This window comes from Podarcis vaucheri, assembly GCF_965113315.1.
Source record: "Podarcis vaucheri genome assembly, chromosome: Z".
In the NCBI taxonomy this organism is placed as follows: domain Eukaryota; kingdom Metazoa; phylum Chordata; class Lepidosauria; order Squamata; family Lacertidae; genus Podarcis; species Podarcis vaucheri.
In genome coordinates, this window is record NC_138758.1 from 40,550,947 (window position 1) to 40,611,894 (window position 60,948).

A 60,948-nucleotide genomic window follows, 5' to 3' on the forward strand; every position below is an offset into this window, starting at 1 on the left:
TTCCTTCCTTCCTCCTTCTCCTCTTCCTTGCCCTGTTAAATGATTGCAGTTATCAAGTGCTGACAAGTAGCATTAAAATTTATTAGCCGGTATAAAGTTTTATTTTAGGGTGGCTAGAGATTTACTAGGCTTTGAGAGTTCTTTCCTAAGGTTGGCTGTGTCACTTTTAATAACTACTTGACACAACAACTCTCTCCCAACAGGGATAACATGCAGGGCTGTTTAGGGAGGATGAGTATGGGGAGGGTGCAGGGTGCGAAGGGTCTTTACTTCACAGTCTGTCATGTCTCGCTCCCCACCACCACCACCACATGACAGGTGTGCATTGGTTTCTCATTTGCTGCAAGCGATCCCAAAGGGAAGGGCCAAAGCTCAGTGACAGAGCATCTGCTTTGCATGCAGAAGGTCCCAGGCATCCCCAGGTAAAGCTGGAAATATTTCCTGCCTGAAGAGTCCATGTAGATAGTACTGAGCTAGATGGACCAATTAGTCTGACACGGTATAAGGTAACTTCCTATGTTGCTTTGGGGAAAGGCTGTAGCATGCTTTGCATGCAGAAGGTGCCCGGTTTAATCCTCGGAATCTCCACTGTTGAAGGTAGTATGCTTCTGAATACCAGGTGCTAGGAATCACAAGTGGAAGGAGTGATATTGTGTACAGGTCTTGCTTGCAGGCTTCCCACTGGGGCTTCTGGGTGGTCACTGTGAGAACAGGGTGCTGGACTAGATGGGACACTGTCCTGGTCTAGTAGGGCTCTTCTGATGTCCTTAGAATTTAAAACTGGAGGAACAGACTGCATCAAAAGAAGCTGCACATCATGTATCAACAAAAGTTGGGTGTCATGCTCTGTACACACCCACACCAGAACTAACATCTCTTCTTGGTTCTGCAGTGACGGCTTTCCCCCAGCTTCTCAGATTCTCCTATTAATATTTATGATGTGAAGAGGAAGTTGCATAAATCTTAATTGCTACATAATTAACCCTCCTTTTAAAAGAAAGAATGAAAGAGAAAGAAAAACACCTCAGCTTCCTTTACTTTTGTGTGTGGGAGAGGTATGCAAATGATTAAAGGTTGTGTGGCAAAGAATGAACTAGAACATGCTGTCAAATTCAAATAAGGATATTAGAAACCAGAGCTTTTTTGGAAGACTTACCTTTCCTGGGTCCTGGCTCTTGAAGATTCCACGTGTGACTTCTTTGAAGCAGTCTTTATGTCTGGCTACGTTGACAATTCTATTTTGTCTCTTGACATGTCAAAAGCAGCTCCCAGGAGTCTGTCACACACACTAGTCTGGCCTAGAACAGAGCTGGGGGTGTGGCTATGCAGATGAGAGGGTGTGGCTATAGAGACTGGTTTAGTGGTTCTTTTGAGTTCTATGGGGCAAAGTACAGTGGTACCTCAGGTTAAGTACTTAATTCATTCCGGAGGTCTGTTCTTAACCTGAAGCTAATGGGGCCTCCTGCTGCCGCCGTGCCACCAGAGCCCGATTTCTGTACTTATCCTGAAGCAAAGTTCTTAACCTGAAGCACTATTTCTGGGTTAGTGGAGTGTGTAACTCTGAAGCATATGTAACCTGAAGCGTATGTAATCCGAGGTACCACTGTATTGCCTTATCTGAGGCATTGACGTTACAGATGGATGGGTCTGAGGTGGGATAACTGAGAACAGGCCATACTTCAGTGGTACAGAAAATGCTTTGCATGAAGAATGTTCTGCTAAAAGGATCTAGTAGCAGGTGACATGTGTAGAAGACCTCTCTCTAATGGAAACCCCAAACAGTCAGAACAGACAAGAGTTTACATGCACCGTTGGTCTGACTCAGTATAAGGCACCTTTATATGTTTATATCACGGGCAGCTCCCCCTGCTTGCTCCACCCGCCAACCCCTGCCTACCCACCAGCTCCTTTGCCAACCCTCCTTCCTTCATATCTTCTTGCTCGCTCACCTGCCCGCATGCCTATCATTCTATTGGTAGCATTGAGAACTGCAGCACGATGACAGCCTTACATTTTAATGTATATAGGCATATCTAGTGATGTCCCCCAGGGACAGAGGAAGAGATTCATTCCCTTAGGAAGAACACCCACATTCAGAGCAGGACTTCCTGCAGGATCAGTGATTCTCATCAGTAGCTGAGCACTCTCCACTTCTGCTGAAAAGCTTGGTGAGTAGGTGGGGAAACTCATTGGAACAACTTCACCACTCCTGTGCAGTCTTGGAACTTGTGTTCCTGATCTTGGATGCCTGAACCTGGGCCTGATCCTGGACCAGATTATTTGTTCTTCTCCAATTGCACCTGGATTATATTCTGTTCTTTCTTGAGTCTGTACTGCTTAGTTTCCATAATAAACGTCCAGTTCTTTACTTACAAGAAAATGTGCCCATTGTCATTTTGGGGCTAGAACCAGGAGAACAGAAGGGGAAGGACCACACCTCAGTGGTAGAGTGCATGGTGTGCATGCAGGAGGCCCCTGCTCCAGCCCCCAGCATGAGACCCTGGAGAGAAGCTGTTGTTCAGAATAGACAATGCAGAATAGACAGTCGGTCAAACTGACAAATACTTTGACCCTGTCTAAGGTAGCTTCCTTTATTCCTAGAAGTCATGTGCTGTACGGCAATTGGAGTCGTGAACTTGTAGCCCTGGTGCCTTCTTCTCTATTATGCTATCAAGAACACATTTGGAGTTGTTGGACACCACTGCTGGTGGCAAGAGAGTGTTGATACCACCTTAGCAGGTGACTCAAAGGGCCACTAGGATCCCTGCTGACCCTAGGTCTAGGGAACTTTTCTGCAGCCTAAGGTCCACATTCCCTTCTGGGCAATCTTACAGGAACTACATGCCAGCAGTGGGAAGGGCTAGAAGCAAAAGGATGTGAATTTCAGCTTTGCACAGTGGGCTAGTTTCTACAGACGCTCACTTGTATACCTCTTTCTATCATACGCAAACAAGAACAATGACAAGGGTGTGATGACATATTTCAGTCAGGCAAAAACACTTAAGGAGTTGCAAAACAGGGTAGGTGAGGGGGGTGGCCTGGAGTTAGAGGGAGTGGCTGGGGAGTTGGTGTGGTATGGGAAGAGTCCTGAGAGCCAAAGATAAATGCCTCAAAGATAGAGGGTCAAATTTGACTCAGGAGCCTAGGGTTCCCATTCCTGCTATAAAGCTGTGGACCCTACCATGGTTTTTCAGCCTCAACAAGTTACGTGGACTAAGCATCTTTTAGATTTTCTCACCCTGGGTTTTGGCTTGGCTACTAAGGCTGCCTCCAGACTGTTCTTCCTGGCATGCAGAATATGTCAGCCTCTCCCCTCACACCACATTTTTGTTTTAATCTGCACCTCATGTCCAATCTTTAGCAAGATCCATAAGGAAAACAGTTAACACACAGCTGACATATCTTTGAAACAACAATCATATACGGGAAGCTGCTTGACCCCTGAAGGTTCTCTTGTACCACAAGATTGACACTTCACATTGACATTGCTTCAGGCTTATCAACAAATCTAAGCCAATTTTATTAAAGAGCATGCCAGCAAGAGACAACTTTATAGAGAGAGCACTGAGGAGAAAGCCAAGGTTCGTTTGGCTATTTCCCTCCTTCCCTCCCCACCTTTTGATCTGGAATTTTAAGGAAATGGGCTATTTAAAAGAAGCAAGACCTTGTTAGTTGGGTTGTTCACTTTTCACTCTGCCATATCAGCTGGACTTCAGGAGGGGCACAGAAACCTGGAGGACAAGGCTATCAGTGGCCACTAGTCCTGATGGCTATGCTCCACTGTGACAGGCAGAATTTCTCCGAGTCGCTGGGAATCACAGGTGGGGAAAGAGTTGGCTGCATTCAAGTCCTGCTTGTAGACTTCCAATGGACCAATGAAGCCCATACCAAAAAATTCTTCAACCTCTGGCACCCCCACAACTGACATCCATCAGTAGGTAACAGAAGCCCTGCTGGATCAGTCCAAAGGTCCATCTCGTCCAATGTCCTGTTTCCCATAGTGGCCAACCAGATGCCTCCAATAAGCTCACAAGAAGGGCACCAGTCCAACAGCTCTTTACCGCTGCTGCTCCTTAGCATCTGATAGCCACTGGCACGCTGCTGCCACCGGCATTCACTGAATGCCAAAGGTACATCTTTTGACTCAGGCCTTTGATAGCTGTGGTGTGTATTTTCAGGGCCCATTCTATTCCCAATTGTAATCTGTTTTAACTGTTTTTAATTTGGAATTGTTGTAACCTGCTCTGGGACATGCTGGTGAAGGGTGGGTAATCAATCAATCAATCAATCAATCAATCAATCTATTGTTTATTCACACATATTGAGAGAGAAGATGTTTTTGCTGGGTTCAGTCATCAACTCTCTTACCAAATATATAAGCAAATTTGTCTCTGCACTTCCTAACAGAGCACAGGTGCTTCAGAGGAGGGGTGAGAGTTGGAGAAGGGGAAGCAAAGCATCATGGAAATATCACGAAAATATGACAACCCCAACCCCACTTATTTCAGACTCTACAGTTGTTCCTAAGGCTGCGAAGGGCTGTTGCATAGAAGATCTGTGCCTGAAACAGTTGTGTGGCCAGAAAATGTTCAACAGCTGAAAAATTCTGCATGATAGCCTTTCACGTTTTGAAGAGAGTTATGACGTCTCTGCTTAACCTTTTCTTTTCCAGGCTAAGCACACACAGGTCTTTTAACTTTTCCAAACACTCCTGCTTGGCCTCCTTTGGACATGCTCTAGTTTGTCAGAATCCTTTTAAAGTATGGCAGCCATAACGGATGCAGTTCTCCAGCTGTGGCCTGACCAGCGCTCAGCAGTGACTGGCACCCCTTGTAATTTTTAGGGTGGAATGCAGGGAGCCCAACAGTAGGTGGTGCTGAAGCCAATGACAGGCAGCACCCACTCATTCTAGCCTTGTCCCCATCCTCCTCCATCCCTGCTGAGTTCTACAAGGGCAGCGCTGAGGCTGCAAGAGACAGTGCCACCTCCCTGAACTGGTTGTCAGTAAGAAGGTAGATAAGTAAGCAAGTAGGCAAGCAAAATGAAGACAGACCAAGGTTGGGAGGGAAAAGCCTCATTAGCCCAAATGGATCAGCCTCCATTGCTAGTGCAGGATAACGCAGAGAAAACCAGCATGCATCCCACATCTGTAAAGTCACACAGAAGGTCTCAGCTTCTATTATCAGTCAGGTTTTTACCACCCACCTCTTTACTTTACCAAAACTTGACATCGCAATGAGAAAAGATTAGGAGTGTTGACAGGACCGCAAAGGTGACAGCTACAAAGAATTATGGTGCAATCAGATTGTCAGAATGCCCATTAGGGGGCTAAAAAACCTTCCTGTTCTCCGACACGATCCAAACTGATTTATTGCTCCACGCAGTTCATGAACTCATCAGTGGTTTTGCATGGGGAAGAGAGATGGATTTTCTTCCTGATGTTTGGCATGCCTTCAGAACGTCCTTCTGAAATCTTATCGCTTTGAGTCTGTTGGGGAAATGGCTACTTTTCAGGATGGATCAGGGCTTGTGAGAATAGACTCATTAGGACACATAAACTTTTAGATAGGGATGAATGGATCAGTCTCTTTCTCCTGTGTGTCATTTCACATGTGCTGATTCATAAAACCATGCTGTCACATTTCTGTATTTTTCTGCACAAGATTCCAATGTGGGGGTGGTATTTCACCCTTAAGTATGCATACATGTTCTACCCTAAAACGTTTGTTGTTATCTGGATTTTGCCTAGAAATTCCTGTATTTCTTTGCATTTGGGTATTTTGTTTGTGCCAAGAACTATATTGCAGGATGCATCCTGAAATGGTAGAGCCTCGTTAAAGCTTTACCACTTGATCCTAGATATTGTATGAACTGGTTCCTTAAGCAGCATACTTTTAGGTTTCAGTTGGAGGGCTTAAGATTTGGACCAAGCATCAGGTGCATGTTGGATATATTCACATAAATTCATATAAATTGCCATGGTAAGCTGCTTGTTTCATGAGAGAATCCTCTGGATATTTTGGGTACCTCCTAATAACCAGAAATGTTCTGAAAAATAATAATACATGGTCTTTATATGCAGAAATCTCTGTCTGTCTGAGACTCCAAGGGGCTGCTTATAGTCAGAACAGACAATTCTGGTTGCTGTTGGTCTGACTCAGTATAATGGAGCTTCATATAAAGGAGGGGTTATTCCTCTACTCGCTCCACTCTCCAACCTCACCTACCCTTTTCCAGCTGCCCTTCCCCATACCTGACCAACACCACTCCTTTCCCTCAGTATACATTCCTTACTTGAGTCACACCCTGAGTATTCTTCCCTGGTTGGGATGCATTCTTGAATTAATGACTCTTGCTTGCCTGGATGGAGAATGGAGAGGGGTGTGTGAGAGTTTGTGTGTGAAGCTAGTCTACTGTACAAAGGTAAGATTTATATTCATTGCTCATCCACTTTTGTCTCTGGTCCCACCCACTGCTTGCATGTGGCCCCTGGAAGGCGTCTCACAAAGAAAAGTGGCCCTTGGGCTGTAAAACATTCCCCACCCTTGCATACTGCTTGTTCATTTTGATTATGTAAGTGGAATAATAATATTCAGTCCAATATGGTGTGTGTGTGTGTGTGTGTGTGTGTGTGTGTGTGTGTGTGTCTGTCTGTCTGACTGTCTGTCTGTCTTTCTGAAACAAAAGCCTGGGGATCTTGATTTACACACCCCGTGGCTTCTTCTCTGCTTTTAATGGTTTGTGGCTGCCAATGAATTGTGTAAACAAAAGGTCTCCTCCAGTCTCTAACCCATCACCCCTCTTCTGCTTTTGCAGATGAAATCATTATGCCCTCTGGGATGGCACAACAGGGTCACATCCAGCCTTGAAGCTCCCACGGGAAGGTTGAGCCAAGGGAGACGTCATTATGTTGAGTCACATAAATAATATTGCATTGCTGCTGACTCTGGATTGTCAGAAGGCACCACCTATGACATCTAGTGAGAGAGCATGATAGTTATGAGAATTTACAGGCCATGGCTAGACAATGGCCCCAGCTGGCTGGCATGAGAGCGATGCCGCCATCGCTGTTACTGACTGGATAACAGGATTATGGAGCAAGACTCTGGGGAAGTCCCAGAGGGATTTGCGTCAGAGGCCTAAATTTTCCAAGTTGTTGGAGACCTGCTAGTTATTTCCCTCTGTTCTGTGCCCAGTAGAAATGTAGAGTTGGAAGGGAGACTTGTAGGCCAGTGTTCTTCAACCTGGGGCCCCCAGATATTGTTGGACTAAAAATCCCATCATGGAGTCCATCGGCATATGGGGACCCATGGTTGAAAAACATTGTTGTAGTCCATCTAGCTCAGCAAGCTCCCAGGAGCCACGTATGTTCCAGTGTCTAAGAGCCCTCTGCAAACACAGAAAGAAATAGAGGGGGCGGTGCAACATCAGTAGGCAGTATAAAAGTTTGGGCTGGTCAGGCCCACTGTAAATGCTAAATGCTCAGCCTTCTGGCTTTGCCTGATTAACAAAGTTAGGCAGGGACAAGTGTTGTTAGACTACAACTCTCATCATTTACCACCATTGACTATACAGGGCTGGGGCGGGAGAGTGCTAGAGCCCTGTCTGGTCAAGTTGCATGGAATCAATTTCAATCCGTTACCCCCGAGGATGTGGACAGGCTGCTTGGACGAGTGAAACCAACTACCTGTCTCCTTGATCCTTGCCCATCCTGGCTTATAAAAGCTAGCCGGGAAGGGCTGGGCGATGGGCTCTGCGGGGTGGTGAATGCTTCCCTCTGTGAGGGAACATTCCCAGATCCGCTGAAAGAGGCGGTCATTAAACCGCTTCTTAAAAAACCATCTTTAGACCCGGCCAGTATGGCCAACTATCGCCCAGTCTCAAATCTTCCATTCTTGGGCAAGGTGATTGAGCGTGTGGTTGCTGAACAACTCCAGGCACGCCTGGAGGATGCGGACCATTTGGATCCCTTCCAATCAGGGTTCAGGCCTCATCATGGGACTGAAACTGCCTTGGTCGCACTGGTTGATGATCTCCGGCGAGCTAGGGACAAAGGTGAGAGTTGTTTCCTAGTTCTGCTGGATCTCTCAGCGGCCTTTGATACAATCGACCATAACATCCTTCTGGACCGTCTAGAGGGGTTGGGAGCTGGGGGCACTGTTATACAGTGGTTTCGCTCCTTTCTCCTGGGCCGTGTTCAGAAAGTGGTGGTGGGGGATGAGTGTTCAGACCCTTGGGCCCTCACTTGTGGGGTGCCTCAGGGTTCCGTCCTCTCCCCCATGCTTTTTAACATCTATATGAAGCCGCTGGGAGAGATCATCAGGGGGTTTGGACTGGGTGTCCATCAATATGCAGATGATACCCAGCTCTACCTTTCTTTCAAATCAGAACCAGTGAAGGCAGTGAAGGTCCTGTGTGAGTGCCTGGAGGCGGTTGGAGGATGGATGGCGGCTAATGGATTGAAGTTGAATCCTGACAAGACAGAAGTACTGTTTTTGGGGGACAGGGGGCGGGCTGGTGTGGAGGACTCCCTGGTCCTGAATAGGGTAACTGTGCCCCTGAAGGACCAGGTGCGTAGCCTGGGAGTCATTTTGGACTCACAGCTGTCCATGGAGGCGCAGGTCAATTCTGTATCCAGGGCAGCTGTCTACCAACTCCACCTGGTACGCAGGCTGAGACCCTACCTGCCCGCTGACTGTCTGGCCAGAGTGGTGCATGCTCTAGTTATCTCCCGCTTGGACTACTGCAATGCGCTCTACGTGGGGCTACCTTTGAAGGTGACTCGGAAACTACAGCTAATCCAGAATGCGGCAGCTAGACTGCTGACTGGGGGCGGCCGCCGAGACCACATAACACCGGTCTTGAAAGACCTACATTGGCTCCCAGTACGTTTCCGAGCACAATTCAAAGTGCTGGTGTTGACTTTTAAAGCCCTAAACGGCTTCGGCCCAGTATACCTGAAGGAGCGTCTCCACCCCCATCGTTCTGCCCGGACACTGAGGTCCAGCGCCGAGGGCCTTCTGGCGGTTCCCTCATTGCGAGAAGCGAAGCTACAGGGAACCAGGCAGAGGGCCTTTTCGGTGGTGGCGCCCGCCCTGTGGAATGCCCTCCCATCGGATGTCAAGGTGATGGACAACTACCTGACATTCAGAAGACATCTTAAGGTGGCCCTATTCAGGGAAGCTTTTAATGTATGATATTTTAGTGTTTTTTGGTTTCTGTGGAAGCCGCCCAGAGTGGCTGGGGAAACCCAGCCAGATGGGCGGGGTACAAATAATAAATTATTATTATTATTATTATTATTATTATTATTATTATTATTAGGGTTGATTGCAGCTGTACTCCAGGAACATCTGGAGGGCAACACATTGGCTGTCTCAGATCTAGGCCAACCCTTGCATCTATGCAATGCAGGAAACCCAATGCTGGAGCATCTCTGGCATATGGTTGACTGGTGTCTGCTTTAAGACCTCCAATGGAGAAGAGTCATTTGCCCTCTAGATAATTTGTTCCATTCCTAAGCCTCTCTTACCATCAAAATGTTTCTCATTGGACTGCACCTCACATCGTCTTCGATCACAGGCTACGCTGGCTGGGGCTGATGGAAGCTGTTGCCTAACATCTGAAGGCCATCACATTGGCTACACTATCTTAGTAGGGCTAGGGATTTGTTGCCAATATTTCATCTAAGTGCCCAAACTTTTTTGCCTCTTGCCAAAAGGAAAGAACTGCAGGAAGGTCAATCAACAGGCCATACCCTCCAATATTTCAGGACAACAAAGCAGGACACCTCCCCTGCCAACCTGTCTGAACTCTGCACTCTTCCCCCCCCCGCCACCTGTTCTCTCCTGCCCATGTGCCATGCAAAACCAGGGCACCCTGGGACGAAGGCAGAGCCCACAGTGCCTTCAAAGAAAGTGGGGCTGCACCACTTAAAACGAGGTGCTTGGCATGTACAACAGGCTACAACAAGACAGGCAATAATCCTTGAACACCTCAGAAGGTGGTGGGTTCTTCTTCACCGGAGGTTTTTTAAACAGAGGTTGAATGGCTATCTTTAGCTGTGATTCCTTCATTGCCAGGGGCTGGTCTAGCTGTCCCTTTGGGTTCCTTCCAACTTTGCAATTCTATGCTTCTATGATATGGGGAAGTTGTGGCACTCTGGGGTTACCATCTTTGTCATCTGCAGCCTTTGGTCATGCTAGCTGTGGCTGATGGGAGATGGAGTCCAGCAACATCTGGAAGGCCATCCTGGCTCTAAACCCTTACAGGTCAAAATTTACTTCCTTGTTGAGAAGAACTGTCCTTGTTAATTCTGGGTTGCTCCTGCTCTCAGCTACACCAGAGCAGGGTCTGCTATATCCGGCCGTCATTGCACACCATCCAATGGCTGCCATCGGAAATAATGGATGGCCTACCCGATTGAAGGCCTTAGACAAATCAATTAATATAGCTGCTAGTCTATTGATTCATACCCATAGCTGTAAAAATATCATTGATTACCTTGAGAAGTGCAGAGGTACGTACGTGCCACAGATGGCCAACCTGTCTGCGGACTGATCAATACGGTACATTTTCGGAAACTTTACCCCAGAGTCTCGTTGAATGGGGACGGGTTTGGACAGAGCTTAAAGTACGAAAGCAAATAATTTTGCTAACAACAGCCCATTAGGCAGCTAGTCGGTTTGTCCCTCATTTATCCCTGACTGTAGTTTATAGCCACATTGGTAGCAGTCACATTTTTTATTTTTATTCTCAACTGGAAGGGAAGTGGCTCAGTGGGACCTGTCATTGAATGCTGATGGTGGCAGCTTTTGCTGCGGCTCAGAAAGGATAAATGGAATTCAAACCGGGGGAGGGGAGGGGGCAGGGTGACGGAGCAGACTGGCAAAGTGTGTTGGGGGGGGGGCGCTTGGCTGAGGCAGCACAGCAGAAATAAAAATGTTCTTGGGATGCCCCCTACCTGGTCCCCAGTGACTGTTTTCATCCAGAGTACAAGATCCACTTCAAGTTTACAGCCTTTTAAAAAATATTATTTGCTGGCCTGCTTGGTTAGGAGCAGCTCGGCAAGGATGAGCTGATAGATGTGGGCAAATGCTCACTGCTGTGATGAACCAAAAGGACATGAGAAGAACCTGCTAGATCAGGCTAGTCGGAGACCCCTCCAGTACAGCATTCTGTTCTCGCAGTGGCAACCCAGAAGCCTTTGAACCTGCAAGCAGGACCTGCAAACACAAGAGTACTCTCTCCTCCTGTGACTTCCAGGTCCTGGTGTTCAGAAGCGTTAATGCCTCTTAACGGTGGAGGTAGAACACACCCCAGCTTGGCTAGTAGCCATTGATAGCTTTGTTGTCCATGAATTTGTCCTGCCCTCTTAATCCAAGTGGGAGGCCCATCACTGCCTCTTGCAGGAGTGAGTTCGGAGAATATTAAGAAACTATGCATGCAGAATCAGAATAGCATTAGTTGCATTAGTCCATTGGCTATAGCAGAAACCATGCATATGTTTGTGTGTGTGTGTGTGTGTGTGTGTGTGTGTGTGTGTGTACGTGTACACGTATATGAGCTGCTTAGCAGAGCACAAAAGGAAAACAAAAACAAACTTCCATGGAGTCCTTCCCCCCGCTGCCCCAACTCAGAGTAGAGTAAATTCAAGGCGACTTTGACAAGGTGAAGGGAAAGTGATTATACTGGTCTAGGCTGTCACAGGAATTGATCTGTCCTCTCAGCTATCGATCCATGGTCTCAAGCATTTCAGGATGTCAAGCTGCTTGATCTGAATTTCTATCTGCTGCACTCTAGATGAAATGATGGAGAACTTCAGCTGAGGCCAAGACTACTCTACCTCAGCTTCGGAATTCCTTGATCAAATGCTGACATTAAGAAAGAGAACCCCATCACTCATCCTGTGCTGTGAGCAGCCAGAGAAATCCAGAACCATTTTTGTTTTTGTTTGAACTAGCCCAAATGCCCACACTTAGTTCTGTCATTTCATAATACAAATAATTTTTATAGCTCAGAGCAGAGGTCCATCTAAGTTTGCAGAGCCAATATTTGCAGAAGTACCAAAAAAAATCCTCCTCCACCACCACCCTTTTATTTTATATTCCACTTACTTGACCAAATAGCTACTAGGTGACATACAAATGTAAAACCAATTATGAACAATAGATCAACACACAATTAAAGTAAACAATAAATCAGTTTCATCCAAACATTTTAAACACCCATAATTAAAATGTACAGTAAACCAAGCTCATTAGCAGTATTTAACAGTACAGCAGTTTTTAAAAAGCTGTTAATCTTAACAACTCAGGACCTAACGAGATCATCTTGCCCCACATGAGCACACTCAACTGCTTCGATCAGTGGAATTGGACTGCAGGTGCCACACAATAACCATTCCACATTTGTAAGAACTGCATTGTTTAGCGTGGCAGTATCTTCACTATGGAACTCCCTGCTGATTGTGATCAAGCAGTTGCCTTCACTTCATTTTCTTCGGTGCCTACTAAAAGCATTCCTGTTTAGACAAGCCAACTCAGATACTTAGAAAGTTGAGGTAATTTTAATCTGTTTTAGTAGTTTAACATTGCATGTTTTTGTCGTCTTCTTCTTCTTCTTCTTCTTCTTCTTCTTCTTCTTCTTCTTCTTCTGATATCTAGCCACACATAACCAACATGCTTAAGTCTAATTAATGCATGCAGGGGTTAATACCATAGAATAAGCTATTCTGCCAGGCCTAGCTATAACCACAAGCCACTCTTGAGTTCCTACACCAATAATTTGGGAACTTTCACCATCTTCTAAGTAAGCTAAGTTTTACTGCCTGTGGAACTTTTTCAGAATGCTGTATGGAAAAACACATGAATCTTACCTTTGGAGAGTTTGTAATTAAACCCATGCTAGGGAAGAGGGAAACTTTAGAAGGAATTTGGAAGGGCATATTTCAAAGGTCTAACAACTTATATTTACACACTTTACTTTGCTTCGTGTTTTGTGATTTTAAAAAGAGTACTCTTTAAAAGTAGGGTTGCATTTTTTCCTTGATTTTATTGTCTTAATAGTTTTGCAAACTGCTTTGATGTTTTTTATAATCAATAAGTGATTTTTTTTATGAAATAAACAAATAAAAAAAAATTAGCTCAATAGGCTCAGAAGGGAGAATATTGGGAGAATCAAGGAAGTCTTCAAGAGCCAGCAGAATGCTATTACTGATGGGGCCCCTCAAATTTCATGGGGGGGGGCACAGGGAACCCAACATAGTTCACTTAGTGGACAAGGAAAACTGAGTGTTGGGAAAAGAAAACAGAAAACTAGGGTGGGAAGAATGGAATGGAGTATCTCAAGAAAGGGCATGGCTGGCTGGAATCCTTGGCCCTTCACACTGTGACTCTTTCCCCTCCATTATATGTACTATTTCTTTTCTACAATGCATAGGTCAGTTCTGTAGTCATGTGAAGAGGTGGAGATGATTCTGTGGTGGAGCAGCCATCATGTCTTTTGCCCTGTGCTATGTGGCTTGCTGCAGCTAGGTGAGAAATTGCTTAAAATTTTACTTCCCTCCCATTGACTCTAATGCATTCCTCTTCTCCCAGGCTTCTGGCTACTTAAGCAATCTATGGCCTTTTAAACTGGGGGGGGGTACTGTTTTTGTTTGCCATTCTGTTATATCTTTTTGAGTTTTTATATTGTAAATTGCCCTATGATCCTCAGATGAAGGGTGGTCTAGAAATTTAATAAATAGCGATAGTGTTGATGATAATTACAATGTACATTTATTTATATTTGCAAAAATTTCTATACCACCAACCTCAAGCACAGAATATCAGGGCAGCGAACAGTATCAAACTCCCTCTCCCTCCCCCTCTCTCTTACATTCTTAAAACAATTGCAGAATATAGAATACCTGGGTGGTATAGATTTGGAGCAATTTTGTGGGTATGCCAAAGGGATGAGGGAGCTCCGGATCTTGCTGAACCACAAGAGCACAAGAAGATCATGTTTGATCAGGCCAGTGGCCCATCTAGTTCAGCACCCAGTTTTCAACATTGGCTTCAACATTATCAATAAGAGTTAGTAGCCACTGATAGACCTATCCTCTATGAATTTGTCCAAACCTGTTTTAAAGCCATCCGAGTTGCTAGCCATCCCTGACTGTTGTCATACCACTTCAACAGCTGCAGAAAATACAGGGAACTGTAGTTCGTTAAGGTGCTGGGAACTGTAGCTCTGTGAGGTCAGCATCCTTAACAGTTCTCAGGATTCTCCAGGAGAATTAAAGTACAACAGTGCTTTCAGTGGATGGTGCAGATGTGACCACGTTTTTGTATGGAGAAGCCATCCCTCATTTCAGCCACAACCTCACTGAGAGCAAGGCCTCTGCATTGCTTTCCGGCTTTCTTTCTTCTCCCACCTCCCCATTCCCAATCCATTAGCAATATCTTCACCCTTTTGGTGACAGGGGCATTCTGACATCACCCAGCACATTGAAACAGGCATTCTACATTATTTATCTCCATAAACGTCCTCCTCTCCTTGTCTTTCATATTGTTTTGAGGTCAGGCAGGGTTTGCGGCTTTAGAAAGTTCTGGCTTCAAGTTCTTGAAAAAATAAAGAAATGATAATGTAAAAATGGGAGCCAAGGAGAGTTGGGAGAAAGGCTTAGAAAGAAACTTCCAAATGGGTAAGTTGAAAGTTGGAGAAGGGCTGTAGTTCAGTGGTAGAGCATCTTCTTTTGCATGCAAAAGGAGGGTCCCAGATTCAAACTGCTGCAGCATCTCCAAGTACGCTAGGAGAGACCCCTGCCTGAGACCCCCAGAGAGCTGCTGCCAGAAGCAGACTTTGGTAATGTTTTATAATATATAAATAGGTACCGCTCCGGTGTGAAGGTAAATGGCATTTCCATGCGCTACTCTGGTTCACCAGAAGCAGCTTAGTCATGCTGGCCACATGACCCGGAAGCTGCACGCTGGCTCCCTTGGCCAGTAAAGCAAGATGAGTGCCGCAACCCCAGAGTCATCCGCAATGGGACCTAACAGTCAGGGGTCCCTTTACCTTTACCTGTGTGAGGGCAAAATTTGGTGTTCCCAAATGGATCTCAATTATGTATCTTCTCAATTTTGTGCCCCCTCAGCCGGCACCACTCAAACCACAGCCTCCCCCCCAATAAAAAACCCCAAACTCAGGACATTTCCTTTAAAATGTAAAAATCCACACAGATGGGCATGTTGCCCCCCCCCAAATAGGACATGTCCAGGCTTTCCCGGACGTATCACAACCCTAGTTCTACCTGTTTCTTCTTTCTCCTTTCCAGCAGCCCTTGCAGGAAACAACTTCTCCCCTTCTGTCTCCAGCTTCCACTCCACTTCTCCAGTCACGCTGGCAACCTCTGTTTCTCAAGCCCATTGCAAAAGGCACTTTTCCCTGTTGATTCCATTTGGCCAATGGTAATTATTATTTTAAAAGCCAGACCATTATTAGTTTTTTGCAATGCTATTTTTCTAGGAAAAGTGGTGCCAGAACTCACCATGAGTGTCTCCCTTGTTTTCTTATAATGACAATGGTACCCACCTGAGACGTGCAGAATAATTCTCATTGTGTAAGACACTGCTGTTTGCTGATTTAGCTGCAGGTTTTAAAAGATCTAAACTTGCAGTCCTGAATGGAACAGATTGCATGGAAATTGCTTAGGGTAACGTCAGTCTTTAGGTAGAGGATTGGTACGCTATAGAAGATACAGATGGAAGAGATTGCCCTGGCCTTCTGTGTGAGCCTCCCTGAGATTCTGCTGAAGTCTTTGTCCAGTCCTCTGAAAATCTGGGCCTTCTCAACCAAATTCCTAAAGCAAATGTGAAAAGATACCCCACAAATCACAACAACCTCGCACTAGGATTCCCTCCTCCCAGTTCTCAGCTCTGGATTCAATAATAGTTATCAGGATTATGCTTGAAAGATTGAGTCTCCGACAAGCCAAATAGCTGCCCCCCCCACATTATTCTTTTGATTCTAAGTAGTTGTTGTTACATCTTATTCATCTGGAAAATAATTTTAAACAGCCCTGAAAATAGCGGATTCCTCTTGGTTAAAATGATCGTGGGCGCCAGGGCGGCTGACATATAGTAACATGATTCACTTGGACAGTTAGTGACTGAACATCCAATTCATTTCTTTTCTGGAGCACCAAGTTATTATCTGAAATGCACAAGGTGTCTGGGGCTAACGTATGATCAGCCAGGGACGCTTCTGACGGCTTGAAGAGCAATCAATAAAAATTGTCTCCAGCAGTTTTGTAGACTATGGAAGTTGGTGGGGAAATGAAGTGATGGAGATTAACTAGTGGAAGTCGATGCCCCGGTGCTGTGAACCCTGCTTTTTAATTAAAGATCCAACACTGCTTTGTACTGGAATGGTGATTCCTCCCCCCGCCCCCTGCTTGCTTCAGTTCCAAGAAATTCTCTGGTAATGGATAATTTCCTTTCACAAAAACACACACACACAACTGTGAATGTTGATAAAACACTTGCCACAATGCGTGCAAGCTGAGGGTCAGTTCACACATGATGCTTTGTAACTGCACACACTAGATGTTTTAAGTGCAAACCCAAGTATCCAATAGGACTTGGGCTGCAACTTCAGGGCTCCAACTTCAGAGGGGTAATATAGGGCATTATGTGGGGAAACAGAGCAGGAACATTGATGCCCTCTGCCAGGGTAACTGACAGATCCTTCGTGCTTTGGCAAGAGAAAGAGGAAATAATGAGACTTTCCATTTTTAACTATTGTTTGTGAGATTCTCATAGATGAGCAGAGAATTGGGAATAAAATCAAGCAGAGGCTGGATACATCTGTCATTTTATTTTATGGTGTTCCTATTTCACACTAGCAGTTTTAAAATGGTAACTTCTTGGCAAGAGGGTTTGCCTTTCTGATTAAAAGCTAAAGGTTACATTCCAGCTGAATAAAGATCTTTTGTTAACCCTTGGGGTGTTTTATAAGTTGAACATATGTAATCTGAAGTAAGCACTGCTGTGTTTAATGCAGCTTACATCCACGAAACTATGCATAGGATTTGCAGTCATGCTGATTGAAATAAATGGCATATTATGCCAAGCAACTCGCAACTCCTCCTTCCCTCCTCCTTACACTGTTGCAATCAAGCTGCGAAAAGAAGGGGATCACCAGGCAAAAGAAGGAGGATAAAAAAGAGCTGTAGAGCAAACCAAACCCCAGGGGCGGGGAAAGAGAACCGCAGAAGTGGTTGCCCCAATGTGTTTCAAGAATCAATTTCAGTGCTTCTTGGCGGGGAAGAAGCAGCCGTGCAAGGGAATGCCTTCTCTTCTCCATCACATAGCAGAAGGTGCCGCAAACTTAAGAAACCCCTAAGGAAATCCCTCAATAGACATTTGTTCTTGAAATGCAGCTGTCGGGAGCGGAGTCTGCCCCCTGAATACCAGTTAGTGAGTACTGAATACAGTGGTACCTCTGGCTGTGAATGGGATCCGTTCCGGAGGTCCATTCACAACATGAGCAGAACGCAACCCGCGTCTGTGCATGCATGGGTCGTGATTCGCCGCTTCTGTGCATGCGCGTGATGCCATTTTGCCTGTCTGTGCATGCGCAAGCGGCAAAACCCGGAAGCAACCCTTTCTGGTCCTTCCGGGACACCGCGGGACGCAACCTGAAAACGCTCAACCTGAAGCAAACGTAACATGAGGTATGACTGTACTGCGAGTGAGGAGAGTAGCTGTTGCAGTCTGGTCCTGCATACAGGCTTCCTATTGGAGCATCTGGTTGGCTATTGTGAGAACAGGATACTGGACTAGGTAGTTGACTGGCCTGATCCAGCAGGGCTCTGCCATAGTTTGTCCTGAGGTATATACGACTTGGTGGGTCATGAGAAGGCACAGACAAATCTATCAACTTCTCTCTGTTTCTCATTTCCCCAATCAAAAGTTCAGCTAATCCTAACATTCCCCCATCAGCTAGAAACCATTATTACAGTATTATTTTTTTTAAAGTGTTCCTAAAAATCATTTTAATTTAATTCCTGATATACACATTTTTTTCTGCACATTTTTGCCTCACATTTACATTTATGAAGGTGTATGATGCAAGTTTTGGATGAGTTCACTTCCCTCTGATGTTATATACAGTGGTACCTCAGGTTAAGAACTTAATTCATTCTGGAGGTCCGTTCTTAACCTGAAACTGTTCTTAACCTGAGGTACCACTTTAGCTAATGGGGCCTCCCACTGCCACCGCACCACCACCACCCGATTTCTGTTCTCATCCTAAAGCAAAGTTCTTAACCCGAGGTACTATTTCTGGGTTAGCAGAGACTGTAACCTGAAGCGTCTGTAACCTGAAGTGTCTGTAACCTGAGGTACCACTGTACACATGTTATATACACCTTTATTTGGATGGAGAACTGAACCACAAAATCCAAGAAAGCATGAACCGAACCAAATTTATTCCGCATTCCTGGCCAGCCCATGTGACCAAGATTTTAAAAGTATGTTGAAGTAGTGAACTTGGTCACAGATCGGTTACATGGCGCCTGAAACATCAAATTTCTAACTGCACAGGTGGCCTGGGGAAATGACTGAATAGGGTTGGAAGGGGAGAGAAGGAGGGCCATAGTTCAGTGGGAGGTCATCCCCAGTATCTACAGGTATGGTTGAGGCTGATATCCCTCAATACAAATCTGAGGTTCCAAAATCCTGTCCCCCTAACATAAATCCTGAATACGTCCTTGCCCCCCCCATCCTACCAGTAGAAAGGTAGCTAATTGAATGTTTTGTTTGTAAATAGAACATTTTTTTATAATTTTTATAATTTATACAAAATACAATTACATAAAATGATAGGAACATAATGAAATATTGTTGAATCAGAAAGAAAACATGGAATTATAGAGCTGGAAGGGACCCCATAGGTCATCTTGCAACCCCCTGCAATATTTCCCTCTGTGGCTCCCTAGCCTCATGCTGTGGCCCCCCATTTACACATTTTTGTGGCCCCCTTGGAATATCCTGCTCCCCCCCCCCAGAAGGCCATATGGCCCCCAGTGGGAAACACTGGCCTAGTGCATAAAGATATGTAATGAAGGCACCAAATGAGCCTCCCTGGGAAGAGCATCCCAGTAGTAGGGGACCACGTTCTCATGTTGACACCCTCTGCCACATGAAGAAGGGCCTCAGAGGATTACCACAGGCTCTGGGTCTATTCATATGGGAAGAGGCGGTCCTTGAGGTATTGCAGTCCTGAGCCGTTTAAGGCTTTATAGGTCAAAACCAGCACTTTGAATTGGGCCCGGAATCTAATTGGCTACCAGTGTGGTCAGGCAAGGATTGGTGCAATATGCTCAAATCACTTGCCCCAGTGAGCAGCACTGAATTCTGCACCAGCTAATTCCCTGAACCGTCTTCAGAGACAGCCCCACATACAACACATTGCAGTAATCTGAATCAGCAGGTAGAGCTGCGATGGACCTCTGTCAACTTGTAAGCCCACGGCTGTGGCAGGATCTAAACCCCAGTGCTTGCACATTGCACATTAAAAGCACATCTCCCTTTCTCTGTGCCAGCCCCTGTTTGCTCACTGGGCATCTTTGGCCTGTCCCACATCTCCCTCTCACATCTTACACACATTCCACTCAAGCGCCATGTGCTGTCATTGCGGGAGACAAGATCCTGAAGTAGACAGAGCATGGGACTGAGCCCATCTGACAATCCCCATGTTCTAATGGAAAAAATCGAGTCGAGTCAGTGAACTGGGGAAGATAGAATGCCGGTGTAGAGCAGGCACCTCACAAATCTCCCCCACTATGTCCCTCACTTGCGAGCAGTCATCTTCTGAGTGAATCACCAAGTCTCCTCGAAGGAAGGCAAGGAAAGCTGTTCAATGGAACATTAACCTCACATTTCACATGCTTGCAATAATCCAGCGGGAAGACGCCTCCTCCTCCTCCTCTTCACCCCTCCTTCTTTTCATATCGTGATCTACCCCACTTGCCTTAATAAGAAATGTCTCCAAATAATAAAAATGGATATTATTATATTTCACACCCCACCCCAAAAGCATCTGTCTCACAATTCCCTGTTAGTCTTGGTATCGTTCTTGTGGGATCATAAGCGCAACACATTAACGGTAATTTAAAGTTGCACTGCGCATTGATTATTTATACCCTTACATAAAAAAGAGGGGGAAAGGCAGGTTTTCAGCAGAGCGCACGGGTCTTGATAAACTGTGCATGTTAAATCAAAATCTTCCAGATATGTGGGCTGAATCTCTAGGTGGATATTGCCAGGGTGTGTGTGTGTGTGTGTGTGTATGCGCGCGCGCACACACAGACACACACACAGAGATTACTGCACCTTGCTAGTGACTGTCTTGATTCAAATACCTCTCTAAATCATGCCGCACATATAAATAATAGATAAGGAAAAGAATTGCATCCTTAATATTATTCTTGTGTCTTATTAAACTAATATTTCAAGAAACTTACAGCGTTGGGTGCATTCTCTGCATGTGCATTTGTGTAGCATAAAACAAAAGGCAAGAATCAAAGCGGTAAGAGCAATAAGAATAATAATAAGAAAATAGAGCTCTGTCTGATAAAACCGAAACTGTCCTCATAAAAACAGAAGTATGAATGATTATTCTAATTGCTGAGGAATACCTTTAGAGAGATCGGATAATTAAATGGTACAATGGTTAAGACCTCTGGATAGAGTTTCTCTCCGTGCCTTAACCCCACCCTACATTAGCAGGAGAAGCAAGAAAGGCATTATTTTCTGCAAAGATTATTTCATTCTATTCCACCACCACCACCCAGATTTCATAACAAGAAGGTTCTCATTCCAGCCCTTGATGTGAAACTCCTCCCTCCTTTCTCACATGTTTCCCATTGGCTCCGGAGCATGGATGGTTTCACTTGGGAATGTGAAACAGACACATTGCTTTTGGGTTGAGGTTATTGGCTTTGAGATAATGCAGTGGCCTTAAGAAAAGAAGCTGTTTTAAGTCAGAACCGCATTTAGACATTAAACGGGCTGGAGATCTTTTTCAGTCTGAAGGCTGCATTCCATCTGGGCAGCTTTCTGAGGACCACATGCTAGAGCAGGGCAGCACTAGAGGCAAAAGTAGGCAGAACAATGAATGTAAATTATACCCTGGTTCAGTGGGGTAGTTTCTACGCACACTCTCTGACACTCCTCTCTCTGTCCTCCAACCAGGCAAGCGAAATGCATGATCATAGTTCAAGGACGCATCCCAGCCATGCAAAAGCTCTTGGGGTGCAAAGTGCCGTGCTTCCTCCTACAGAGCATAGTTAGACCATGGAACACTTGCTCCCATAGGAGACAGTGATGGCTACCAAGCTAGGTGGCTCTAAAGGAGGGCTGGGCAATTTCATGGAGGAGAACACTATCAATGGTGGCTCTGCTCTGCCTCCACTGTCAGAGGCAGTACTGTATCTGAATACCAGTTGCTGGAAACCACAGGAAGGGAGAATGCTCTTGTGCTTGAGTCCTGCTTGCAAGCTGCTCATTGGGGCATCTGGTTGGCCACTGTGATAACAGGATGAGCGTGATGGCCTGGGAATCCGATTCAGAGGCTGAACCGGAGGAGTCCCAGCCTGCACAGGAGTCCCCGCCTCCAGGGCCAGCTGAGCTGGGGCAGGGCCTTGATTCTGAAGCGCCTGCACCTGTGCCGGATCCTCAGGAGCAGGCACCAGGTGAATCCACTCTATCTCCGGAGGTGGTTGAGGACTCAGTGCCTACAGGTGAGTCTCCCCCTGGGTCCAGTAACCCTTCAGCCTCTCCTGAACTGCAGAGGCTCAGGGCGGAGAGGCGGAGGGAACTGGTTTCTCCCAGGAGGAGTGCTTGCCTTAAGGCCAGAAGAGGCGGGTCTCCTGGGGGCTGGGACTGCCCCTGGCCTCAGAGAAGATAAAGGCCAGTTAGCCTGGTCCCAGGTTGCGGGAGCAACGTCGTTGAAGAGCTTTTTCGGCCAGCACCCAGTCCGGTTCCCCCAGAGTTCCTGTCCTTGCCCGGCTCCTTGCTGTGGACCCCGCTTTGCCCGTGGAGGACTGTCTGCTGACCCACGACTCAGGTCCTGGACCTCGCCCCACGGTAACCTCCCCCCTGGACCAGCACAAAGCGGGACTAGATGGGCCATTGTATGTTCTTGTGTTGCCATCAATATCCTGGCAACAGAGAGAAGAGAGCAGACATGGAAGAAATTTACAAACCGAAAAATGATCAACTTTGATCCTTGTCCATGATCATGGCCTTGTCTTATTTTTAGGTCTCCAGCTTGCGGTCCATGAAAGAAATGGCGATGGTTCAAAAGAAGGGTTTGCATTCACATGACAGTTTATTCAGTTTCCACGGCATTTCCATAACTGTTAATTTCCACGTTATATTTGAACTTTCATATAAAAGCAATTCCAGAAAATTAATGGAATATAGAGCTTATGTGTTTAGTGCTCATTTCTGTTTTATTTGATTCAGGTGTGTGTGTGTCCATTTTTACCCTCTTCTTTTTTGGGAAATAACTAGGAAATACCAGTGAATCCTGAAGAGTCAAATGTGTGGGAAATGGCAAAAGAAAAACAGCTGGCTGCCTTGATTCAAAAGGTGTGGGGGCTTGACTCACTCTCTATCCAAAAAAAGCCCCAGCAGTTTAAAACAGAATTCTATGCAGGGTTTGCAAAGTGTGGGGAATATGGGTTGTTAGATCTTTAAATGTCCCAGTATTAAGCACTTACAATTGTTGTTCACCTCCTCTACTCCTCTTGGAGTGAATAGACCACAACCTTAAGTAAGTTTAAATGCTTTACTTACAGTAATCAGAGATCTCACTCATGTATCATTCAAGGCCACAGCAGAACACAGGTAAGGTATTATTGGTTACAAAATAGAGACATTAGTCTCAAGCATGTGTCTCAGTCTGGAGCCCCAGCCTCAGACGTCTGCTTACTCCCTCTCCAAAGTTGATGGGGCATGATGTAGCCAAGCCTTTTCTAGCTGTATACAGCTCTGAGGTCCTTAACTTACTGGAAATTATGCACAGTTATGTTTGACTGCATAAATATCCCACACCCTTAACCTCGGAAATATGGGGGGTGGGAGAGAGAGGTTGGCAAAATTTGGGGCACTATACTGGCATGCAGTTCTTTCCTGTTGTTTTCTTGAGAGAATGGTGGGGAAACAGAAGCATGCATGTGGAAGAGTAGTGAAGTTGTCTGGTCACATTCATTGTTGTGTTACACCACACCCACCGGTGTGATATGCCAGGTCCCCCCCCCCAATAAAATTTACACACTATTTGATTGTTTGTTCTTTTAAAAAAACCCTCAAAACAGTATATCAGTCAAAAGGTCACAGTTTCATAATGCAACGGGTGCTGCAAGGCAAAAGGAACATTAGAAAATGGGGCTGAAGCACTAGCATTATAATCTGGAAAACTAATGCAGTATTAGTTTCAGTAACTAATGCAGTATTAGTTTCAGTGTTCACACTACATGTGAACGCATGCAATGAGTTACTTTTGTTTATTGTATCTCAGGCCTGAGGTGCTGGGTTCTATTTATTTATTTACTTACTTATTTATTGTTGCATTTTTCTCTAAGGAACTCAAGGTGGCATACCTGGTTCACCCCTCCTCCTTTAATCCCTACAACCACCCTGTGAGGTAGGTTAGGCTAAGAGGCAGTGACTGTCCCAAGGTTGCCCAGTGAACTTCAGGGCCAAGTAGAATTTGAGCCCTGGTTTTCCAGGTCCTAATTCAACACAGTACCCCACACTGTCTGAGAGTCCTCACTTTCCCTCACATTGGCATTCCCTGATCTGCAGGTATTAACCATACAGAATGATGGCAGAGAGTTGCCATTTTCTGGGAAATCCTAGAGAGTTTGGGGTCTTTGGGCAATTGGGCAGAACAGTTGGAGGCAGAGATGATCCACATAACACTTGCCTCTGTTGGGTGGTAGCCTTTTGGATTGTGCTTCCAGCTAGGGAACCAGACCGTGGCTGGTCAGCTGTGTTATCCGCAACTGCATCTTCTCACTGAGAAGCTTCTCAATTTTTTGCAAAAATTGATTGCAAAACAGCCCTGGGAGGAAGGTCGTAATTACGCCAGTCCAAAACTGCAATAAATGTGATGCATCAAAATTTACTGAGAATTAAAATCTGAAACATCTGTGAGGGCAGCAGATATATGGCTCGTTGGCTTGATCAGAGAGAGATTCCCCTGGCCTATTAAGTCTTGGCTTGAAGACTTGGTGGCCTACCATGGAACACTAGTTTTCAGAATACAACTCTTGGACATAGTTCTTTCAAGTTCTGTTCTGTCACATTCAAGACTTAAATGCAGGGCACTTTCAAATGAACCTTTTTGGCAGTGACAAACACTTCTCTTTTCTTTTGGTAGGAGGGTATCATTTTGAAAGTATTCTTCTATTCAGGGAACATGGCCCTCACTCTGAACTGACTTTTCCCTCAGTGATGTTGGCACATAGCAAGATTTCATGAGCCCTCGAATGAGCTGAGTGTGTGTGGTTGATCCAGTGAGTTCACTGCCCTCCCTTGCAATTGGTTTAACCTGCTTTGAGTGAAATTGCCACTTGGCTACCATTAATTACATGGTCCCTGATACTCTCAGGCTACTTGTTCACTGAAGCCCTTGAAATTAGGAGGAGGAATTTGGTTGCAACAGATGAGGGGAAACAATTGCAACCAAGAATGAAAGAAGTGTGCATTCACCAATTGTGGGCATTATGCGGGGAGGTATTTCTGCACTTCAAAATTCCTGAATGTGAACATTCCAGTGTGGGGACATACAATGCAGCCCTGGTCAGGTATATTAAAAATAAGAAGCTCTAAGCCAAAAGGATGACTTGTCTGGGATCGGTACTCTTTATTAAACACATTTTTCTTTTGTGCAGGCAATAGGGGAACGCACACACACGAGACAATGGAAGAGTGTTCCTTTGGAGGTGAAGTCAACCATTGGAGAGTGACAGCACCTGCTGTGGCTGTGGAGGCCAATACAGAAGAGACTTTTTTTGTTGCAGCTGGAGCAGACGAAGGTATTCAGTTGTGCTTCTGCAGATGCGCCATGGCATTTCTTCTCTCTGCGCTCCTCCCAGCAGTCATTCCTCCTCTGGTCACTGCTGTGGATACACAACCTGCCTGATTGTCTCCAGGCACTGCAGTTGTCTGCAAGGGATTACCACATGGTGGGGTTAATGTTGCAAGCCTTCGTGTCACTTTTACAGACATCTTTATAACACAGAGTTGGTCTGCCAATGGGCCAGCTCCCCATAGACCACGTCCTTGGGGATCCTGATTTCTTCCCTGTGGATATGACCAAGCCGGCATGAACATCACTGAGACAGGAGTGAGAACATGCTGGGAACGTGGGCTTGAGAGAGCACATCTTTGTTTGAGACTCTGTGATGCCCAATATCTTCCTGATGCAGCACATATGGAAGGCGCCTCTATCACCCTCAGTCAGTAGGACTAATACATGATACAACCAAGGTTTATAAGAATTAACAATTTTGAGGTGAGAGCATCCTCTGGAAAGGGCTGTAACCTGGTGGCAGAGCATCTGCTTTGCATGCAAGAGGTTCCAGGTTCAATCCCCAGCATCTCCAGGCTGAGCTGGAAGAGATTCCCTACCTGGAACCCCAAAGAGCCACTGCCTGTCAGTGTAGACAATACTGAGCTAGATGGACCAATGGTCTGATCCAGCATAAGGCAGCTTCCTATGTTCCTATTTCCACAAGGCTAGAACTCAGGGTTGTCCAAAGCAACAGATATGTAGCATATTCAAAACACACAAATATAAGAAGCTTCATCACACACTGTGAGTGCCTTGTTCACTTATGGAACTCACTGCCCCAGGGTCGCTCAGCTGGTAGAGCATGAGGCTCTTAATATCAGAGTTGTGGGTTTGAGCCCCATGCTGGGTAAAATATTCCTGATTTGCAGAGAGTTGGACTCAATGATCCTCACAGTCTTTTCCAACTCTACAGGGGAATTATGGGAAATTGCTCAATGGCAGCCACAGGGAAAAGCTCTGCTGCCGCCATTGAATATAGGCTCTGTCCCTGTTCCATTTCTTCCCACAACCCCCACCAATTTCCAAGGTGCGCACACACACCATATGGTAGGCAACCCAGCTGTGAAAATGAGGAAGCACTGAGTGTTTCTTGCCTGGCTGGAACCTGTCCTTGACGCCATCCTACAAACAGAGCAGCCTGATCTCAAGCCATGGCATATAGCTGAGTTGTAGAGGGTCTGTAACTCTATTAATAGAGGGCCATCTTTCCATGCATAAAGTCTTCATTTTGCTGCCTGGTGCCTCCAGGTGGCAGCTGATGAGAAAGCCCCTTCTCTGAAACCTTCAAGAGCCGCTGCCTGTCAGAGGAGAGCAGGGATGGGAAACTTCAGGCCCAAGGACTAAATGTGGCCACCCTAGGCCTCTCCGTCTGGCCCTGAGACACATCACTCCCCAGCCCTGCATTGCAACCTCCTGGACTAATTTTGCCTGGCTGGAATATGCCATTGAACCCTCATCATGCTTCCTGCTTGACTGGATGAAGGACAGAGAGAGGCCTATTGTACAAAAGTAACATTGGCATTTGTGACTTCGCCCACTTTCGCCTCTGGCCCCACCCACCACTGGCATGGGGCTGCAGGAAGGTTGCCCCAAAAGGAATGCAGCCCTCCAACTGGAAGGGGTTTCCTTCCCCCTGGTTTAGTCCATATGCAAATTCTTACATCTAAGCTTGTAAGTGATCAGCCTGCACAAAGAACGTCAAAGATATTGTCTGAAAATGAGGCTGGATATATGCGCCTTTAGAGAGGTTTAAAGACATAACCCCTTTCCATTACTGGCTTGTCCATTAGCCGATAAATACCTGAAATCACTCCATTAGACACTAATACTCGAACTTGGGTGAATTATTCAAGTGGGATGACCCAACAAACCGGGCAATATGGGAGTATAATTGCCAGCACCTGGCAGTTAAGTTCTGCCAGAGCAAGATAAGGGTGTAAAATGTGCCAGAAAGGTCAATTATTCGATAATCTTAATTCTGTAGGACCCTCTGGCTGTTAGCAAGAGACAGCACCAATTAAAACCCTTTTGTCAATTAGCAAGTGAAAACTTTCAAGATCCTCCACTAAATCTGCTTTTTTTTCCTTTTCCTTTTTGGACCCTTCTTAGCAAGGATAGCTTTAAGAGTTTCAGGATGGCTTTGTTATTTATGAGCTTAGATAAACCAGGGCTTTGAAGGATTTGTTTCATTATCATTAAGAATAATAAAAGATTATCTGTATTGCAGTGCTCTTAGGGATTTGGTGGTGGTGAAACCTCTGGCAGTGATTGGCTGAACTTCCCTGATATCATAGAAGGATGGGGCAGGCAGAAGTGGCTCTGACTCCCATTGGTAGAATTTCTCCCATCCTAGAGCAGCGGTGGAGAGCCTCAGGCCTGTGCCAGGTGCAGCCCTCTAGACCTCTCTATATGGCCCTTGGGACTCTCCTTGGGCCAAACCCCTTCTCAAGCTACACCCATTCTCCCCAGATGACACCCATTCACTGGCCCTGCTTCACATCTTCCTTGAGTGTTTCTGCCTGTCCACAATGTGCCCTTGAACTGATATAAATTTGATAGAGGATGGTGAGGAATGTGTGAATGGGAGCAGAAACCAGCCTCCTGTACAGATTTACATTTGTTGCTGCACTCATTTTTGCTTCTGGCTGCTCTAGTGGCCCCTAGAAAGTGGCCCCCAGAAGGGAATATGGCCCTTGAGTTGAAAAATGTTGCTTACCTCCAGGGGTGCCAACCTGAATAAAATATTGGGGGGGGGGGGTGAGCTCCACCACACATAATCCATCATAAGACATAGCACACACGTGTCATTTGAATGGCAATGCCCATCACCTTTGGGGAGGCCAGCCCCCTCAAATATTTTGGGGTGGGGGGCAAAGGCACCTCGGCCCCTAGGAGTTGACTCCTATGCTTATCCTTGTCAAAGAGAGAAGCAGGCAGGGACTTGACAGCAGTTTAAAGGAAGGTTGGGGAAAAGGATCGTGCGGCTGGCTAATTTTGGCTTTTTAAAAGAAACTCTGGCACCTGAAGACATAGGAAGAGTAGAAGAGTTTGGATTTGTTGTCCCACTTTATCACTACCCTGATGAGTCTCAAAGCAGCTAACATTCTCCTTTCCCTTCCTCCCCCACAACAAACACTCTGTGAGGTGAGTGGGGCTGAGAGACTTCAAAGAAGTGTGACTAGCCCAAGGTCACCCAGCAGCTGCATGTGAAGGAGCGGGGAAGTGAACCCGGTTCACCAGATTATGAGTCTACTGCTCTTAACCACTACGCCACACTGGCTGAAGTTAAACAGGGTTTTTATTTTGCAACCAAACTGGTAAAACGAAAGATGTTTGAGGATACAGAATTATTTCATGAACGCAATGGGATGCACCCTGAGGAAGTATCATCCACCCTGGGGCTTCCCATAAAAAGCAAGTCTAGAGTAAGAAACTAGGGAGGTGTCTGCTGTTTTCAGGATCTCTTCTCATTGTGAGACTTTTGCAGGTGAGTCAAGTTTGTTGGATCCTGGAAGGACCCACAAGAAAAAAGAATTGGTTTGATTTATATATATATTAGTGACTTTGCATTGATGTAACATTTTTATATGTAACTGTGCATTATTGCAATATTTTGTTATTGATTCAGTTTTTTTGTACACCACTTAGAAATATTTTAAAGTTGGTAAGTGGTATGGAAATAAACCCATCCGGAGTAAATATGCAGGGGGGCCATGTGTTCTCTGGCTTGGCAAGTGTGGAAAACTAGCATACTGGGCTGGGCAGGCCTTTTGGTTTGATACACAGGACTTCCGGAGGCGGCACGCTCAGCAATGGCGGTCCTCTTCAGTTGCTGAAGAGGGGCTCCGCGGAAAAGGGTCGTGCGCTGTGGCACAGCGACGACCCACTTAGAGAAACCACGGGTAGAGTGAGCCCGTGGCCGTGGGGTTCGGCGGGCACCAGAAGCGACCTCGGAAACGCAGAAGAGACCCCGTAAGGGGTATCGGAACGTGGAGGGGGTAGCGGTGCTGTGAATCCATCGCTCTTTCCGCGGAAGTGAAGCCGCGCGGCTGCTGCTGATCAGCGCTGACCTTTCTTCCTCAAACAACTGAACTGAAACAACTTACTCGTGAGTAAGAAACTCGAGGCTCTATTTGAATTCAATTTGGTGAAATCTGGCTGAAAGCGGGAGACGCTAAAAAGGAAGTCAGTCTTCCGGCTCTGTTTAAAGTGTCGAGCAAAGACTCTTTTAAAGCGGAAGCATTGAAAGGAGGTTAAAAGAAGCTGGAATTTACTTTGCAAATTCGGTCTAGACTGTCTAAAACTTAAAAAAAGTTATAACAGTTTTGTAAGTGGATAAAGACTGTGGTCCCTCTTTCTATTTACCTGTGGATTACAAAGTTACGAAACCTGGCTCTCGATCTGCCTGGATACAAGTAGCATCGGACTGCGGTAACTGTATATAAAATATAAAGCTATATTGGGCTACTTTGTACTTGGATAAAAAAAGGAACTGTTGCATGCACCTTAGTTAAGAACTTTTATTCTCTGCAGTTAAAATTGAACGGAGGGTTCCCCCCCTGTTCTGGACGTTATCTAATTCTTTTTTTTGTGGGAACTTAATGGTGGAAACTCTTTATCCTTCTTTCCTAATTTTTTTTGGGGAGCTCCCCCTACTGGATTGTAGAATTATTTGTCTCTGAGAACTGCTGGTTTTTTATATCTGGATGTTTACTTTTTTTTTATTGTTTCCCACGGGATTTACAATTTGACCTTGATCCAGGGACAGCTGTGGAATGAGTGGAGCACCAAAAACAAGGGCTGGAAAGAAAGCAAAACAAACTGAACTCTTGCAAACAACTTTGCCTGTACAGCCACGTAGATCGTCTGTTCCAATTGTGACAGGTCTGCAAGTAGGACAACCTATACAGCCACCTCTTGGGGAGATGGCTGCTGGAGGGTTAGACCCTGTCTCTAAAGAAATATTGGACCAACTGGCAGCATTGAATAAGAAAGCTGATGAACAAGCAGCTAGATTTGATGAACAATCTGCTAAATTTGACCAGGTGACAGCTTCTATTAATAAATTGACAGACCAGGTCACTAAGAATACACAGGCAATAGGTAATATTGAAAAGACTACAACAGAAAACCGAAAATTAGTTGAAGAAGTAAACACAAAAGCAGACGAAAATAAAAAGAGGATAGAGGAATTAAGAGGGGAGGTGAGACCACTGAGTAGACAGGTTACTGAACAGCAAGCGTACCTGTCCCTGGCAGAATTGAAAAACAGGGAAAGCAATCTCAGGCTGAGAAATATCCCAGAATCAGAAAAAGAGGACTTGATTGGCTTCTTGACAACAGAAATATCTAAATTCTGGGGATTGGCAGAAGAGAAGGACTTTAAAATCGTCACCGCCTTTAGATTAGGAAGAGTGGTCAAGAAGGATAAACCAAGAGATTGCTTGATCATCTTGAGATCCAAGCAAGAAAAAGATAACATACTCGGCCTGCACTTTAAAAATTCATTGGTGATCCAGGGAAAGATGGCAGAAATCTTCAGAGACATACCAAAACAGCTTTTGGATTTAAGAACTACATACAAAGACCTAGCAAGCTTATTGAGAAACAATAAAATCCCTTATAGGTGGGAATTCCCTCAAGGACTATCTTTTACCTTGAAAGGGAGGAAGGTAAGAATCAGAACAGCAGAGGAGCAAGAAAAGTTTCTGAACGATCACGGGGAGGACCTTCGGAAAGGAGTAGCAGGAGCCTGGCCACCTCCTTCGTTTGGCCTCAACTTGGTTCCACCTCCAGGTAAAGAAGATAAAGGAGACATTCCCACCGACAAATAAATTGATCCAGGATGTCTCTACAGCTTCTTAGTTGGAACATTAATGGCGCAAACTCTCCCGAAAAAAGGAAAAAGATTTTTCATATACTAAGAAAAGAACAATTGGACGTCATTTGCCTTCAAGAAACACACGTGACTAGGCTCCACAGGAGAGTGTTAATTAACAAGAGACTAGGCCAAGAATTTATTTCATCAGACAAGGTTAAAAAAAAGAGGAGTAGTGATCTATGCAAAGGAGAGCCTAGCACCAAAATTGGTGTTTAAAGATGAACAAGGAAGAATTTTGGCGATTGAAATACAATCACAAGGAGAAAAATTTTTGATAGTTGGAATATATGCACCAAACGATGGGAAATCGGAATTTTATAAGAGGCTGCATGAGACAATGCTGGACCATATTGACTATACCAACATCATTTTGATGGGAGATATGAATGGGGTAGTCTCTACCTACATGGATAAGTCACAAAACCAAAATTTGAACAAGGACGGCAGACTTCCAAAGACCTTTTTTGAACTCACAGACAATATGGATTTGATTGATGTTTGGAGGACAAAGAACCCTCTAGGTATGGAGGGAACATTCTTTTCTGAGGCCCATCTGTCATGGACAAGAATCGACCAAATCTGGACATCTAGAGGACTGGCACCTAAGACAAAAAAAATAGAGATCTGCCCTAAAACTTGCTCCGACCATAATGCTTTGAAAATGGACTTGAGACTTACACCAGCTGGATCCTTCAGATGGAGAATGAATGACTATTTGTTTAGAGATCAGGAGATTGTGAAGAAGGCCCAAAAGACGTTGAAAGACTATTTCGAAATAAATTTGAAAACTTCGGTGGAAAAGAAAACAATCTGGGACGCGAGCAAAGCTGTTATGAGAGGGTTCCTGATACAACAGAACACTATTAAGAAGAAACTCTGGAATGGTAAAAAGGACAAGATTTTGGACAAAATAAGAGATGGAGAAAAAAAGCTGAGATTAAATCCAAAATCAAAAGAGGTTTTAAGAGAAATAAAATTCTACCAAGCACAATATACGAAATTGATAAATCAAGAAGTTGAATGGAAAATTAAACAGATGAAACAAAGATCATTTGAATCGGCAAATAAATGTGGGAAGCTGCTGGCATGGCAGCTGAAAAAGAGACAAAAATTGAACTTTGTTACCAATCTGGAGGTCGAAGGAGAATGTATTCAGAAACCAGAAGAAATTAGAAAGTGTTTCCAGAGATATTTTAAAAAACTGTATACCCAAGGACCACAAGCAGAGACTGAAATAAATAACTTCTTAAAACGCTATGGCCTGCAAAAGTTAACACAAGATAAACAAACAGCCCTGAACTATAAAATAACACAACAGGAAATTGAAAGAGCCATTCAGAACATGCAAACAGGCAAATCCCCAGGCCCAGACGGACTTACCTCCAAATATTATAAGACACTGACGGAATATTTGACACAGCCACTAATGGAGGTATGTAATCAGATTATGGAAGGGAAGGGGGCACCAGAATCGTGGAAAGAAGCATTTATTACTCTGATACCAAAATTGGAATCTGAAAAGACTCAACTTAAGAATTATCGTCCTATCTCACTCCTAAATGTGGATTACAAAATTTTTGCTGACATCTTAGCAAACAGACTGAAAAAAGTTTTGAATGAAGTAATTCATAAGGACCAAGCCGGCTTTCTCCCTGGTAGACATTTGTCTGACAACACTAGGAACATTATTGACGTTTTGGAGTTACTACAGACAAATATGAACACGAGAGCAGTCTTGATTTTTATAGACGCAGAGAAGGCCTTTGACAATATATCTTGGAAATTTATGAAGAAAAATTTGGAAGGGATGGGAGTGGGAGGGGCGTTTCAAAATGGTATCGAAGCAATCTATTCAGAACAAAAGGCTAAATTGATAGTAAATGGTGTGGTGACAGAGGAGTTTAAAATTGAAAAAGGGACACGACAGGGGTGCCCCCTATCACCCTTGCTATTTATTTCTGTCCTGGAGGTGTTGCTGAACTTGATCAGGAGGGATCGGCTGGTGGAAGGAATACAGGTCGGAGAAAAACAATACAAACTTAAGGCCTTTGCAGATGATTTGGTTTTGACATTACAGGAGCCAGAAACCAGTACAAAAAGAGCTTTAGAACTAATTTCTGAGTTTGGTCGGGTGGCGGGATTCAAGTTGAACAAACAAAAAACTAAGGTTTTGGCAAAAAACTTGACATCTTTAGAAATAGATGGGTTTCAGAAGGAAACAGAATTAAATGTGGTTACAAAAGTGAAATACCTGGGGGTTAACTTGACTGGGAGAAATTTGAATTTATTTAAGGATAATTATGAAAAATGCTGGTCGGAAATTAAAAAGGACTTAGAAATTTGGTCAAGATTGAAACTTTCCTTGTCGGGAAGAATTGCAGCAGTAAAGATGAATGTATTGCCAAGAATGTTGTTTTTGTTTCAAACCCTTCAGATCGTGGACAGAGTGGAATGTTTTGGAAAGTGGCAGAGGGATATCACGAAGTTTGTCTGGCAGGGCAAAAAGCCCCGAATAAAATTTAAGATATTAACAGATGCAAAGGAAAGAGGGGGGTTTGCCCTGCCGGACTTAAGACTGTATTATGAAGCTGCATCCTTCTGCTGGATGAAAGATTGGTTTCTGTTAGAAAACACTGATGTCCTAGATCTGGAAGGGCATAGTAATGCTTTTGGGTGGCATGCATATTTGTGGTACGACAAGGCAAAGTCTCATAAATTGTTTAAAAACCATATTGTTAGGAAAGCTCTATTCATTGTCTGGACTAAATACAAGGACTTACTTGAAAGTAAGACCCCGAGGTGGTTATCACCGACGGAGGCTAAGGCCATAAAACTACGTAATATGGAGAGTGGCTGGGCAAAATATTGTGAGATAATAGAAAGAGATGGTGATACTTGGAGGTTGCAGAGTTTCGAAAAATTGAAAGGAAAGGTGCGAGACTGGTTTCATTATGCCCAAATTTTAGAGATTTTCAAAAAGGACAAAAAAATTGGTTTCCAGGTGGAAAAATCAAAACTAGAGACAGAACTACTTGAACCTAAGACGAAAGTGCTTTCAAGAATGTATAACTTGTTGCTTAAATGGAATACTCAAGATGAGACAGTTAAATCAGCTATGATAAAATGGGCACAAGACATTGGGTACAACATTATGTCTGAAGACTGGGAAAGGTTGTGGACCACCGGTATGAAATTCACGGCATGTAGTGCCTTAAAAGAAAACATTATGAAAATGGTATACAGGTGGTACATGACCCCAGTCAAACTGGCAAAGATATATCATTTGTCTGATAATAAATGTTGGAAATGCAAGGAGGCTGAAGGAACATTTTTTCACCTCTGGTGGACATGCCCGAGGGTGAAGGCTTTTTGGGAAATGATTTACAATGAGTTGAAAAAGGTGTTTAAATACACCTTTCATAAGAAACCAGAGGCCTTCCTCCTGGGCATTGTGGGCCAGAGAGTGTTAAAAAAAGATAGAACCTTCTTTTTATATGCAACTACAGCAGCAAGAATCCTTATAGCCAAATATTGGAAGGCACAGGAGCTACCCACGCTGGAAGAATGGCATTCGCAGCTGATCGACTACATGGAATTAGCCGAAATGACAGGCAGAATCCGAGATCTGGGAGAAGAGGCAGTGGAAGAGGACTGGAAAAAATTTAAGGACTATTTACAAAAACATTATAAGTTATATGAATGTTGAGAATTTGCTAAGCTTTCGGGAAAAACATGCTTCAGTATTGAGATTGGTAAATGAAACTAAATTAAGTTATGATTTAGAAAAGTATAAATTGTAGATTATATAACTAAATGAAAACACAAAAACATTTAAAATAAGGTATTAATTTGCTGTTTATTTATATTGCAAAGAAAGCAGGGGACGGAGGACGTGGGGAAGTCCGGTTGATCATGAAAATTGATTTGAAAAAGTGAATGTTTTTTCTTTCTTTCTATAATCTCTTCTTTTTTCTGTAAAATCGCTTTTGTTGTGTCATTGATGATGTATTTTTAACCTGGAAAAAAAGCAATAAAAAAACTATTATAAAAAAAAATGATACAGCAGGGCTCTTCTGATGCCTACAAAATGAATATAGTTGTTTGTCGCCTGGCTTCAGGAGCCTGGTCCTTTAGAATGAATGGGGCACTGCCCCACTCACCTCATTCTGCCCACAGCCAACCCTCACACCTGTCTTCCTGCTTGCTTATGATCAGTTCAGCCCTGGCTATAACCTTCCTCCTACTTAGTCACAGTGATACCCTTGAAGAACTCAGCAGGGAGAAGGATGGGGGACAAACTAGAATAAGTTGGCTCCCCTTTTTATTGACTCTGGCCTTACCAGTCATTGGCTCTGGCTCTCCTTGCTATTGGTCTCTGTGTCTTCTGCCCCACCAGTCCCAATGGGCAAGAGCCACCATTTGTTCTGTCCTTCTCTGCTTCCTAATGCTCTCATTAAAAGCTCATGCAACAAGAAAGCCCTTCCTGTTGAATCAAAATGGAATCTGTGGTCAGAAGCAGTAACACTTCTGAATGCCAGCTGCTGGAGACTGCAGGAGAGTAGACTGCTCTTGTGCTCAGGTCCTGCTTGTAGATTTCCCCTAACAAGTATCTGGCTGGCCGCTGTGAGAACAGGACGCTGGACTTGATGGGCCATTGGCCTCACCCAGGAGGCTCTCCTTATGCTCTTACAATCTCAAACATCACTGGTTCCTATGAATGCTTGGACTACCAAATCTCTTGTTCTCTCACCCCCACCCCCACCCCCACACGCTATCTGTACCAGCACGGTGTTTGCTGTCTCCAACCATGACAGGACTACAATACTTTATGTAAATACCTTCCAAGTGTAGCTCCTCATTATTAATGCAGACAGTTTCCGAAGGCAGAGGCAAACAGCGTTTGGCAGTGAAGCCTTTTTAATGAGGATGTCATTAAGGAATTCAGCTCGCAAACCGCCGTCCGATTCCCCATGCTCCTCCTCTCCCTCTCCTGTTCACATAACATTTTTAAAGCCTATTTATTTTTACAAACCTAGAAATCTGGACATTATCTTCTGAGTCCCCCACCCTTTTTTTTAATTAACCAATTTATTAGTGGGACACATTCAGCCAGCTGGATCATGAGAACGCTGGCTTTTGACCCTCTTCCCCATTTTCCCCGCCGTTGAATGTGCAATAGAACTCATTATTTATCATCTTTGACCTCCAGGGTTGCTATAAATTCAGCCCTCTCCCTTCCGAAATTCTGGCACGCTGGGCAGAGTCGATAGGTGGGATTGGAATGAAAGAGGAGCGCCAGAAGGTTGGCCCTCAAATGAGTGGTCTGGAGGTAGCCTGGAAGCAGAGACACAGAAGGCCACAGTCTACTGCAAACCTTTGTTAGAGCAAATTGATCAATCTGTGGTCTTCTTTCCCCATGAGTTCTGGCATTGGACCAGGACGTGACTCCACCACCATTTCACTAGCCATTTCACCAAAACCAAGGAAGGACCCACACACTCTCAGAGAAGGCCTCCATTACTTGATCTTCTTGAGCAGTTATGGACTCTAATTCCAATCAGGCCCAGCCCATGGTCAGGGATAATGGGAGCTGTAGTCCAGCAACATCTGGAAGGCCACCAGTCTGCTACCCCTGTTTCCCAAGCATCACTATTCATGCTTTGGTTAGAGATGGGTCCCAGGTCTGAGAAAAGTTGAAGACTACTGTTCTGGAGGACAATGGCCATATGAGAGACCCTATTGATATAACTCCTCCAGGTCTGACCTATCTACTGGGCTGCAGCCAAGTCCAGTGGAACAAAATAACTTTTCTGGCTGAGTCAGCAGGGAGAAAGTGGCCTTCTGGATGTGACAAGAAGCTTCCTGCTAACTAGCAAGAAGTATCAGGACCCTAAGAACCAGATTAGAGCTGTGGTGGTTGTGTGTGTGTTCAGCTGGCCCTAAGTGCCTTACTCCCTATGCCATTGTGGCAGAAGACCACCTGCTTTTCCTCTATGCTTGTCCCTCAACTGGTCAACTGCAGTTGTCAGGTGACCTGTGTGACCAATAGTCTTTTACTAAGCCTTACCAAACTGTGGGAGGCAGTGGAAGACAGAAGTGCCTGGCGTGCTCTGGTCCATGGGGTCACGAAGAGTAAACGACTAAACAACAACAAAAGCCTTACAAAGGTTTGAATTGCCTGGACTGGTTTAGGTTCAGCACTTGTCTGGATGACACCTGGCCTTCTGTCTTCCTGACTTGGAGAAAGAAATCTGAAACACTGAGTTATAACCAACTAAATTATGTTCAGAGTAGACCTATTGGAATCCATGGACCCAAGTTAGTTTATTAATGTCCATTAATTTCAATGGGTCTGCTCCAAGTATAACTACCATTGGGGACACTCCATTTTATTCTTCCACACACAACCATGCATAGCCCATCCTTTGTGCAAGTCTGGCACAGAACGTTTGCAACGTGTAAAGGATCCTAATCTTCTTGTTTATTTATTTACTTTATTATATTTCTATCCCACATTTCCTCAGAGGTGCTCAAGGTGGTGTACATAGTTCTCCTCCTACTCCACATTTGATCCCCGCAACAACCTTGTGAGGTTGGTCAGGAGAGGCTGTGACTAGCCCATGGTCAACCAGAGAGCTTGCCAAGTCTGGATTTGAACCCTGGTCTCCTGCATCCTAGTTTGACACTCTAACCACTACACTACATTGGCTCCTACAATACCTCTCATCAGCTCTTGCTTTTTGATCCTCTATTGCTACTCCCCAAAATGTTTCCTCTCCTCTCCTCCATTAGGAAAACTCCCATCCAGCCACTCAGGCTGTTCGTCCCTCTAGCTCATTATGCAGATAGCCCTGAATGCAAAGTTTCTGTAATCAATAATGCAGATGAGCAACAAGAAGCAAAATGTCAAGAAGGAGTCCTGTCGCTTTGGCATATGGCCAGCTAGCCAACAGAACAACACCTGAGCAGGTCCATCTATACTCTCCCAGTATTTTCTGTAGAGGCTTTTGGGGATATTGTTGGCAGGGTGCAATGACCCTGCAAGAGTCATGTGGCAAAGTGAATAATTTTTCAGGACCAGAATCTGCTAGCTTGCCAAAATGAAGCAGGCGCAGGTATATCCAAGGTCCCTTGGGCAGAAGATCACTTGGTGGCCAGTGTGAGAACAGGGTATGAATATAATGGATACTTTAGGAGAGGAGAGGAGTGGGGAGAAGTTTCAAGCCTGGGGGCCACATTCCTTTCAGAGCGACAAATGCCTGCCATGGCTGGGGCTAGAGGCAAAAGTGGGTGGAACAACAAATGTAAGGATTACGTTTATACAGTAGGCTAGTTTTGGTCGCACACTTGCACACCGCTCTCTATCCTCCATCTAGGAAAGCAAAAGACATTATCAGGGTCCAAGGACATATTCTAGCCGGGCAAAAACACTTAAGGAGGGCCAGTGAGGGGTGCAGCCTATTCAGAGTGGCAGTGCTGTGCACCCTTCCTCTGTTTTGGCTTTGTGATGCCTTTGTGGTCCCTTTATGGCTAGGATTGCTTCAAGAACCTTTCAAAGTATCCTTGTTTTTGTTTTACATGGCAATGGAGATACAAATCAGGGTAAGGGAAGCAGCTGTGAAGATTCGTTGAATAGCACACACAAAGAAAGTAGGGAGATGGTTAACCTGTCTCCACCACTCTATTGTCACAACTTGAGTATCTATCTAATATTGTCTGTGACTGTCTTTGTTCACTGGAATATAGCTTTCAAATTCTGCCTCGACTTTACACTCTTCCCATTTCCATACCATTTTGTGCGGCTCACCGTTCAACCAGTGCTAGAAAGTTTGCAGGCACCTCGATTGCTTTTGTAAGGTGTCAACAGCTCCACTGTGTGGTGAAAGGACAATATGCATTTCCAAAACAGGCATCTTCTTGGTCTGTTACAGCCTTCCTAAGCCTTTTACTGTCTAGGTGTTTTGGACCACAACTTCCATCAGCCCCCAGCCAGAGCAGTCATAATGCAAATCACATGGAGGGTTCCAGATGGGAAACGTCTGGTCACTTACCAGGGCATTCAAAACATGCTTTGGAGAACTTTGGTGGTCCTCAGGAGCTTATTGGTAGATCCTCAATGAGAAAATCAGAAATGGTGGAGTCATTTCCCCAAGGCCTGCCAGTGTGATATAGTGATTAGAGTGTCAGGCTAGCACTTGGGGGACCAGGGTTCAAATTCCCACTTAGCCATGAAGCTGGGTGACCTTGGGCCAATCACTGCCTCTCAGTCTGACTTATTTCACAGGTTGTTGTAAGGATAAAATGAGAAGAGGAGAACCATGTGTGCCATTTTGAGAGCTGGTGAGGTGAGATTAAGACTTGCAAGACAAAAGTTCAAATCCCTTTTCAGCTGTGAAGCTCTCTAGTGATCTCTGGCTGGCCAGTTACTCTCAGCTTAACCTGCCTACAGGGTTGCTGTGAGGGTAAAATGGGGAATAGGACTACGTATGTCACCCTGAGCTATTTGGAGGAAAGTGGGATAGATATGTGATAGAAGAAAGAAAGGAAGGAAGGAAGGAAGGAAGGAAGGAAGGAAGGAGTCTGCCTACTTCCTCTACTCTCCTCTCTTGCCAAGGAGTCTTAGATGATTTTTATATGAATTTTTGGAAGCACCTGTACACTATTGAACAAAATATTCTCCTAAGTACACTCCCAGAATCCTCTGTGAAATTTTGTGTGTGCTGAAACCAATCAGTGTTTGTAAAAAAGTATAAGAGCTATGCGGAAGGACCATCCCATAGTTCAGTGAAAGAACATCTGCCTTGTAAGCAGAAGGTCCCAGGTTCAGTCCCCAGCATCTCCAGATGCGGCTGGGAAAGGCTGCCTGTCTGAAATTCTGGAGGGATGCTGCCAGACAGTGTAGACAACACTGAGCTAGATGGACTTAATATAAGGCAGATTCCTATGCTCCTTAGAGCTTTGGGGTTAAACAGACCTCCTCCTCAGAGTAAATGCTCAAAATTAAAAAGGAACATTCGATACATCTGTGCGAAAGCATGGCTTTATGTCCTTTAAAATTTGTTTTAATTGTTTTCAAATAATAAAAATTAAAAGTTCATAATAATAATGATGATAGACCTATTATAAAAGATGAATGCCAAAGATTAAATCAAATTAAATCCTGTGGTTCCTGTATTAAGTAAGTCCATCACATTGTCAGGACGTCCATCGGTGCTCATTCCCGGGGGTCTCAATCGATTCCAAAATGGTACAAATAAAGTCCAATTTCCCCGAAAAGTCTCTAATGAGGTAGTTCTTCCCAGCAGTGCTTACAAATAGTTATCTTGTTCATTAACATGATATTTCTCATTGTTCCCCCTCCATAGTCCCACAGATGCTAAGTGCTCTGCCTTCAGTGATTTTGCTAACAATAGATGTTCAAATTAAAGGGGGAACGATTGATATGTCTGGGCAAAGAAACAGCTTTAAGTCCTTGGCTATGAATTGTCCCAGTCTTGCAACTACAGATTTCCTGCAGATGGCATTAGGCTGGGGGAAGGGTGGGGAAGGCCAGACCCCAGGCTGAGAAGAGCCCCCAGCTCCTTGGTCAGCCACACCCCCTCACCAGCCCTGCACTGCATCCTCTTTGAGTGCTTTTGCCTTGCTGGAATGTGTCATTGAACCCTGATAATGCCTCTTCCTTGTCTGGATGGAGAATAGAGGAAAGTGTGTGAGCATGGGTAGAAACTAGCCTACTGTAAAGAGCTATTTGCTCCACCCACTTTTGCCTCTGGCCCCACCCAGGAGGATGCCCCCCCATAAGGATGTTCAGAAGGTAATGCAGCCCTCAGGCTAAAAAGGGCTCCCCCACCACACACACACACACACACACACACACACACAACCTTTTGAAAGAAACAGCTTGGCAGATGGATGGATGGATGGATGGATGGATGGATGGATGCTGGAAAGAGGCACATTTCTGTATCCAAACCTCTGACTTCTGTGTGGCTGCAATCTAGCCTGCTATCCAAAGGTAAAATTTACATTCACCCCTCAAATCTCTTTTGCCTCTGGCCCCACCCATTGTTGGCATGTGGCCCCTGAATAGTTGCCTGCAAAGGAATGAGGCCCTCGGGCTGAAAACGGTTACTTATCCCTAGCCTGGGGCTTTGTCATGTGCTACAGCTAAGGTCTCAAGTTACTCAGAGGCATGTTGGGGGGAACCAGCAGTGGACCTGTCCCCTTTAATATTTGCTTGCTTGCTTCTTGCTTGTTTTGTATACCACCCTTCATGCAAAGATCACAGGGCTGTTCACAATGTAAAAATACAAAATGAGAACACAAGATGCATAATAAAACAAAAACCAAACAAACCAATAGCCCCCACACCCACAAACACATTTAAAAGGCCACAGAATCAGACAAAGGCCTCGTTACAGGAAACCCTTTCTGCCTGGTGCCTAAAGCAGAAATGGAGCCACAGCAGAAAAGGCCAGCTCTTATGTTGCTGCCCTCCAGACTTTTGCAGAGGAGGCATGCAAAAAAGGGCCTCAGATTATGATCACAGAGAGGCGGTCCTTGAGGTATTGTGATCCTGAGCCATTTCAGGCTTTATAGGTCAAAACCAGCGCTTTGAATTGGGACCAGAAACTAATTGGTAGCCAGTGCAATTGGGTCAGGACTGGGGTAATATGCTCAAACTATTTTACCCCCAGTGAACAACCTGGCCATTGAATTCTGCACTAGCTGAAGTTTCCATGCCATCTTCAAACATGTAAACAACATGTTGCAGTAATCTAACCTAAGGGTTACCAGAGCATAGACAACAGTAGTTAGGCTATCCCAGTCCAGATAGGGACGCAGCTGGGTCACCAGCCGAAGCTGATGGAAAGTGCTCTGCACCACTGAAGCCACCTGAGCCTCAAGTGGCAGCAAAGGATCCAGGAGTACCCCTAAATTATTTACCTGCTCCTTCACAGGGAGTGTAACCCCATCAAGAGCAGGCAACCTCCCACCCATCTGGTCTAGGGAGCCACTCACTAACAGTGCCTCAGTCTTATTTGGATTAAGCTTCAGTTTCTTGGCTTTCATCCAGTCCATTACCAAGGCAAGACAATGGTCTAGCACAATCAGTGAATACTTGCAGATAGAAGTTGTTATGTAGAGCTATGTGTCATCAGTAGATTGCTCACAACATACTCTAGCACTAGGAATAACCCCACTCAGTGATTTCATTTAGATGTTAAACAGCCTAGACTAAAACTGAACCTTGAGGAACCCCACACTTTGGCTCCACAAGGCCGAAGAACACTCCCCTAGCATAACCCTCTGGAAATAACCATCCAAGTAGGACTGGAAAGGTGCTGAAAGCCTAAATCTCAACCGGTAGTGGTCTGACCCTGACAAGGAGCTGGTGTCAACACCCCCCCCACACACATTTTCAGATCACCCTCTTCCTGCCTAGTTGAGAAAACAAGGTCCAGAATGTGGCCTGCCATATGTGTTGGGTCGGTAACATATTCTGACAGTCCTATGGTCGTAATGGCAGCCATGAAATCCTGAGCCACCCTAGAGCCAATTGCCTCAGCATGGATGTTTAAGTCCCACAAAATCAGCAGCCTGGAAGTCTTCAGCACTGCCTCCGAAACCAGCTGCCACCTCAGGCTAGGAGAGTGCTGGGCAGCGAGGCAGGTGGTAAACCAGCAGAATCCCTGATCTGTCCCAACTGTCCAATGTCAGGAACACATGCTCTATAGATGGAATCTATAGACCACAGCAACTGCCTCTCCCCAACCCTCAAATCTGCCCTGATGCTGCACCGAGTACCCAGGTGGGACCAACTCCACCCTGCTCACCCACCCAGGTCTCAGTGATACAGGCTGAATTGGCTTCCTCAACTACAATCACATCATGGATGGGGGAGTCTTACTCTGGGCCCACCTGACACTCATCAATAGCATCCGCAGACCCAAGGGCTGGCTGATAGGACAGCCTCAATTGCCCAGGTCAGAAGAGGGGCCGCCGCACAGCACAGTCTCCAGTTGCCTGTGCTGTGTGCCCCCTACCTGGCCTGCCCCACCTCCCACACCATACCTCCCCTTGCACTGAGCCCCTGCAATTAGACCATCCCACTGCTCTCTGCGGTTCTTCTCTTCACAGGCACATATTCCACCCCTTAATTTAAACAAACAAAACTCCAAATTAAAAAACACGTTAAAAACAAGTTAAAATATTTGCGTGTTGAGGATGCAGGGATGGACAAAGACTACCTGAAAATGGAGAAAATTCCCTCCCCCCAGAACTGAAAAGAATTAAGTCACTGTGAGAGATTTTGAAGGCACTTATGAAACACAGATACACACAGAGAACCAGAAATGAAGTAAACAGCAGTAGTTTATGTTCAGCATCTATAGCATTAATTTACAGATTTCTTGGAAGGCTGTGGTGCGGCAGGCTGATAAAGGAAGCACGACATCAAAGCTCGCATGCATTCTTTTCTTTTAAAGCCATCAGCTGATCCCTAGAAGGCTTCATTGCACCAGCTCTGTTTTCTCAAGATCTATTTAACATTATTTGAAATGCCCCTCCCCTCCTCAAATAATGCATGTTTGAAAAACTGGTGTGATCCCCCCCCGCCACCCCATATCCTCCCTGTGTTTCCAGAACGTTTTCCTCAATCTGCCAGCGTCAACATGAAGATTCTACCCCAAATTAATCGGGATGCTACATTCCCTCTGCAGAATACATCTGATGAACACCTCTGGAGAACAGCCCACTTTCTATTCAAAGAACACCAAAGAGAAGCACACACGATCACCCAATCTTTATTCCTACCCCCACCCCACCCCACTTTCTCGGCAAAGATAATTGCATATTGTCAGGTATGACGGCACCTGAAAAAAATGTATTAATCTCAGAGGCATTGATACTGAGAAAAGTGTGTGTGTGTGTCTTTGTTGAAAATTCTTGCTTTTAATAAAAGCACAGTGAAGGGTCGCTTCTTACTGATAGACCAGCTCATGCATGCACATTCCTCACTTCAAGACTGCAATGCCAGAGACCTTTTCAGACGGCAGTCATGGGAGGCTGATATGAAGTCCTGCCGGGTGCGCATTGGATGCCCTCCCCCATCCTGCATTGAAAGCTACCAACTCTGATTGCTTATGGTCCCTCCGTTATGGAAGGCAGGAATGCCCCTGGGTACCAGCTGCTGGAAACCACAGGAGAGGAGAGCACTGTGCTGCTCAGGCCCTGGTTGGCCTCTGTGAATCTAGGATGTTTGACTATCCGGGCCTTTGGCCTGATCTAGCAGGGCTCTTCTTATGTTCTCATGTTTTGCAGCATTCCCAATCATACAGCAGCAGCAGCAGCAACAACAACAACAACTGCCTGATTCACATCTTCTGATAGAGAGAAGTTCCCACACAACAAAACTAAATGCTGTGTGCACACCGCAACAAGCTGGGGAAATCAAAGTTTCACTGGCACCAGACAGGTGTCAACTGAGTGTTCATATAGTCAGGGCTTGGAATGTAGGAAGCTATTTTGTACTGGTCCATAGCTCAGTTTTGTCTACTCTGATTGGCAGTGGCTCTCTGGGGTTTCCCAGCCCTGCCTGGAGATGTCATTGGGACCGAACCTGGGACCTTTTGCTTACAAGGCACATGCTCTACTATTGAGCTATGGATGACCCTTCCTCATAGCTCTTGCACTCTGCCACTGTGACTCTTCTTGCATCCTAACCCTTCCTGGTGGGTCAGTGGAGGATCTGATTCAGCCAAAGAACTTGGAGAAGGGAGGCCTCATGTGCTCAGCCTCTTGACGGAGTCTTCTGCCTGGGTATACTCACTGGTTGACCTTGGGCCAATCACTCACCCTTAGCCTAACCTACCTCACAGAGTTGTTGTGAGGATAATATGGACAGAGATAGAGAACTATGTATACCACTTTGAACTCCTTGGAAGAAAGGTAGAATATAAATGCAACACATAAAAATGAATTAATATTTTTGCTTGTGAATCAGGATGTAAACAGGGGTAGGAAGCCTCTGGCCCATGGGCCTAATTAGGCCTACCAGCCTTCCCTGTTTGGCTCACAAGACCTTTTGACCCAGCCACCCTCACCTGCCCTATACCTGCCATCATATATGACATCAGGGGTGAGGCAGCTAAAGATGGAGCTGGGCCAAAGTCACTTTGCACTTGCAAATTCTTGTGCATGCTGCTTTGTAATCTCCAATGACCTGCACGTGCAAAAGCAGGTCATCTGTTGTCATTGTGATAGACAGGTAAATGGACTCATCCACCTGTCAAACTTGGCCTGTGTGGTGTGGGGGAGCTAAGGATCTGACCTGCTGGCTGGGTTTAGTTTCCCCACCTCTTCTGTGCCGTATAGGCACGTGGCAAGATATATTATGTTTGAGGATCTAACAGTGGTGTGTCCTTTACAGCAGCTGTCTTGAACTCCCCAGGAAGGGGCGGGGACCTCCTCTTGCTCCCAAGGTCTACAGATGGCCTCTGCCCCCTCTTCAGAGAAGGTCCCGTCCCATCTGATTCAGGATCTCTGGGAGCTGCCAGGTCCTGACATTTCTTCACCAAGAAATATACGTTCCCAAAGGCAGATGAGGATCATCGCCATGCCATTGCAGAAATTACCTGATGAAAATTCTGGTCCAGGGAGATGTGTCGGAGGCCCCACGGCAAATGAGTGCGACCTTCTGAGTACCCCTCCCCTGCTACGAAGGCTTGATGGGGCTAACATGGAACGGCGCTCCCAGGATCTGCCGTGTCCCCGGCGACACCTCTGAATGACAGCCAACAACCGGCGTCTCTGCACGGCAGGAGGCAGAGCGCGGCTTTTGACAAACACTCACAGGGAAATAATAAAGTGGCAAACTAATTTTGCATCGGACACACTTACCAGAGCATAAAGAGCCTCTGAAAAGGAGACATCTTGTGCCATCTATCTTCCTTAAACACCCAAGCTGTGACAAAGTGGAAAGCAAAATTATGATGAATGATGGGACATATTTCCGTCGGTACCTGGGCGCTTTAACCTGGCGGAATGGGTGCTAATGAAAGACAGAACTTCTGCCGGTGTTGCGGGGGGAGATCTACTTGCAACACACACACACATACACACAAGTCTGTATTATAAATTGGTGCTTCGTTTTCATCAAAAGCGCATAATGAAGGAGCATCTCGTGACATAAATTAAAACCGGCAAGTGATGGGTCAGCATTGCGCCATGTTGCGCGAAGACAAATGGCCGCCGATCCCTTGACAGTGGCTGTATCTCATTTACAATATTTTTCTCTCTCCCTGTGTGTGTGAGTGTGCGAGTACATTTCCCGATTGCAAAGGGGAACATAGCGAGGTTTTGTTCGTCAATGGCGTCAGCGTCATTTATTTTACTGCCTCATTTGAATATGATGAATACCAGAGTCCTTTATTTGTTCACAACAACCAAATAATTGTAGATCCACCAGTTTAGCTGCAATTAATCATGGGATGGGTTCTCCCCCTCCTGCCACCCTTCTCCCCCAACAATCCGCTATAAACATGACATTGAACAATAAAAACATTAACCTCTGCTTGCAACAACGGAAATATGTGTGTGTGCATGTGTAAATATATATACATATATATATATATATATATATATATATATATATATATATATATCTACGAAATCTACGAAAGCATATATATATATATATATATATATATACACACACACACACACACACACACACACACACAAATATGCACATGCACCTATGTACAGACACATGTGAGCACACACACACACCAAAGATCTATCTGGCTGTTCAAACCTCTTGCAAGGTTAGTGGTCCATAGTCAATATATTTCCAGATGTGGCAACTCAAATTTATTATGTAATTAGCTTCAACTCTCTTCCTTTTCCACAAGCTTGTGGGGTGGGGGTGGTTAACAATGGCTAAAAATAAAACCACACAGAATGCAATTCCTATTTTTACCTCTGATAAGGAGCTCAATGCTGACGAGCTGCTCAGAGCTCAGCCTAGATGGGTGCAAGAAGACCACAGCGCAGTTCTGGGGGGCCTGATTTGAATGCAGAAGTTCCCCAGTTTGATTCCTGCCATCTCCAAAGAAAAGGGATTAGATGGCACAGGGCTTTGTGAACTGGTTTCTTTTCCCCTGCCCCCACCAGTACTTTGTATTTTGATAATGTGGATGTTCACTACAAGCCACTTTGGGCACACGGTATATAAACTAAGTCAATTAAATGATCAATAAATCATCCTACCCCCTTCTTTATGTGCCCACTGTAAGACAGGCCTGGAGACTGACAACAAGGGAGAGAGGGTCTTTTTAGTGGTGGCTCCCCTGCCTGTGGAATGCTCTCCCAGGTAAGGCCTGTTTGGTTAACAACATTGGCATCTTTTCATGAATTTGAGAAGTCTCTAAACTTGATAGTGAGTAGAGCTTGCCCTGTGTTAGACAGCTCAGAAGTCGGGACCAATGAATAACTAAGGCTGCAGGAATTCACCAGAACTCAGGTGCTGAGCAAACCTCAACTGGAACCTGAAGCCTTCTGGTATACTTTCTCCTGTCCTGTCCAGGAGGATCTAATGACTAGCCTAGCTTCAGTCTGGGACCTTAAGGTACTTCCCTGGGCACTTGCCATGGTCAGCAGTATGAGGTGGGCAAAGAGGTGGGAACAAGAGACCACAGGGACCAAAAAGGAAACAAGGACAAAGAAGGAAACAAGAGTCAAGAAAAGCCAAAAGCAAGGGCTGAAGAATGAATCAGAACTGGTGGCCAAACTAGAAGGAGGGATCAATTAGCTAGCCAGATGTCATGACCAGGGATGCAGGATTGCACTGGAGCTCAAGAATATCTTACTGCTCAAGTGAAGCTCAAGCTGAACAGGAAGCCAGTGATACTCTACTCTGAGTGGGTGGAGTCCAGGCCCTGAAGGTCCTTCACTGAGAAGCTGCCACTTGCAGTTCAATGGCTGGTCACATGGGGCAGCTACACATTGACCCAGCAGACCCCCTACCCTATTGTGTGCATATGAAGGAGCTGGGCAGGAATCTTTCCCATTTCAATCCCTGGAGAGGCAGCGATTGAAACTGGGATCTTAGAATAGAATCATAGAATCATAGAGTTGGAAGAGACCACAAGGGCCATCGAGTCCAACCCCCTGCCAAGCAAGCAAAGAAAGGGGCTCCACTGCTGAGCTTCACCGCTTCCCCAGGAGCAGGAAAAGGAGCAGCTATCTCCTCCTAGCCTGATCTCTTGGTGTCCTGGTTACAGTCAATAAGTATTGAAACATACTGTTGTGTCTTCAGGAAAAAAAGCAGTAGGACTACCGTCACTTGCTCTTACTTTGCATTGCTCTCATTTGCCCTCAGTGAGATCATCATGTAATCTTACCACAGAGTGCTGCCACTCCATTTACTACATGAGTAGGGGTAGGGGAGTATTTTGGTTTGGTTCATGTTTCAAGTTTTTCCAAAACAACATCGGAAACACATCTGTCCTTCAAAATTCACACTTTCAAAACCTGATGTTGTCCAATGACGTTTGTTGTGTCACACACCACACCCACTGGTGTGAATGAAATTTATCAATACATGTTAATTTCTGCATTGTATTTGAGATTTCACATGATGTGAAAGGCACTTCTGGAAAACCAGTGGAATATAGTGCATGTCTGGTGCTCATTTCTGTGTTATTCGATTCGGGGGGGGGGCACATTTTAACGCAGAAAACCTTGGGAGTAAAGTGATATAATTTGGAGGCTGGTATGCTAGCACACAGTTATTTCCTGCTTGTTTTCATGGGGGGGGGGGGTCACAGGGAATAGAAGCACACATGTGCACAAAGGAAGAGGGAGTAGCAATGTTGTCCAATGACATTTGCTGTTGCGTCATGCCACACACACTGGTGTGAATGAAATCCAGTGTGACATGCTTTTAAACTGTGAAAAAGCTGCTGTTCCATAAAACTACAGGTACTGCAATGTAAGAGGAATATAAGAAAACAGGACAGAAGCACTGGCATTATAACTGGGAAAACTAACCCAATATTCCCCATAGCTGAGTGCACACTAAGGGTAACTTAGAGCGGACCTACTGAAATTAATGAACAGTCCAGGGGGTGGCACTGAACATAAATTAGGTCCATTAATTCTAATAGGTCTACTCTGTGTAAAACATAGTTGCCCACAATCCTAGCCTTAATAATTCTCCATGAAGTCTGCTGAAAAGCTCCATATCTGTACACTCAGCTGTCCCTGAGCCCCCTCCCACAATCCCTTGCACCTGCTGCTCCCTGACAAAGTCCCATGGCGCACGTGCAGTGGAGAGTGTTCCTTTTAGCACTCTGATTCCAGCCTGAGGCTCTGGAAAAGGAATGCATCCAAGATGCCCAAATGACAGCGCCTCCGGCAAAAGACACTTTAGCGCTCAGCAGCAGCAAAGTAAAAAGGGAAACAAACTTGCAGGGCATGGGTGACAGCGGGAGATGAATTCCATCGCAGGATCAAATCATTCTGCTTCTGACAGTTAAAGAGGTGGAAGGAACTAACACAGGTTCCTCTTAAGTCAGGCTTGTTCATCTAGGACAGGGTGGGAAACATTCGGCCATCCAGAGGTTGCTGAAGTACAACTCCTGGATGCTGTTGGACTACAGTTCCCGTTATCCATCACCACTGGCAAATTGGTAAATAAGAGAGCATGCAGGCAGCTGGGGAGCTGGCTGAGGTTGGTGGGGCAGTGCCCCATTGCCTCTAATGCGACAGCCGCTACTCGTAAGAAGAGCCTTGTTCAATCAGGCCAAAGACCCACCTAGTCCAGGTCCTGGTCTCACAGTGGCCAACCTGGCGCCCCAAGGGGAGGTTAGCAAGGAGGACCAGAGAATAACAGAACTTATCCAATTTGTGATTCCCTCTTCCATTTCCACTTCTTCCCCTCTCTTTCACAGTTCTATGCCACCAGTAGAGGCTGCTCCAATTGAATGAATGGGAGCACTGCTCCACCAACCTCACCCCCCACCTGCCTGACTTCCTTCCTACTTGCAAGTTAGGTGATGATATATGGACTGGGGAAAGAAGTCTTTTGCCACTTGGCACTTGGCTGCAGATGCCTAAGGAACTGCCCCCATGGCAGTTAGATCAACTCTACTGGCTCTGCAAGGAACGCGGGTGGCGCTGTGGGTTAAACCACAGAACCTAGGACTTGCCGATCAGAAGGTTGGCGGTTCGAATCCCCGTGACGGGGTGAGCTCCTGTTGCTCGGTCCCTGCTCCTGCCAACCTAGCAGTGCGAAAGCACGTCAAAGTGCAAGTAGATAAATAGGTACCGCTCCGGCGGGAAGATAAACGGTGTTTCCGTGTGCTGCTCTGGTTCGCCAGAAGTGGCTTAGTCATGCTGGCCACATGACCCGGAAGCTCCCTCGGCCAATAAAGCGAGATGGGCGCTGCAACCCCAGAGTCAGTCACGACTGGACCTAATGGTCAGGGGTCCCTTTACCTTTAACTGGCTCTGCAGCAGCACCTACAGTCCAGGGGGTGGCACTGCAAGTAAACCCCCTTCTTAGTCTCACCAGCCCTCCTTTAGTAACTCAGCAGGAAGGAGGAAGGGAGACAAACCCAAAATTACTCTTACATTGTTCTTATGTCCCTGCTTATGATCCCTAGCAGCTGGTACTGGGAGGCACACTGTTTCCGACAGCGGAGGTATAACATAGCCATCGTGGCTAGTCACCATTTCACAGAATTATAGAATTGCAGACTTGGAACTTGGGTTCTAAACTGCCACTGCTCAACTAGATCTTCCCCAGCCAACAAAGACCATTCATTCTCTAGCCTGGGTGTGTTCCTCCAACAACTGCACGGAGCCTCATAATGAAGAATTGGCCCCGGCTGACCCAAAGAGGCCGGCAGAGCAGAGCAACAAAGAAAGGAATGCAATGCGGGGACATCCTCCCTGCGCGAGGAGTCCTTAGCAGCCTGCAAGAGTTTCCCGTGCGGTGAATGCAGCAAGCACATCTCTCCCCTCCTTCCTCTCCCCCTCCCTCTCCAAATGGATGGTGGCGAAGGCGCACTCCAGCTGCCGGCGCCTCGCTGCCCTTGTGCGGTTCCCTGCCAGTTGTGCGTTGCCGATTGCAATGAGCGCCACCATCTGCCGTGCCACGTGGACATCATAATCTTCCCTTAATTACATTAGCTGTGCAATCAGTTACTGCATTACAAGGCCGACGATGAGCTTTTAAATCTTGGTGGAAATCATAAATAATTGCAATAAGTGCCAGGCGCCAGATGCGAATGCCAACGCCGTGCGCGCTAGATAAATAGTAACCTCACGACGCAGCATTCCGCGGCTGTCCAGCCACCGGGGCCGCTGGGTGCCTTCACTTTCCCCCGGTCTCCCGCGTTTGTGACCTGTTTGTGATCGTGCCATTCTCGCATTAAAAGGGAAGAACAAGAGGAAGCAAGGAGAGAATGAAGGGAAAGAAAACTCGACCAGACAGGCCTTTAAAAAAGAAACTGAGATGTTAGCCTTTTTTTAAAAAAAAAAAAGTATTCTGGTCATATCACAAACTTTTAAGATGCACGTGTGGGGAGGAAATGGGCCATTCAGGGGTCTTTGTTGTGTAAGAGCTGGCACGCTCTCAAAATTACCAGGAATAGTGGGGCAAGAATGGAAACAGACGCTGCGGGGCTGGAAGCCGTTTCTCACAACGGCAAAAAAAGAAAGAAAGAAAGAAAGAAAGAAAGAAAGAAAGAAAAGTTGTAAATGATAGCCGAAGAGGTTAAGGAAGGACCTCTTTCCTGAATCCAAGCTGCAGGGAGAGATTTTGCAAGCCAAACTAGTCTTCTCTGTCCTGCTCTTATGGGGGGGGGAGTAAAAATCATCCATGGATAAATGGTACTTCACACAAACACACACATGGAATGGGTGGAGGGGTGCAGTGTGGAGGGATTCCATTATTTTTACTTTCTGAAAGACATAAACTGAAATTCACTTAGCCTTCAAAATTCACACTTCCCTGAATTGTGCAGTGCAGTGCTCCAAACAAATCATGTTTACAAAAAGTTATACAGTAGGATGAAATGCATACAAAAATGTATATATATCAGAAGACATCTGCACTAAAATTCTGCCAGGTTATTTGCATTGACTTTTAAGAAAAAACAGCAAAAAAAACTGGGCTTAAGACTGGAAAAATAAAAAAGGAAATTGACAGATTCATTTTCCCCAAATGCATCCTATAGATATAAAAATGCATCATATAGATATAGATAGATAGATAGATAGATAGATAGATAGATAGATGATAGATAGATATAGATATAGATAGATAGATGATAGATGATAGATAGATAGATGATAGATAGATAGATAGATGATAGATAGATATAGATAGATAGATAGATCTCCTTATTATAATTCAAAGCCTCTGATGTGTTAATGGATATTTGGCAATCTCTGGCAATAAAAGTGGTGTTTCTTCATGCACACGCGAGTTACTTCTGTAACAGATCTAAAAGCATGGACAGAATTTCTGGATCACCTCAAACACAACACTTTTCGCACATTTGGCTGTCACTTATGACAGCTTAGCTTAGGCATGGTTGTGCATCACTTGTCATTCCTATCATCGGCTGTTGGTGCATGGTGTAAGGTCCGGGGGGGGGGAGGCCTCTTGAACAGAGGACTCTGGGACCAGGGCCCCAAGCACCTTACTTCCTCTGCCCACAGGTCTATTCTTGGACTGTCCAAGGAAGTTTCCAACCTATCCGCTGTGCTGGAATGGTCAAGGGCACTAGTGCATCTCGTCAGCCCAGCTGCACCAGGTGACTGGAGGAATTAATTGGGGCCTCAGTTTATAATCCTCAACCTGAGCAATTTGTCCACCTGGAAAGGTGCTAATCAGTTTTGCCTTCTTTGGAAACAGGTCACCAGTCCAACTTAGTCCATTTGCCACAATACTTTTCTCTGACTATTCTAGAGCCTGGCTACCAGCTTGTTTAGACCACCATACCCTCTTTTCCTTCCTTCCTTCCTTTCTTATTTCACCCTACTGGACAGCTGCTGCCAGTCAGTGCAGACAATACTGAGCTAGATGGACCAATGGTTTCTCTCTGTAGAAGGCAGCCTCCAGCATTCCTATCTGAGTCAGTCCCTTATACCTTTATTTTATAGCTTGCCTTTCCTCTCCAATGAGCCCAGGGTGACTAACAGGCACACAATTAAAAAACAAAGCAAAATCATTATAAAACTGATCAGAACATGCTAAAAACAATCTCAGGGATGCTAGGGACAGTGCTCTTCAGCCACCGAATGTCTGGGTAAAGAGGAATGTTTTCAAATTCCTCCTGAAAGTTAGTAACAATGGAGACAGGAACATTCCATAATTGGGAAACCACCACTGAAAAGGCCCTGTCACAGGTAAGTGCCAACCTGTCTGCCCCCGGTGGTGGCACCACCAGCTAGGTCTGAACTGCAAATTGTAGGGTCTGAGGTGCTTAGCACTGGGTCCAAACTACTTGGGTCCAAAGCCATTTAGGAAGGGCTGTCTTAAGCATATGCAGTGCCGGGGTGCAAAAATCCACCCGGTGCCCCCCCCCCCATGGAGCTGCTGCGGCCGGAGCTCGGTCAGATGCCAGATGTTGGTGACAGGGAGGGAGTTACAAATCAAATAAAATGGCCAGGGACTCCGCTGAGCCGATTTCTTTGTCGCCTGTGTTGCCCTCCCTGCTCACATGTCGCCCTCCGTTTTCAGTTAGGCGCCTAAAATTTGGGAGGCAGGGGAAGGGAAGGTGGAAAGTTAAGGCTGGCGGCTGCCGGGCACCCAAGTGGAAAGCCTCTTGGGCGGCTTGTGAAAGCCCGTTCAGGGGCCCGAAGCACCTGCTCACTTTGGCCCCACGGTGCTGTGGCACCTTAAGACTTTGAGGATGACTCCGCCGTCAGACGCTGGGCAGGAGGGCGGGGGGTTGGGGTGGAGAGCCACCTGCAGCAGAAGAGCCCACCAGGGCGCTCCGACAGACGGACAGGCTCTTCCCCAGACTCAACTCTTGGGCCCCGGACTCTTGGCCTGGCGCCCCTGAGAGCCCGGAGTCTGGGTGCCCCGCATCCCTAGCGCCTATGGGTAATACGGCCCTGCATTTAGGGCTCTAAATGCTAGTCCTAACACCTTGAATCGTGCCTGGTAGCTCACTGGCAGCTGATGCAGTGCTTTCAGGACTGGGGTCATATGACCTCATTGGGCTGCCCCGCTTAACTTAGCAGCCACATTCTGCACCAGCTGCAGCCTCTGAACAGTCTTCAAGGGCAACCCATGTAGAGCACATTACAGTAGTCAAAGTAGTCCTAAGAGCCACTGAGCCTCACCACGTGTCTGCTCAGCAAATCTGCTGATATGCACCACCTCAAATGTGATGACTGTCATCCCATTCACAATTGTAAGCCATCCCTGAATTTGCAATTATCAGAGCATACCCTCCAACATTTCTCCGATGAAAATAGGGACTTCCCATTCCATAATGATAATTTTACTATGTATACCCCACACATCCGACTGGGTTGCCCCAGCCACTCTGGGCAGCTTCCAACATACTGTATTTAAAAAACATCATTAAACATTTTTTAAAAAAACTTCCCTATACAGGTTTGCCTTCAGGTGGCTCGGGGGGTCAGATACTCTCCAACATTTCTAATGAAAATAGGGACATCCTAAAGAAAAGTGGGACATTCCGGGATTAAATCAGAAACTGGGACAACTTCTGTAAATCACACCCCTGCAAAATAGGGACACTTGGAGGGTCTGTCAAAGTTTTGAGCAACTCTACCTTCAAAGGCAGAATACTTCCATTCACCAGATGCAGGGGACATCCAGTAGGGGATGGCCAATACCACCATAAAGCCCACTATTTGTGATGTTCAGGCATTTGGCATCCTTATGTAGCCAAAACAGCACCAGCCCATGCAGAGGAAGTAGCAGAGCGAGGAGTTTTCAAAAAGGCACTGGTGGAGGAAGGGGGTGCAGGGGGTATAGCTCACCCTGGGTGTCACCTCCGAGAGGGGGTGACATCGCCACACTGCCCCCAGGATGCTAGCCCCACCCCTGGGTGCACAGCATGTGCACCGCTCCGGGTGCTGGAGCAGCTAGCCCCACCTCTGCAAAAAGGACAAGATAAATCTACAGTCATATCTCATGTTACGTTCGCTTCATGTTACATTCTTTCAGGTTACGTCCTGTGGCGACCCAGAAGTACCAGAAAGGGTTACTTCCAGGTTTTGCCACTCGCGCATGCGCAGAAGTGCAAAATAACATCATGTGCATGCACAGAAGTGGCGAATCGCAACCCGCACATGCACCACTGCAGGTTGCACTCTTTTCATGTTGCGAACGGGCCTCCGGAATGGATCCCGTTCGCAACCAGAGGTACCACTGTATAGGGAAAAGGAAAGCCTAAAAGGGGGCATCTTTAGAATACTGACTAGCTTGGGGTGGGGAGAAGGCAAACAAGGATGAAGAATGGAATCAAGAGGTTGGAATCCTAAAAGTTAGCATTTTATAGAATCACAGAATTGTAAAGTTGGAAGAGACCACGAGGAAAATCTAGTCCAAACCCATGCAGCTCAGGAATCTTTTGTCCAACGTGGGGCTTGAACCCACAATCCTATACACAGAAGTTCCCTTTAGCTATTTTGCTAAAGCAATTACTCTGTGAAATGGTGTTCCTGTACTTGTTATTTATTAATAGCTTCTAAGCAATTTAGAAGTGTAAAAAAAAACCAAGTATGAAATCCATACATTATTAAAACACAAAACAATACTATCAAAACATTAGGATGAAAAAAAAACCCCAATGATTAAAATTTACAATAAAACAAGCCAGTTAAAAACTATGCCAACTAAAACTGTTATAACAAGGATTAACACAACCAGAATCTGGAAGTTCAGGTTCAGGGAGAAGCTTGCTAAAACAAGAGCTGGCAGAATGCCAATATGAATGACACCTCTCATATTTCTGCAGAAGGAGCATTCCAGAACCCAGGTGCTGCCAGTGAAAAAATCCTCCTCTGTGTTAGCACCAACTGACAATCATCAGGTTGTGGCAAAACTATCATCTATGCTAATATCCATCAACGTATCTTGTGGCAATGAGTTCCATAAGTGAACAATGGGTGGCATGCAACCTCCAGAGACCATTTTGGTTGTGACTCCTGGAAGACCTGCTCCCTGCCTCTCAGGCATTTTCCACCTGGCCTAGAAGAATGGGGCCCTGACTGACTCCAGCTACAAAAGCTGAGACTGCTTGGGCTGGGATGTTACTGAGGGGGTTTTGTTGAGAGGGAGGGGTTGGTTGGTGCTGTCACTGACATTCATTTTTCGTATCTTTATTTTTAGTTCTTACTATGATTTATGTGCAAATTGTTCTGATGTTATGACTGCTTTTGTTATGTATCTATATTCGTAAATATTTTTTATAAGTCGCCTTGAACACAATTTTAAACTATGGAAAGGCAGCGGACAAATATATTTTATGTTGATGGTGGTGTTGATGAACTCCAAGCAGAGGGGTGGGCTGCTTATGGGCCTCTTCGAAATGTATTCATTCATTCATTCATTCATTCTATTTATATACTGTCCTTCATCAAAAGATCTCAAGGCAGTTCACAAGATAAGAACTGATAAACCAATTAATCAAAAATAAATAAATTCCTAAGCAACATACATTTAAAAACCAATTTATTGTGGCCAGCCTTAGCCCTACTCAAAGCAGACTCATTTAAATCGATGGACATGACTAACTCAGGCCTGTTCATTGCAGAGGGTCTACTCTGAGTAAAACCTACTTGAATAAAACCCAGAATTTGCTTGGCCTTGTTGGAGACAGGTTACTGGGTCTGATGCCCCTTTCATTTTCCAAATGCGGCCAATTTACACATTCAACCAGATTACAACTCCGAACACAGTTTACTCACCAGAGGTTTTGCTGGAATTAAGCAAAATCATGCCACCTGACAACACCTGCCAATAAATAAGCCGCGGTGACTCCTGGCCAGCTACAGAGAGGGGGTAATCTGACAATGGCAGAGAGCAGGACAGCGGCTCCCTCTTCAGGTTAGTTATGATACTGCCACACAATTAAACTAACTGGAAGTTTTTTCTTTGAGACCTCTCAGCTGCGAGTCAGTGAAATGGGCACCCCCAGCTTCCTTCAAATCAGAAAATGTCCCCTAATGAAAGGTTTTCTGTGCAGATGGCATCGTTACCAATTTATGTGCCTTTCTGGATTCAGGCAAGAAGGCAACTTCCTAACTCATAAATGCTTTTGTCTGCTTTGTTTTGCCAAGGCAGGGTAACTTTCCCTTTGATGAGTTAATGAATACATTGCTTTTGTTGGAAAAAAACACACACGAAAGCACGACCATTAATGGGCTGAGAGGAATCTCTAATTTCATTCGCCGTCCCATAAGGGAAGTGAAAAATCTGTCCAAGAGTTTCTCCATTGCTCTTCAAAATAAGTAAAGAGAAATAACAAAACTCCTTAATGACGGAATTTATCACCCCCTCCCCAATTGCCACCAAAATGAAACTAATTTTTCCCCACACTTCCCATCTTCCAGATTTCTGAACAGCTGAGATTAAAAAAATTTCAGCTGTTATATTTGTCAGTGCAACAGAACAACAGAGAGCAAGAGAAGAGGTGGCTTTGAGAGTCAGTCTTATTCGTGTTCACTCAGAACACATTGTTGGAGGCAAGACCTCTTTTAATGGCAGTTAATAGGAATCACAATAAGGGGGAGTCCATCTGGTTGGCCACTGTGAGAACAGGATGCTGGAGTAGATGGGCATGTTTATACAGTGGTACCTTGGGTTAAGAACTTAATTCGTTCTGGAGGTCTGTTCTTAACCTGAAACTGCTCTTAACCTGAAGCACCACTTTAGCTAATGGGGCCTCCCGCTGCCACCACGCGATGTTCTATTCTCATCCTGAGGTAAAGTTCTTAACCCGAGGTAATATTTCTGGGTTAGCGGAGTCTGTAACCTGAAGCGTCTGTAACCTGAAGCTTCTGTAACCCGAGGTACCACTGTATACTGAATTTCTATCCTTCCCTTCATCCCAAAGGTGCCCAGATAAAACCAGATAAAACACCTGGTTTTATTTGGCATTTTAAAGGTATACATTTTCACCATTAAGGTGTCTGTCAATGCTGTTAAATAAATAAGTAAAATACAACCCAGACATGTAATTTTGCCACGGATTTTTAACATGTAATATGTGTATGTGCATGTGGAGAGAGAGAGAGAGAGAGATGGCTGGTTTTAGTTAAACTTTGAAAAAATGGTTAGGCCGCTTTTGTTCACTTTAGCACCTGAACAGCGTATTCAGTGTTAGTCCTACTCAGAGTAAACTCTTTGAAAAATGAATACCGTTTATTTTGCATACTAATGAAAAGGGTTTGCAAAATACATTTTCAGCTACATTGCTACAGATCTGCATGTCATGACTTTGTTATACTTGTTGCTACTTTAGTTGGAAAAGGTGATTTTAATGAGGGCTGTTTCCACACATCCCTGATGGAATAAGATGGGAGAGTCCTGCTGAAGAATTAAATACAGGAATATTACAATGGCATGAGTACCTATCGTACTCAGTTGCCAGGGAGGGTTTTTTTGTTTATGTTGCTATTTACATTCATTGTCCATTTATGGGGTGTGTGGGGTGTTAGGGGAGGGGGGTAGTACCTCTGGTGGAGGTCATGTTCCTTCTGGGGTAGTTTGTCCACCTTTGGCCTTCACTCTGCACTCAGATCTCACCTGTGGCTCCTAGAAGCTGTCAGCATGCGACAGTGGCCAGGCCAAGAGGGGAGTCGTTCTGCGTGGGCAGCCCAAAACCTCCATACAGTGGTACCTCGGGTTAAGAACTTAATTTGTTCTGGAGGTCCGTTCTTAACCTGAAACTGTTCTTAACCTGAGGTACCACTTTAGCTAATGGGGCCTCCCGCTGCCGCTGCGCCACCACCACGCGATATCTGTTCTCATTCTGAAGCAAAGTTCTTAACCCAAGGTACTATTTCTGGGTTAGCAGAGTCTGTAACCTGAAGCATCTGTAACCCGAGGTACCACTGTACACACTACCCAGACTTGCACCCCAGGCAGGTCACTTTAGTGCTGCTAACACAGATGTTTCACTTCACCCCTGGAAGTGTACTCCATTGTCTCATGAGACAGATGCCAACAATATATTTAAGAAAACTATTTAAAAAATACTCCACATGCCTAGCTTTGATCTGTTAATTTCAGTGGGTCTACTCTGAGTAGAACTTAGTTGGAGAAACCCATCGTGTATATCAGTATATTTTATGATACGCTTTAAATTGTGTTATACAAACGACTTAGAGGGCTTGATGATTATATGAACCCCACTAAACAAATGCATAAATAAAATAAAGGAATTACAGTGCGGCAACACCTACACTTTGGATAGCTGACAGGCACCTTTGCTGCTCTCATTTCAGTGCCTGCTAAAAACATTTTTGTTTTGACAAGCTTACCCAGAGACCTAATAAAGTTGATGTGAATTTTAATCTGTTTTTAGTTTATTCCCCCCCTTTTTAAAAAGTCTCAAATTATTGTTATTAATTCTAGATATTGATAATATTATTTCTTTATCTTTTTTTGCAAAACCTCTGAGGGTTGTTTTTTTTTTTTAAAAAAAATACAATCAGTGTAGAAACTTTATTAAATAAAATAAATAAAACTTTGATGAGGACACTGCATGAAACCTGCATGTGTGAGCATCCTCAAATCCATGGCACTCTTTTCCCAGCAAGTCAGGATAGGGCCTGCACCCATTTTTATTTTAGAATTGTCATTGGAAAGTGACTTTGGACTGGTTCAAGCACTTTCTTTATATAGAAGACATATAAGTTGCTTAATCGAAGAAGCTCTCTTAAGTGACACATACAACCGTAATTAAAACACAGCTAAAAGTTCACAACACTTTACAAAAGATTTAGAAAGCATTATCAGTAACACAAGAGATAAAATTATATAGGTGACTAAATTATGCATGTTGGTAGGCTTGCTAGCTTTTCCCTTTTTCAATACAACAGCCTGAGCAGTATTCAGCTAAGAGGATGTGATGGCTAGTATCCCTTGGGACTGGTAGGATGGAAGGCAGGGAGCCCAACAGAATCAGAGACACTGACAGGCCACACCCATTCATTCTAGTTTTGTCCCTATCCACCACTCTGCAGAAATCCACAAGGGCAACATTAAGATTTCAGAAGGGGAAGCTGACTGGGTGTAAGTAGAAAGAGAGGTGGCAAGAGGGGACAACTGAGAGCAGACTGATATCAGAGAGGCTGTGCCCCATTTGCCCAAGCAAACCAGTCAGTCTCCACTAGCACAGGCTTGAACACTAAAAAGGTAAAGGGACCCCTAACCGTTAGGTCCAGTCGTGACAGACTCTGGGGCAGCAGTGCTCATCTTGCTTTATTGGCCAAGGGAGCCAGCGTACAGCTTCCGGGTCATGTGGCCAGCATGACTAAGCCGCTTCTGGCGAACCGGAGCAGCACACGGAAACACTGCTTACCTTCCCGCTGGAGTGGTACCTATTTATCTACTTGCACTTTGACGTGCTTTCAAACTGCTAGGTTGGCAGGAGCAGGGACCGAGCAACGGAAGCTCACCCTGTTGCGGAGATTCGAACCGCTGACCTTCTGAGCGGCAAGTCCTAGGCTCTGTGGTTTAACACACAGCGCCACCCGCACAAAAAGAGGAAGTGCATGTTACATTTTTTTGCATGAAAAGTAGCTAGTCCCTATGAGGCAGGGTGAGATGGGTGGGGAGACACACAGCTTGTTGTGGACGGCGTCTCCATCCTGAAAAAAATTAAAACCACCACCATATGTTTGCAATATACACAGCAATGTTTCCTGGC

The 60,948-nt window shown here is 45.3% G+C and overlaps 1 protein-coding gene across 8 annotated transcripts; it reads right to left on the reverse strand.

Moving 5' to 3' along the window:
- Positions 1-24,998: 24,998 nt before the first annotated feature.
- LOC309523706 (uncharacterized protein) lies at positions 24,999-59,481 on the reverse strand. Of its 8 annotated transcripts, XM_082207784.1 has the most exons (4): positions 50,651-50,791; positions 45,914-45,977; positions 35,851-36,002; positions 28,304-28,639 (listed from the first exon to the last, which is right to left on the reverse strand). In XM_082207784.1, exons 1-4 carry the CDS (start codon positions 50,750-50,752, stop codon positions 28,586-28,588), a joined length of 372 nt encoding a protein of 123 aa, XP_082063910.1. In that variant the 5' UTR covers positions 50,753-50,791; the 3' UTR covers positions 28,304-28,585. The 8 variants fall into 8 exon arrangements, 1 of the variants encoding a protein (XP_082063910.1); XR_014215534.1 differs by lacking the exons at positions 28,304-28,639; positions 35,851-36,002; positions 50,651-50,791 and adding exons at positions 24,999-25,223; positions 58,749-59,481; XR_014215535.1 differs by lacking the exons at positions 28,304-28,639; positions 35,851-36,002; positions 50,651-50,791 and adding exons at positions 24,999-25,223; positions 46,995-48,015.
- Positions 59,482-60,948: the final 1,467 nt, after the last annotated feature.

What these genes read in the sequence shown, in the direction of transcription:
- LOC309523706 (XM_082207784.1), bottom strand. Translation starts at nt 50,752, where the DNA reads ATGGTGACTAGCCACGATGGCTATGTTATACCTCCGCTGTCGGAAACA. An exon ending in AGCAGGGACATAAGAACAAT is followed by an intron (nt 45,978 to 50,650) that starts GTAAGAGTAATT and finishes ACTTTGTCACAG; the next exon opens with CTTGGGTGTTTAAGGAAGAT. An exon ending in CAGAGGCTCTTTATGCTCTG is followed by an intron (nt 36,003 to 45,913) that starts GTAAGTGTGTCC and finishes TTATGTGAACAG; the next exon opens with GAGAGGGAGAGGAGGAGCAT.